The following is a 72089-nucleotide window of genomic DNA, read 5'->3' on the forward strand; positions in this document are numbered from 1 at the left end:
GCAGTCTTACATACAGTCTTAGATACAAATGGACTCCACTCAGATATGGACATATTTCAGGGCTCATGCACACTCCTGCTCCTAATCTATTGCTGTTTGCCCTTGAGATACTACCCAAGCAGGATAACTGTATGTATTGGAGGTGATAAGCTATAGGGCTATGTTTTTCTGTTCCAAACACACAGAGAATTTTTTAAAAGGTCATTAAAATATGTGAAGTAAAATTTGAAATATCAAAATCTAGGAAAAAAAATACAGAATAAGTGAAAGTGAAATTAAAGGTATTTTTTGTTTGGTTGTTTTGTTTTTGTTTTTGTTTTTTTTTGTTTTGGTTGTTTTTTGTTTGGTTGGTTTTTGATTTTGTTTTTCAGGGGATTTTTGTTTGGGGTTTTTTGTTGTTTTTTTTATGGTTTGGGATTTTGTTGTTGTTGTTGTTGTTTTTTCCCTGCATGCTTCTATAAGTTTCCTGAAAAAAAAAACCCACAAAAAACCTCAGATGATACAACATTGAATTAATAAGAGAAAATAAAACTATATAGTTTAGAATTTAAAGATTTAAAAAAATATTCTCACCAACAGTTGCCTACAATAATGGAAAATTCTTTAACCAGAGTAATCTCTGTTGCTCAGGTTATACATCTTCACTGTACGAAAAAATAATCCACTTAAGTTTACAGCTTTTTTCATTCTCCAAGTTTGTTGTAATTACATGGACCTTTGAATTCACACTCAAAATATATTTTAACATGCTATACATCTACCTGTAAGAATGTGTTTATGCCAGTGTAGACATGACCATTAAGTAACAGTGCTCAAGGTGACATCCATCACCACAGGTTTGCATCCCAGTCATATGCTTCGTTGTACAGTGTCTGGAGGAGGAGTTGTTATTTTAGTTCTAATTAACTAATTCTCCTTCCCTCCCGATTTCCCAAATCACTTACACTATAGTAAATATACAAAATATGTATGAATATCTGCAAAATACTTTAAAGACAAATTTTGAAAGGGAAAGATGTCAAAATTGTTATAGCAAAGGGGTTCAGTTTGTGTGAAATTGTCCCATCTGCCAGAATTTTCACTCATTGCTTGTAGTTCACTCTGAGGTAGAAGGGACAGGCAGATGAAGGAAGAAGAGGGGAGTGCTGTTCACAAGTCATTTAATTCACTGCCTTTAAGAACAGGAACAGCAGTGACTGTTGCCTGACTGACTTTTCATGTGTTTAAGGAAGGTTCCTGCTTAGGATGCAACTCTTGGCTATGGACTTGCATATGAGCTGAAGAGGTTCCAGCTCAGGATATGTCTTGATTACTTCGTATGTCCACCCAGAACGGCATAAAATCTTCTTGGAGACCAGCTTAGCAGAGAGTAAACTGTATGATGTAAAAGTACATTTAATACACTTGGAAAATTATAACTGAAATCAGGAGTTTTGTGATACAGCTGCGTAGTCATAGTCAGCGTCTTTTCAAAGAAGGAGGAAAGGTTTTTACGCAGTTTGGTTTCAGGCAGGTAAATGCAAGTGCTTATCTCAAGAGATTTATTTCCTGAGGTGCTCTATAATCAATGGACCTAAATAGATCAGATGCAGAAAGATTAACTTAGTAGCTAACATAGCATAACTAGGTTTCACAGACTGTTACTCAAGTTGGAGTTTGCTCCAGCCTCCTCTAGGTAAAATTCCTTGATTTTATATTGATTTCTCACAATTTCTATGCTATCCCTCCTTCAAAGAGCACTTACTAGCCTACAGTAGCAGAAAGGTCATGTGCATTCCTGCTTGTATCATTTGTAAGAGTAGTCATCTTTCTTTCGTATGCTTTAAAAATGTAAAATGTGATTGAATGTAATATTCATGGGGAAAAGGGAAATTTTAAAAGAATTTCTGAGTAGATGCCCATGTATTGACAACAAAAATAAAGAAATTATAGCACTAAAGAAAAGAAGAGAAATTGCATCTGTGCAAGGACGACACTCTATCAAGGAAGAACAACTCACTTTGTTCTACCTTGAGGTTAAATGCTCACTGCTGCTTGGGAAAGCTTGTGTTTCTTTTTGTGCTGTGTATGTCTGTGAATGTTTTATGAATCTAACTGAGCTTAGGAATCAAGTTTCTTAGACAGACACAGTTTATTCAGAAGAATAAAGATACAGCAGAAAGTTATTGATTTTTGAGGACTCTACGCCTTGTGAAAAATTAACCAGACATTCCTACCAAATCAATTCTATTACCCTTGCTGTTTCAGGACTTCTTAATCTGACCCATAGAGTGTTTTCTGTGCAAAAAAGTCTGTATCATCATTCCTTTCATAAAAGCTGTTTTCTGCTCTCCCTTTGTCTATGTTCATATGTCCCACTAGTCTTTCTGGGTATGCCTACATGTATGTTTCTGTATAGGAGTACTACTGTTCATGAGAAACAAAGAGGCTGTCCTCCCACGATTAACAAATCTAAAGGTGTGACAAATTCAAGAATCTTTGTCATGAAGACCAAGTCTTCTTTTACTGATGGAAATGGAAACACAAATGTTATACTTTTCCACAACACTTAAATGCTGTTTTGGTAGAAATAGTACTGGATTAATGTCCTTTCAGTTTCCACTCCCAAGGGTTTCTCTCTGGAAACCATCATCAAAGCTCACAGGTATGAGCACTAAATCTTAGTAAGATTTGCCATACCCAAAGCAGAAACATGCTGCAGTTGCCCATATACTAAAGAATTTTTAGTTAGCAACTAACAGCTATGCAGCTTTTGGTCAGTGGATTTGCTTTATAGACCATGAGCAATTATTTCCCTGCTGCTCATGAACACTGTTCTGTAACTGGTCTCCTGTTTTAAACTGACTTCTTAAAAAAATTGCTTTTATTTTATTTTCCATCATTGTAATTCAATGTTAGCTTTCCTGAACTTGAGAAAGCCTGAATGTTTTTGGTTTTGAGATAACTTCATCAAATTGGCAAGAACAAATTTTCCATTAAAAGACTCTGGTAACCTTCTTTTGTGTTTAATACCTTCTGTAACTCTGCAGCAGGGGTTTTATATATCCTCATTTCTCAATTTGCAAAGACTAGTGATGCCTTCTCTTTGATAATACACATTGAATAGGTCTTGTCTCTAATTACAAATTAATAGAATTACTAGCAGCTATCAATGATGTAACAGGAAAAACCTATTTTATTTTGCAATTAGCAGTTTAATTTGCTAATCATGAATGAATTTGTTTCTATATATTAGCCATTAGTGTGGCATATATATCTGAGACCATGATGAGGACTGGTTCCCCTAATAAATCTTCCATAACACAATGTAAGTGATCAGAATCTACCTTCAGGAGTCCATGGGACTCAGCCTGAGTGAAAATAAGCATTAGTGACAATTCTGTGCTACATGACACAAGTGGGAAACATACAACCTGTAAAAATACTTAATCTCTTGTCAAAACAGGCTTTCCTGTACTTTTTGGGAACATAACCATCAAGGCTCATGAGCCAAAAAAAAAATTACACGTGCTTAGACTATGAATGATAAATCCCTAAAGATGATCTGGTTCATTTTGAAAGATCACAGAAGTTTCCAGGGGAAGATTCATATTTATGGTAGGAAAATCCCTAGCTGACAGGAAACATTTTTACCCTAGGCAACTTCTTGGGTGTTTGAAATTTTTATAGAAATTTCTTTAAGGTGACAGTGTATAAGTCCTGCTGTTTGAACAAAATTTATTTAATTAAACACCTATTTTCACAAAGTTGATGAATTATTTTCCATCTCTGTAATTCAGTAGGTAGAGCTGAACCATTCCACTAATGAATAGCCTAGTGCTCCTGTTAGACATAATTTTTAGTGCTTTGGAATCAATCTGGATGAAGGTTGTTCTATTAATGGAAATTACTGTAATTATAAACAATGAGACTTTTAGATCTAAACATTGTTTTTGTTGTGTTTGGTGAGTTCCTAAACTACTAGAGAAAATAAATTCCTTTGTGAAATAAGAGTCTTGGTCAAGAAGGCCGGAAAGGTCCAGGAGAGTGCAGCTGAACTGTAAGCAAAGATTTTCCTGGACTGACAGGTTGTATTCCAGAACTCGAGGAATTGTCTTAATATGTCTTCAGTGCTTTTACTGAATATACATAATGTATTATAGATATATTTATTTGGACTACTAATGAACACAAGTGAGAAGCTTGATGAATATTTAAGAGCATGAGATGTTCTCATGGATGGTTTGAACCAGGAGTATAAAATTGAAAATGTCATAGTTCAGAAGCAATTTTATAGTCTTCCCAATACAAAAACCCCATGAATAAATAAATAAGAAGGTTTAAATCAGAGCATGTCTTCTCTTCAAACGGAATCAGAGATTTCAGGTACAGAAAACAAAGGTTTTAATATTAACTGATCTGAAATGCAGTTACTGAAAGGCTTTAAATTACCTGTGTTTTGGCAGTTTTTTACAACTGTTTCACTGTAAAATTGCAATTGAATTTTGAAGTTTGAATCCAGCTGGTGTTTCATTTTAAAGTGACTTCAACTCTTTCTTGAAATTACCCCACGGTGTACAGAATTTGAACGGTTTGGTGCAAATAAGGAAAATCAATTCAGTATCAGCTTCTCCATGTTCCCTGCCATAATATGCACACATGATTTGCTGAAAGCGTGAATCTTTCTTTGGCAATGCTTCTACAGTCATTCAAACATAATGATTGAAATAATAAATAAATTAATTAATTAACAATGATAATGATTATTATTATTATCATTATTATTTCAGTAGAGTAATGATCTAACCATAAGCATTTGAAGTGTCAAAGATTCTCAGGTTCCAGATCATAGGAAAAGATATATTAAAAATAACAAATTTGAATTAAGTACTCAAAATATTCAGTCAAGAAGAACGACTTTTTCTAGTTTTTGAACATTGTATTTAAATAAGAATGGTTATGACCTGATTGGCCAAGACTGACAAAATTGTTCTAATTAGCAGATGGGTTAAAAAATCTGAGTGATATCATGTTTTCCACAGAGTAAGTCTTGACACTTCATCCTGTGCTCTGCCATTTGCTAAATGATACTTCCCAAACAGCAGTCCCTGTGGAGCCACACTGATTACAGTCAAGAATACAGAAGAACAATGAGAAAAAAGGTCATTTTCTTGTACATGTTAACTTGTTTTTATGATGATATGAAGGCATTCATAAGAAATTAAAAATGCAATATATAACAAAGGAGAAACTGAAAAGTAGACAGCAAGAACTTTAAAAGTTATGAAGTGTAAAAAGCTAAAGATGTTGCTTATTATTAGCCACAAATAAAAGTTGTTCTCTAAAGAATAGATAAATAATGATCTACATTGTTATAGGTGTACTACATGGAAATAGTGAATATGTTGAAAATTGGTGCACAGCTGGCAGATGTGTTTGATAAATATATCTGCAGTGCATGGGAAAAAAATGGCATGTTTTGTTTAACCTTATGAGAAACTAAAGAGGTTTTAAGAGCTGCTAAGCACAAACATAAGATGTAACCTTAAAAAAAATCTGAGCCATGGTAATTTCTAATATTCTTCAAATACTTGGAATATTCCAGAGTAATAGAAAAATGCTATGGATGTGCAGAAAGGTCAGGCAGGATAATCAGCATATTTACAGGCTGGTTAGTCTGATACCCATCTGGAAAAAATAATAGAAGAGGTAATATAGTAGCTAGTTAATAAAGAATGAGAGGATAAGAGTACAATTAACATTAGTCAAAATGGCTTAATGAAAATAAACCTTGTCAGACAAACCTTATTTGATTTTAATGGATTTATATGTTTAGCTGAGAAAGACACTGCTTCAGGCTGACTATGGTTAGATTTCTGTAAAACTTTTGACTTTAACCATCTGACGTATATTTTTAAATATTACCTTTAGACTCTCTCAGAATAAAGCACATGGCAAATGGAAAAAAAATTATGGATCTCTAAAAGTAGTTGTCACTGAAGACTTATCACTGAATGAGAATGTTTTCAGACAAGCTGATATTCAATCTGACAGTATTCAATAATTTTTTTTTATCCAGGAACTAGGAGTAAATATGAAATTGCTGCTGAAAAAAAAATTTATCAGTAGGTGACAGGTAAGAAGAAAGATAACTAACAGTGAGGGACAGGTTTACACTAGAGAAATGTACCACTGAGCAGCCTGGGGTTATTAGAACGGCAAATCTGTGCATCTCTAAGAAGGGATTCATGCTACTGCCACCTTCTCTACTGCTAAGAAGTGGTGGTCTGAAAAGCCCTGATGCCAAAAGACCATGCAGGCAGTAATGGAAAATCAGCTCAAAATGAAATGGTGCTCGGGCCAAAAGCTTCTGAAATTCTCATACAGAAAAGCAAGGAGGTGATGAATTAATCATGGGTAACATGTTCGGAAGAGTTTTCCTGACAGTGTTTTTTTATAGAGTACTCAAAAGTGGAAGAAAAACCACAGGAGTTACAAAATTGCTCTGTGGACTAAAAGTGTAAAGACTAAATGCATATACATTCTCAACAATAATTATAAGGCATAACTTCTTGGCAATGAAAATGTGTCTTTAACAAGAGAGCAAAGTAGTGATTATAAAATCAGAAAAATTCAGAGAACCAAAGATAGACTTAACCATTTGTTCTGAAAAAAGAGAGTGGCCATTCCATTTCATAATGATTTGCATCAAAACTGGCAAGATTTCTAAGGAGAACTCATAGATTTTACTATTAGGTCACCAAATCCATCTGAAAAAGCTTGTAAACATTAACTTATCAAACACACACGTAAAAAAAAAAAAAGATTGAGCAGTAACTACTGTGATACTGTAAGTTGTTATTTTATGGGTATTAAAGAACAATGGTTGCATTCTTATCTGGATTTTTTCCCAGGAAAACTGGCCTAACCTTAATTCTACATATAGAAATATATCTATTAACTTTCTGGAGTCTGTATTTCATCTCGCTCTGTACCTCTGAAGTCACCTGCTCAACGAACGTGTTCTTGTTTGCAGCGTAACTTTTTTTTATTATTTATCCTGATACATCTTACCAGTAAGCTTGTTCTTTTTTTTTTTTTTCCAAATCAGAGAATATTGTTAAAGTCATGTTACATGTTAATGCATATTGATCAATTACCATCTAACTTCTTCCGATAAGCAAACCTAAACTCTTCTATGTTACTCAGATATGCACAAGTATTAGAATCTTATGTTTAATATGGAAATATCATTTGTATTAGTCTTTGAATAAACAATCTAATAAATTAAGGTAAAAGTATTTTCCTTCAGGAAAAAGAAAATCACAGTAGAGTAACCTCTGCCTTGAAGTTTCGTACTAAGAAAAATCAGTGGAATCACTTATAACTGCGAAGAAGGCTTTAAAGTTAATGTATTTTAAAATAGATATTACTTTGCCTTTTTACCTTAGTTTGAATTTTCCTTGCAATGCAGCTTCAGATAGCAGTCTTCCATAGTCCGAATTTCACCACCCAATGTAGTGAAGAGAATAAAAGGCATCTCAAAGAATGGAAAATACAATTCAGACTTTATTTCTTCCACAGACACGAATGTGAAGGTGAATGGCTTACTGTGCTTGAAGAATAAGGCCCTAAGCACAGGTCCCTCAGGAGGAAAATATTGATTTATAGAGTTCTAAATATTTTCTATTGAATAGTTTTATTTTATAAATTTTCATCAGTTACAAAATTAAATAATGCCCTTATAGGTTCTGAAGAGACTTACGGAGCTGAAGGCAAATAATGGCTGAGGTGTAGCCTCTAGATATCTTTGCTTGTAAGGTTTCAAAACTCAGAGATATTTGATTAATTCCAGGCACATATGTAGAACCATCATATGAGAGAGGTGCAGCACACGCTTTTGTGTGCTGGACTATGATGAACTCTTTAGGTGTGTTTTGTGGCCAGCAGTAGAGAAAGGACTCTGACATGTCTGTGCATATACACAGATCCACTTTTCTTTTTCTTCACCTTTTGCTTCTGCAGTTCTTTCATTCTAACCCTGCAGCTGTTTGTCATCTTTTCCTGAGTCAGTAGGGCTCCTGTGCTTATTCAGCAATGGTTTCTGGCCACCGGTTCTACAGAGCCCTGAAAGGCCTTTATGCCCAGCAGCTCCTAGCACTGTTTTCTTTGGATACCCTTTTTGACATTTATCTTACAATTTCACTGTGTCTCTCTGGCCTAAGTGTGAGGTGCAGGTGACTTCTGACACCCTGATAGCTTACTTGGCATAAAAATTTCTGTGGTGCCTAAGGTCCCTGTGAAAGAAGCTTGAAAGACTGCATCAATGGTCTACATTCGAACCTGCAAACCAGAAGCCAAAAGCAGTCCAGGGTGAATGTCAGCATAACTTCCAACAGCTGGAGAACCTGCAAGCGAAAACTGGGGGTTATTCACATAATGACACTGCAGTTCTAGGCAAGGCCCAAGCCAATGCCAAACATTAGCTCCAAATGTGGGAATAGCAGCAAGTAAAAGAGTTTAGTCAGGAGACTACAATAATATGATTCCTTGGTTTCCAGAACTGTTAGAATCTGCTTTGATGGACAAAAGAGCTAGCCCAGAGCCTGCTGAGCAATGCCTACATGGCATCACCCTCTGCTCCAAGAATCTAAGGGATAGACTCAATTTTCCCTAACAATAGACATTTAGGCTCCTCTTATAATCAATTAAGAGAAATGGACCTCTCCGGAGTGTGAATCATCTGATCTATTTTAAACACTGGGCTTACAACAGAAAAAATGTGACCTAGAAGTATCTGTTTATTTCAATTGACTGTGTAACAAGACTAAATAAGCAATGCAGGCAAAAAATGCCTACATTTGATGAGAAAAATTCAAAGACACTTATGGAAGTTAGGAGCTGCTAGGTTAAGACTGAATTGGAGTGAAGAATAATTAGAATTCAGGCTTAAGAACCCAAAATTCAGCTACATCCCACTAAATATGACCAATTCCTTTATTGCATCTGGATTCCTGATGATATTGCCACTCTTAGTTTAGAAAATGAGCTGAATGTCCTGGAAGGAAAGGTGCTGGTTGGTGTTGGGAGTGGGCATCTTCATCAAACACCAAAGTTTATTTGTGTTTTCTTCCTTTACTCATATAATTCAAAAGAAATAAATATCTAATTCATATGGTCTTTGCCCAGCTAAAAGGTCTTTAAAATGCATACAGACAGATACATATGCACATGAATGACTTAAAATTGAGATGTAGAGTATGAAATGTAAAATGGAGCTGTGCGCGGCTAAGGAGAAACAATGTACTATCAGCAGTGATGTATGCTGATGCATGAATGATGTATTACCAATAGATTGTAAATAACAAAGGTATAACAGGTTTTGGGCATATTCAGAGGAGAAAACAAAGTTACCAATTAACAAATTGCTTTCTTATAATTACATACTCTATAACTTTGGGGGTTTAGACTGCATGAATGTTAATTAATATATAAAAGAGTGTTTTTCAGTCTGCTGTCCGCTTACTTTAGCAAATATTTCTCTCACGGGACTAAAATAATCAAGGGAAACGGCATTAAAAATTATAAAAACAAATACATTAATAAATGGAACAGAATCTACTTGTTCACGGGGACAGTATGTCCATCATAAGTTAACCCATACTATAAGAAAGTACACAGTCCTCCAAAACATCACCTGTCATTTTCTGTTGCTACAGAGAAGCTACAGCAGCAAGTTTTGTATTCCCTGCAGTATCTGGAAGCTTAGTAGTTATAAAAAGGTCAGCAGCAAACTCCTGAAAGGATGTTCTTTACTGCTGCCTAGATACCTTATGGGGATTTTATTTTGATAGGTCGGTAAGTAATTTAAATGGTCTATTTACATGTTGTTACAAAAGTGTAAACCTTTTATAGCGTTTAATAAAGATTTATGCAATACCATAACTTGATACATACCCAATGCTTGTATAATTGAGCGATGCTGGACAAACTGCACTCGTGACATCAATGTCTTTCATTATTTATGGGTTTGGGTAACACCATTGGTAATGAACATATGTTGTTGTAAAAGATTTGGTAACATTCTCCTATTTCTCACACTTGTAGATCTAAATCTCACTTGTTCTGTCTTTCTGACTTGAAATTCACTTGTTCTATCACTCATGACATTACTCGAGGCAAACACAGGGAGAGGGGTATATTCACCTGAGGAACCTGTAACCTGAGGAAATGTCCTGGAATTTGATTACCTTTGTTAGGGTAATTTTATTATTTATCATTGCAGCAACATTGATTTCTGAAAAAATAATTAAAATGTCAAAATTACATTAGAGTAAAAGCTTAAAATTCCAGCTGCAAATTTCCCATTTAAGTAGAAATGAGTACTGTTGTTCACTTTATGCTCAATTTATTTAGGATACATATGTCAATCCAGAACAATTGGATCCCAAACATCCCAAACCAGAAAAGTCAAAACCAGATAATTATTGTCCATATGTAGATTTTTTATTTGTATCTGCAATGAACATAGTTTTCCTCTGAGAAAAGAGAGGAGAAGAAAAATCACTATAAATACAGATAATATCAGAAGGGAAATTGGGCCCAAATAAAGAGAAAAAAGTAGAAGAACAGGAGAAAAAGGCTTAATGGCAGGGACCATAAAAAAAAACCCAACAAAAAAACCAAGCAAAATTCCATCAGAAAAACCTGTATAAAATTATTGGTAAGGCCACTACTTCCCATTATTAAATTAGCCCTTATCGTTCTGTATTGATAGTATAAGTAGGGTTAAAGTATGAAGGAAGTACTTTATGGATGTAGGCTTACAGTGAAGCTTGGTGTCTAGGTTTACAACAAAGTAGGCAGCGTTTACAATCTATTGAGTAGTGTTTCAATTGGTTATAGTGTTTTTAGTAGTTGTGAACAGAAGGTCTCTCGTATTCCTTGTGCTTGGTCTTCAAATCTGTAAAATGTCGGTAATGACATATTCCTTAAGACTTGCTGAATGACACTGAATTTATTGAGGTGTACTCACACTGATTTGCATTATAAAGATGTCAAATAAACAAAGACTATGATTCTGACTCAAAATTACAGATTTGATTTTTCAAAATAATACTAGATTTTTTGGTGTTAAATTTGTCACAAACACCTGCTAGGCCTTTATTACTACAGAATTGAAATCCTCCAAGAAAATCTGTACTCCTACCTTCTGGTCATATACTTCTGTTATGTCTAGAAATGTGCTGCGTGTACCTACGTGCAGCTGTATGTGCTGTAAAATGAGTTAAAATTGGCCACTTGTGCTTGCTGTGAATTATAGTGTTCAAGACTGGGGCCTCTTTCATTTCTGAGCCAAAAGAAAATCTCATTTGCATTTTGTTTATATAAGATCTTTCTGAATATATAAGCTGTTTGTTTTGTACAAATCCAAAACTGTGGATCTAAGCTACCTAAACTAAGCATCTCTGACTAGAAACATAAAGAAAATCTAATCTCTTTGTATTTCTAAAGCATTCATTACTCTGGTATCAAGGCTGCATCTGGGTGATAAGAGAATTAATTTTATATTTCACAAAGGATCAGAAAGGCTTTTTTACATTCTCTTAATAAATAAATAAAATCCTGACTTTTTTAAAAAAAGTGAAGAGGTTAGTTCTGTTCCTTTTCAAATTAGCATTGTTACCACCTGATGAATTACTGCTGTTTACCGAGCTACCTTAACTGCCTCAACTGCAGTTTCAATTACTTTGTATGTAACAAATGTCAAGGGAAAGCAAAAGGGGATGCATTTTCGGACACATGACTCTATCTCTCCTTACTAATGTAATTTTTTAATTCAGCCTTTGAGAGCATTCACTGAACTTATGAAGTTCTGCAGAAGGGCTGCTTATTAGCTTTCAGGCTTCATCTGCATTCCTGCTTTTGCAATCCTGTGTGAATGCCATGTTATCTATACATGTAGTATTTGGGTAGTCATTGACACCTGATAAAGGTAATATGGCCACATTTTATAGGACTAACAATGGCTTAAATGCCTGACTGCTTTTCAGGAACTGAAGTGATAAAGTATTTGGTTGGTACTATATTTCTCATTTCTTGTGGAGTATGGAAAAGAAAGTTTGAAGAATAAAATGCTTTCAAAATTACAAACCCTCAAACCTAAAACAAATACAAAGTAGTGGCCAACTGATTCATAAGTGTTTATTGGATGCCATGTCTTCTTATTTTTTTATTTATCTTTTTCTTTTCATGTTTTGTTGCAATCTTGCCTTCTCTTCCAGGAGTTCTCACCGCTGCTGTGAATGAACACAGGAGACATATTGAGGTAAAGCAGTATTCTTCCTATGAGTAGTCTGGGTCTAATAGTAAACCTAACAAAAAAAAACCAACATTTTTTTTAAATTTTTGTTTACCAGTGGAATCGTGATAAAACAAGCTCAATTATTAACTTGTCATATCATTACTTGAAAAGCTCATTAAATTCTAACTCTATCCTGCCTTTATCTAGACTGCTTTAGGTGGATGGGGACCAACAAGCATGAGCAAGGGTAAGGGAGGAATATGTTTGAACTTAAAAATCACAAATAATTCTTTTTTTAGTGGAAATAGGTTTGAAGTTGAGGTTAAATTTACAATTTGTAACCTTTTAGAAAGCTATATTCTTATATTGGCTTGTTGGAGCCTTAAAATTGCTGAAAAATTCAAGTTTCGGGTTCAATATAAAATTATTTCCTGTTTCTAGTTGTTATTAGTTGTAGCTTACCTATTATACAAGTATAACTAGTATAACTAATATAACTGAAATATCACACAAAAAAAATTATTAAAAAAGACTTATTACACAGTATGTTTTATTGATTCAAACTGTCTTTTTTTTTTTACTTTATTTCCACATTTCCAAAGCAATTTGAGGATTAGAAATTATTTTCCATTATTTGAGCAAATCTATATACACCCAAAACAATTCAACAGATGGGAAATTCTTTCCATGTCCACAACACTGAGGTCAGCAAAATCATGGGGTCAAAAATTCATGAAGATGTACTATGTGACAGAATATCTTCATCTTGAATATAAATGAGGATCTGCACAGTTACAAATGCCCAAGAATTGTTGTTTTGATTGAAAAGAGCCCTTAAAGGTTAAGGAAATGTTTCTGAAGCATCCTCCAATCAGTAATATGAGGGGACTTAAAGCAAATGCTCTTCAGGGTGAAATTGTTAGCCTTTGATGTGAATCTTCTTCTGTAATTATAAAGAGATTAGGGAAATGGTTGCCCTTTAAAAAAAAAAAAAAAAGAAAAAAAAGAAAAAGGGAAAAAAATGTTTGTATTAATTTTATAGTCTCAATCTGTCATAAGGAGAAATGCATTAACCTAGAAAATTCACCTGAAATCATGGCAAGGCCTACAGTAAAGCAACTCTAAGACTATTATATATATTTTTCAATGCCATTTACCAATTCAGTTCTGAATCCAGATGTGAATTTTTCCAAGGTTTTGCATGGCTATGATGACTGGTGGGACAAATGATGGGGGCAAGCTGAACAGTAGCTCTCTCTCCTGTAAGAATGTTCAATTACTGACTTGGGGAGCCAATTATTAGAGTTCTTCTAATTTTTTTCAGTCAAATGCGAGTTCCATTCTCCATGTAAGGCTGCCGTCAAATATTAAAATCTAAATTTGAAGAACATGATTTAGGCTAACACACATGCTGACAAGTTATGAAAATTTTGATCTAATGTTTCCTGGATCACTCATGCTCACAGCAGCGGCACAGACAATCAGCCTATTATTTCTTCCTTCTCCACTACCCTCCAAAGAATATTTGTCTTATGATCACTCAAAAAGGAAAGATCTATGCCACTTCTATTTTTTACAAGACTACAGCATGACAATTTGATGATATCTGTATGTTTCACAACTATTTCTGAGAAGATAAAGGGAGTCCCATTTTTTCCAGTGTTTCTCCCTCTTCTCATCTCTTGTCCCTACAGTCCTTGCTAGTTATCCATTGCTTCCCAGCATACCAGCCTCAATGCACAAGATCTAGTTCTGTCCATTTCAACACATCCTTATCTCCCTCTTCCCCTTTCTCCCCCTTCCTCTTCATGCCAAAAAGCAGTTTCATCCATTAAGCATCTATTGCCAGAAGTAGGGCTACTCAGAGTGTGGAAGAAACAATCTCTTCTTGCTCTCTCACAGTTCTGGCAGAACCAGACAGTGAAGGAGACCCAAGCTGCCTGCTTGCAGCCTCGAGATGAAGAATACAAAGTCCTGCTGATAGGTTGTTACACCAGAGCTGTGCAGGACTGGAGAACGCTTGGTGAGGGCTGCTCTGCAGAGAATAAGTCTTCAAGACTTTGATGTACTCCCACTGAGCTTTTGCTAACTTCACATTCAGTCATACAGTTTATACAGGAGCAAATCCATCAGTGCTACTTGTCTATCAATCTACACTTCGGACAATGCTATCCATGGTAAAAAAAGAGTTTCCCAAAGATCGTAAAGTTGTTTCCCTCCACCCAAATATAATTCTACCTATTCCGTTGGAGACATTTTCACTCTTAAGTTCATCAGTTGAAAACAGAAAGGTGTGTTATGATGAAAAATATAATATCCTATTATCATGTTTTTTATAGCCCGTCTTATAGTGATTTTTTCTAGTTAAAGGGCTGAGTCCTTGCTTATGTTCATAAATTTCAATATACTCACACAGTTTAACAATACTGTTTATATCGTTGTGTCCCACTGTTCAAAACAAATGACCAAGATAACAAGAAGATTGTTTGGTTTGTAATAAGGTAAATATTTATATATATTATTATTATATTATATATAAAATATATAAATAATATACTTTATAAAAGCTTGATTTTAATTTCTGAATCACCCCAGCTGAATTTTATGTCAAAATTTTAGAAGAACAAAGCCTCCACTAAGACTCTATTTCTTCAAGATTTCAGCTGCATTGACAACACTTAGGAAGCAGCACTGCCCTGCAAGTTCAGCACTCATTAAACAAGCAGGAACTGAACATGCCTTTCTGAAGACAGAATTTGACCTTTGTTCTTCCAGGGATTTGGCTCTCATGTCAAAGGAATACCAGAGACGAAGCAATTTAAATAAATACACTTATATAGCATACCTGTAATGAGATACAGAAACCTTTAAAATAACTCCAGCTGTGAATTTCAGCTTCACTTACTCAATTTGCCTGAGTTGTTTTCTATTACTTTAATTTTATTTCTACCCAGAGGTTTGTAGATTTCACATGGATATTAGCTGATGAATTTCTCACACAGTTCATTTTTAACTTGTTTTATTTAGTTGAAAAAGTACGATTTGTCGAAGGAAAGCAACATTAAACAACTGCACAACAATGAAATGCTAACTCACTGGAAATGAGCATCTCTTTGGGTGATAATATCTGGAAGTAAAGAAGAAATTTATGTCAAGATCTCTACACAGAAATTCTTTAATGTCTCTTGCTTACTGCAGAAATAGCTCATCCTTCTTCAAAGATGACACTTTCTGCTTCTATACAGCTCTTTTTATTGCAAATGGAGCACAAGCTTAAATCTCCTGCAAAGGGCAGAAGCAGCAATAGGTCCTTGGCAAATAAGCTTGATTCTACTCAATGGGAAAAGGAGCTGCCCACAATTGCGATAGGAATAGCGTGATCTGGGAACAACAGGATTTAGATAAGGTGTCATTGAAATTCCTTTTATGGAAAGCTTAAAACTTTCCAAGGAGAATATTTTGTCCCTAACACAATATCTTAGGGGTTTTAACTAGAGGGAGAACATCATCAGCTCCTATCATTTGGCATTCAGTTTGGGGGAGTCACCTGAAGGACAGAGGAGACCTGAAGCTGAGGAGAAAAAGGTGGAGACCTGTAATCCTTATAAGGCAGGGAATCGAGTGTCTGATGGTGAAGTCCAGGCATAAAAATATCAATATCTGTTGACTTTGGCTTCTGATCTGGTTTGTCTGCAACTGTCCTGCTCTGGCACAAGGCCTTCTTGCATTTAGAAAAGTCTGCTTTGTAGTAACACTTTCCACTTCAGTACAGGGATGTTTGCTTGGAGCTCCTTAGCCTTGTTATATGTATTCATTAACCCTTACTGAGCCTTTAATCAACTAAATAATAATCCTGTTCGGAAGACGGATAAACCGGACTCTGGGGCACTGGTGACTCCCTCTGGTTTCCAAACAAGTTACTGCCAAACATTACACTCAGTTGCAGATGTATTCATTCAAAGCATCAATCATCAGGTAACAATCATTTCATACTCTCCCAAAGTTTAGTATGGGAATAGAAAGATCCTATTGTACTGGATAATCTGTATCAATTCTGTTGTCTTTGACATCAAAATGCTACAGCATTGTGGACAACATTTTTATCAGTGACATTAGAAAAGACTTTTTTAATATGCAAAGACATTTTAAGGAAAGAAAAAATAACAGATTTGGCAACATTACTTTTTCACTTGGTATTTCCCTACAGATTATACTGTAAGTGAACTCCCATGTTCCTGGTTAGTTATTAAAGGTAAAATATTCAATGAAATATCAGAAATCTGATTTACTTTTTTTGTGCTTCCTTTTTTTTCTTAATTTCAGTTTTTCTCCAGTTCTTCTATTCTTTTTGTTCCCTATTTCTAAGTCTGAGTAACTTGGGCTTGTCTGCACAAAAAGGAGTTATGAGCACACAAGGTTTTTTGCTGAGCACTACTTGTTAAATTCATGATCAAGAGAATTGATCTTGATTCATTTTCTTTCTCTGTACAAAGAATAATACTTGTAAAAAAATAGTATAAATGAGAAATCTTTATTCAAATACAGGTAATGAAACAAAGTTTGAGAGAGACAGATAGCAACAATTATTAAATCTGCACACTTATTAAAAATAAGAAAAATAAAAAAACATATCTTGTATTCAATCAGGAAGATGCCACTATGTGAATCAAAAATTCTTATGAAGTATAGTAGTAGATTAGAGAATTGTTTGCTTCCAGGTCAATTTATTTCATAATTCATTAAAAGGAATTATGAAATTATCAAAAAGCCACTACTGAAAAAAAGAAATGTCACTGTTATAAAGTAACAGGTAAAAGAATAACACCAGGTGGAATTAGAAAGTTTAAATTTGAAAAAGTAAGCACAATAGTAGTTTAAAACTTTTCTCACACACATAGCCTGATTGAAAAATCTCATTTAATGCAAAAGAAGAGATTCCACTTCCTGCAAACTTATTTATAGTTTTTATCTTTGCTTTAAAATATTCCTTCTAATGGTCATTTGAGCACAATTTCATTGTTTATTCAACTTGGACACCGCATCAAAATAATTTTACTAATAGCCTCATATTTTCATCTGTAAACAAGTTTTAACAAGGTTTTAGGCAGATGCTCAAAGATAACATAAAAGCTGTAAACATTTCCCTGTCCTCTTAGATGTTGACTGGCTGAAAAGTATCTTGTCAGAAAATAACTTGGGGGTTCTGGTGGACACCAAGCTGAAAAGGAGCCAGGAATATGCCCCTGTCAGAGAAGTCTGAAGGTATCCTGGGATGCATTAGGAGAAGTGTTGCCAACAGGTGAAGGACATGATCCTTTTCCTTATCAGCATTGGGGAGTCCACATCTGCAGCACCAGGCCCAGTTCCAGGCTCCCCAGTACAGGAAAGATGGGCACATTCAAGAGGGTTTGGAAAAGGGCCATGAAGATGATTAAGTACCAAGAGCACATGAAGAAAATCTGAGAGACCTGAGACTTCCTGAAGAAGGAAGGGCTCAGGAAGATCTCATCTATGTATATAAATGCGTGAAAAGATGCTGCAAAGAAGGAGCCAGGCTTTTTCCAGTAGTGCCCACTACAGGACCAGAGACAAAGGGCACAAACTGAAACACAAAATGTTCCACCTGAACATCAGGAAACGGGTTTTTTAATGGTAAGGGTGGTCAAACATAGGAACAGGTTTCCCCAGAGAGGTCATTACATGTTTTTCCTTGGAGATATTCAAAGCCATCCAGATGTGCTCCTGGGTAGCCTGTTCTAGGTGTCCTGCTTGAGCAGCTTAGAAAAGGTGACCTTCAGAGCTGCCTTCCAATCTCTTCCAGTCTGTGATTCTGGAGTTTATAATGCCTCCATTGTGCAAAATTGCAAGGATTCTAAATTATTGATTTAATTGTATGATGATTATTGCATATAATGCAAAAGACAAAGCTGAAAACTTGCATCAAGGTGTACTATCTGATTAGTATGAAAGTTAAATTTAGACTAGGGATTTTAAAGCAAAGAGCTTTCAATATTAAAATCAATATGGTCCTAAGGTTCTATTTAGTTTCTGAAGATATTATCTTCAAGTCTAACTGGAATGAAGATGACCACGTATAATTAAAGTGTTTCCAGTGACCTTCTAAGGCTTTTGCATTTGCAGACCACTGAGACCTTTAACAAGATTTCATGACTCTTTTTAAATTATAATCATTACAGAAAGCCATTCAGTGTTAAGCAATGATCAGTATTCAAAACGTTCATCATTGGAGTACTGTTAGTAAATTTTATTCTGTACTGACAAGATCATTTGGGAAAAAACACCATTTTGTGACAGGAATTTATGAAATGAATTAAGAAGACATGATTACTTGATAAGACTTTAAATAGTTTGCTAAATTTACAAACTCAACTCAATTTCTGTTACACAGCCTCATGCATTTCTAACATTATTTGAGCTCTACATCACCTGATGCTTAGTAAAGTATACATATTTGGTAACAGTCTCAGTTCTACTTTTTTACTAGAAGTGAAGAAATACAGTGCAATTGTTCAGGATTTTATTCTGAGCAGTTTTGAGTGAAATGATCGCTCATTTCACCTGATGTCTATTATAGTTCAAGATATAACAACCTATTACATTTGAAGAATCTTTTTACTACTGTTATCAAGATCAAGCACATTCTGTCACACTTCAGGGAAGGTTTTCATTGAGGTGATGATTTCACGACCACTGCATACTGTTTTTCTTCAACTTCTGTGGAGCACAAAAATGAAGTTGCGCGTAGATCCTCAGTTTTCCTCTGAAGTTTGTTGTTAGCACATATCCCTTTAGGACTTAATGTTATTTTTTTGATTCCTGATTTCTTCAGTTTCTAAACATACTTCATGTACAGTCTCTTCATTTCAGTGATTATAATTAAAAATTAATAAGTCCTCTCATTTATGTAGCAGGAATGTGAACACTCTCCTGTGTAGGAAAGTTCAAATTAGTATCTCTAAATAAACTGTGTATCTACAGCTATTTGGAGAACTCGTGTCAAGCTATTAATTTGCTTTAACTTACTGAACTATATTTCTTGTCTTAGGAAAGACCCACAAAGTGGCAAGTAGGCTGAAGTCTTCAAAAGTGCTTTGACCTGAGAGAGTTGCTAAGCTCATTTAATACATCAGTTTGCTAATAGATCAGAATTTGTGTAGAAACCTACTTTGGTGCCCTATGGACATTGTCTGGGGAAGACTTGAGTGTTTAGGTAGTACAGTTCCTGGTGGTTTAGTCAGATTGCAAAATACTAATGTGGAGCTTGTAAATTCAAGCAAATATATTTTGTTTTGTGATATAGGAACCTGTAACTGTTTATCTTCATCTGCCATCTTTGGCTATATCAGAATGACAGTGCACCTCTCATTATAGCACAACTCACCCAAACAAACTTCATCAGAGGTGACTTTCCAATACCTTCATTAGTGTTGGAAACACAGATGACTAATTCTTATGAGGAATTAGGATCCTTGTCCCTCTTTACATGCATTGAATATGTGCTAACAGGTCAGGCAACCCAAAACATGTAGTAGGTCGCCATTACCAGGCAGTCATAGAATTTCTGGAATACTTTTCCAGAATTTTAAAGAAAGGTTTAATTCTCAGCTTTTTGTAGAAATATAAATCTATACCTTTCCCTTCTCAAAATGTTCCACTGACTATTAAACTGTTATGAGTTAATTCAAGGATAAGGCAGCTTGCTTTGTGAAGAGTCCAAGAATTGCTAAAATAGTAAAAAAAAAAAAGCGATTTGTTTTTAAAAAACAGACAAGCTAATTCTGAATTTCAGCATTATTCTACCCCTGCACAGACTTGTGGAGATGGTATGATATTTGTGTAAGGACAAGTTATGTTCACTTCGAGAGTCTTTCTCTTTTTGTTTTTCATCAGCATATTCCTCATTTGGGACGTGAATGAATGGATACTTGGATTGGGAGCTCCTCCAATACAACTGAGAGTTGAAATTTGTTCCAGTAGCATTCGGAAGGCAATTTCTCTGAGAACAACATTAAGGTCTTATATGTGATCTATGAGGTTAATGCTACAGGCTGCTAAAAACTCCAGGCATCCTTCAAAAGAAAACAAACCATATTTGAGCACAAAATATTCTCTTCTAAAGTATTTATTTAAGATTTTCAAGATCAATTGCTAATGCATAATTCCTAAGCCTGATCCTTTGACAGGCAGAAACTGCAATGCCAAGTTGAAAGAAGAAAAGAAACTGTGCCTGGAACAGTCTTGGTTGATTACTTCTTTCCCTATTCCCTAACAGATCAATGATAATCAAGTAGTGAAAAGTATAGTGCATTTTACAAACTAATACAAGAAATAATTAAATTTATTGATTTGTATTTACTCATTCATTAACTTTTTCAGTCTCTATAGGAATGACAGAGAGACCTTGAATCTTCTTCCTCTTTTCTCACACACTACCTTTGGGAAAATCTGGGGAAAAATTATTCATTAGTAGCTGTTTGATTTGTAGTTTTGCCATTTGCTACATGATATTTTTTTCCTATTGTTGATTGTATGGCATTTTATAAAGATAGATTAACTTGGCAAACAGTGACATTAGTTGTCAGACTGTAAGGATGACAAGAATCCTCCAACAGGGAAGCAATTCATGAGGGAATATTGTCTTTCTGTGAAAGCAAGCATGAATGTACGTTTTCTACTTTTTAATATTTCTCTATCTTTTCATGCTTATTATATGAAAAAGAACCTTTCTGTTTGTTTTGCTTTGCTTTGGTTTTTAGGACCGGTCAAGGACAAAAGGTATTCTTAAATTTATTTGCTTTTGGATTGATTCTGGGACAGAGAGAGAAAACGAGGAAGGAATGATTTTTAAGGAAGTGCTTAATATGAGAGCAGTATCTCCAATATTAAAGATTTTTACTTTAATACATATGGTCTCTTATGAGGTAACCATATTCTGTAGTCCATGTAAATTCTTGACATAAAGGATATCTCAAACTGAACTAAAAACTGACCTGAAAAAAACCAGTAATAATCAGAAATATTTAGTGACAAGTATCTTCATCTGACACTTTCTATTCCAGTTCCCCAGCAACACTCAGCACCCTCCCAGCTAACTCCATCAGCTTATATGCTAGGCATGACGTTATATGGTATGGAATATCCCTTTGGCCAGTTCAGTTAGTTGTCCTGGCCGTGCTCCCTCGCTACTTCTTATGCAGCTCCTCGCTGGAATAGGACTTGACATTACCCTTGACTTAAGGTAAGAACTATTTAGCAGTGACTAAAAACAGTGTGTTATCAACATTATTCTCCCACTAATCCAAAACACATCTCTTTACTGGCTACTAGGAAGAAAAATAGCTCTATCTTGGCCAAACAGGATAGAACCCAGCCCTTATTCTATATCACTTATATCATGCCCAGGTCCCACACTTTCCAATGTGTTCTGATGTTTCCAATGTTTCTGACATCTTTCCTGTCTTCATGTATCCACACACAAATCTCATTAGTTCAGTCTATGGGCCATCCTTATAAAATGTTCACTGAGTTTATTTAGTCCATGACTTTGGGCTCTATCTGTCATAACAGTGTCTCAGAGCAGGAAAGATGGTGTGTGGTGTTGGCTTTTTGTATGCTGAAACCAGTTCTGATTTCATAGCCAATGCACTTTTCCAGTTTCAGCAAAGTTAATTCTTCATTAATCTGGGTGATTTTTACAGTAATACCCTTGGTATGGTGATCAAAAGGGACTCACTTCAGATCCCCAAATTCTCAGTGGCAGGGATGGGCTCTATGAGGCACCCAGTTTGTTGATGGATATCTGGCTACCTAAAAGTGATAATGTACAGTGTTATATAGCAATTAATATCATACAATCTAATTCGTTTACTATTCTCACCTGAAAGAAAATCCTATTCAGGTACACTTCGTATTTCCCCATCATCCCGTTTTACCCATCAAGTGCACCCAGGTCCTGTAGCAAAAGCAATCACAAAAATGGATTTGCCTTTGCCTGAAGCAGGAGTAATGCAGACAGTTTTCCCCAGCACAGATTTTTATGTGCACTACTTTATCCTCTTCTACAGTACATAACAGTTTTGATTGGACAGCAGGACCAGATCCTCTAGTGTTGCATAATCAGTGTTTTTTACTAAATGTGTATCCCAATGTTTTAAGGTCCGACCACACACTGCTCTCAGTGGAGTCTTTAATAGTCCATTGTATCATTCAATTTTCCTGGAGGATGGTGCATGATAGGGTATATCCATGATGATGCATGCACCCAATGGGTGCATGATACCCATTCAATGCCATGTTCTTTGGCTGAAGGGTCTATGATGTTGTTTTGGAAATGTGTCCCATTGTCTGACTCAATTCTTTCTGGGGTGCCATTTCACCATATGACTTGTTTTCAAGGCCCAGGATACAGTGTCATGAGGCACAGGATATGTTTCCACCATTTGCTGTTTCCACCACTGCAAGCACATGGTACTTACCTTGGCAGGTTTCTGGGATAGTGACACAGGCAGTCTGCCAGGCCTCCTCATATCTATATTTCAGTCATTTTCCTCCATACCAAACTGCTTGATTTGCTTAACTGCAACACATTTCACATTCAAGAATAACCTGTATAGTAGTGTCTATGGTCAAGATCACGCCTAGATCACAAGCCCATCTATATGTAGCATTGCTTCTTTGATGGATTGAGGTGTCATGGGCCCACTGAGCTAGAAATAATTCAGCCTTATGTTGCCAATCCAGATTCACCTGAACCACTTCAGACTTCACAGCCAGATCCACCTGTTGCTTGTTTTGATGTTCTTCAGTGGTCCACCCCATGGGTAAATGAGCATCTGTGCGACATACCTTCACAACCAGGTTCCCCATCCAAAAAGCAATATCTTGCTACAATGCAGCAGTACAGATGGCTTTATGACAGAACTACCAGTTGCTCCCATCACTGTAACCACCCTTCTCCAGTCAGTTTAGAGGTTTAGTATGGGCCATTTTTCTCATTCAGGAATGTCTAAAGCCAACTGTATAGCTTTTGCCTCTGCAAAATGACTCCATTCACCTTCTCCTTCAGCAATTTCTTCAATTTGTCATAGGGGACTCCATGTTTCTCTTGCGTTATGTTTCTCTTGTGGCCCTGTCACATTGGGTCAAATATGTGTTACAAATGCTGCCTCTGGAAAAAGGAGTCTAGCTCTTTACTTCTGCTCCTTGCAAGTGCAGGACCTGGCATTTCAGGAATCACATCTGCTCACTGGATAATAGGATATGTAAGCTTTGCTTGGATGAGATGCTATGTGCAGCTCTCAGTGTGTCATAAACACACTCACAAACAGGTATGTCAAGACACTTGTGTATGCACTTTGTTCTCTAAAAAAACCACCAATAATCAAAGTAATTTCAGAAAAAAATGTAAGAATATTTGGTAATTTTTCATAATCAGGAAAAAAATAGAACTTTTACAATGTAAACTCCACTACTCTGGACTACAGAAAAAAGTTCACTATTTCTTTTCTGTGAATGAAGAAGGACTGTTTTCTGTACTAATATAAGGACAAAAAGGGATTTCCAGCATAAAAAAAAATTAAGCTCTTTATGATTAAAAAAATGTTAATTCTTTGCTCCGTCTCATAGAGATGAGTCTCTAAACAAGCTCATCTTTCATCATACTTTTTGAAGGAAAAATATATAATTTCACAGCTGGCATCTACACCAACAAGAGAAGAATAGATATGCAGCAGGGCATTGACACTTTAGTTTTGGACAAAGATTTCAAGAAATCATGGGCAATGGACATGGACATAAACCAGAATTGTTAAGTTTCAAGCCTAGAATTTTATTGTCATCATCATGGCAAGTCTTCGCGAACGAAGATTTGGGAAAGATCATTACCCTTCGAGCCTGCACAGTGGACTTTTTAGGTGAGACACAGTGTGCGCTGAACTGAGCACACTGTGCTCAGTTTAATCCTAAGGTTCATCTGCTGGGGCTGAGAGAGCTTGGACAGTGGCAGCAAGGTCCTCAGGACGTAGGTTTGTTTAGAGTGACCTTCTCTTAGATGGATGGCCTTACAGGGCTGACGAGCTCCATCTGCCCAGGGAAGTCCCCTGACTGGGAATCGAACCCAGGCCGCGGTGGTGAGAGCGCCACATCCTAACCACTAGACCACCAGGGGGCCCACCAGAATTGTATTGTAACCATTGGAAAACACACGTGTGATTAATGGCTTAATTCCCATTATGCTTGTAAGACTATTCTTTACATATTTGGCTCTTCAACATTTAAATGTGCAAATAACCAGAAAGTTATGATGGTCTTTATTTCAGTTGATTATTTCATATAAAGTAGGACAGGCAAAAAAAATTTCCTTCCACGTGGTTTCAACCATGTCCAAGCTAAATGGTTATCTTGCAGTGCAACTGTCCCAAAAAGTACACATATGAAGATCTGTCTGCATGAGAAAGAATGAGTGTGTGGGGAAGAAAGAAGACAGAACACTTATCTACAATAGATTATCACATCTGAGTTCCTACTCATGATGTTCAAATGGGTTGGAAGGTAGTAAGAGAACTGCCTGTGTTGATTCGGCTCAGTGTACTGAGACATAGAAGAAGGTACTGTTTTTGTCAATGCAAGTGAATCTTGAGGTCTTGCATGTTGCAAGACTCTTTTAGGCATATGTTGTATCTCGTATTTGACATCACTAAGTCACACTGGTTGCTCCTTGTTTTCAATGTTGGACAGTAAGTGCAAGGGCATTCTTTTGCAATACAGTACATGATTGTTTAATGGTTAAATTGTTTTGATTCTAGCAATAGGAGCTTTTCCCTCCTCTGGGATATACAAGAATTGATTATCTGGAATTTCACTGAGAAAGCAAGCTCCCTTGGTAGAGAGAAATACATGTCTTTTGTCAGCTTGTGAGTGATTTGTTAACATTCCATGAGACTTTGGATATAAGCGGAAAAGCTACAAACCTGTAAATCTCTGGGGTCTGTGCATTTGTCTGAAATGGAGCCAATAAGCTTGAAAAATTCTAATTCCTTACTATCCTTGATAATGTGATCGCTATGAGGTTTCAACAACAGTGGAGCAAAGCATTTGTTGCCACTTTATATCTGGAAGTTGTTTCACAGCACCCTATATGCCTCAGTGCCTCAGCCTTAGCACGGTTAAGGATCTGCTATTTACAGCACTGTAACCTTCCACTTAGGCCACGGAGGCAGTGGTTTCCACTTTGGCTGCAATTTTTCTTTACTGTTCTCATGCTATTTTTCTCATTGCTCTCACGAGCTTACACCTGCAAACCTTAACAGTGTTATAGAGAGTTCTCATGGGTAGCACGTACCACTTGCATAAGACTCACCCTTCTCTACCCTCCTTTCCTTAACTCCTTTAACATAAGATACAGCAAAGGGCATGGTAAGAGTTAATTAAAATGAAACATAAAATTCTGTGTTTGCACATTAGCATGTCTGCATGGACTCACCATCACAAATGAAATCATGAGTCTGAAAATTACCAGAATGTTTTTGAAATGAGAAATTTTTTATCCATGATATGGCCCTCTTCAGATTTGCTTATGACTATGAGTTCAAGCAGAAGACTCTAGGCATTTCTAGGTGCATATTCTAAAATACTATTCTATACAGATGAAATCAAAGTCAGGTATGACAGTCTGAAGTAAAAGAAAAGTCATGCATAACTGTAAATTATGCAAATTGTCCCATTTGTTCACAGCTGGGCATAGCTCAGGGAGTCTTCCATGAGTAATTCCTTTCTACCTTAGAGAAATTCTAAGGACAAATTTTGTCTTGGGCCCTGACAATGCCAGTGAGATCAGGTAGAGTAGGTAAACAGGACAGATAGCTGAACTGATGTTCCAGTGGCTAATTTCTTAGCCTCCTATAGCTTTAGGAAAGATTAATTTGTATCCACAGTACAAAACTGGGACCCAGCCTAGACAAGGACTGTAGAAGAATCCCCAACTCTATCTGAATACTCATGATCTATCTAATTATACTAGGCCTTTTAAAAAAAAATGCATTAGCTTTCCAGTTAAGCTCTAAAGCTGCTAATACTTTAAATTAGTAAATTAAAAAGACTATTTATTACTAGTAGGTACTTTCACAGATATTACAGAATTAATAAAAAAAAAATTCTTCACTTTGATTAAGAGGAAATTGAGATGTGGGGAGTAATCTGAATCCTTATGGTGAGTTTTAGGTGTCTTTGCAGCTATTCTAGCAGGTTTTAGACTGAAAGTAATGTGTTGATGCATGGCTGTTTGCTGAAAGATACCATTCTGGAAACATATTTCACTGACGTCAAAAAAGTTACCCGTGTGCATATCAGATTACCATTTAAGCAAAAATGTACTGAAATAATCTGATATAAGACACTGCATTTTTATTTTCTTTTATTACAGTGTTTTCTGTAACATCTAATGTAAGGCAACTGTCATGAGTTTAAATTTAGTAAGCAAAGTTGATGGCCTTTTTATGTGGAGTTTTGAAAAAGAAGAAAAATGCAGAAGAAATATGCTGTGCTAGGTAATTTCCAAAACCAGAAATCCCAAATAAGAAACTATAATTTTACTGAAGCACTTAGAATAGGCAACATGGTTCATTTACTCTCATATTTTCTGACCACAGTTGAGTAAAGATGCTTCAGAGGATTCTTAAGGATTCTTTGCTGACAGTTAAAGAGAATTTGCAGCTTTATTTTTTAGCCTATGAAGTGCCCTATATTATATGTCATTTAAATGTGTCCTATTTTTTTAAGTTTGACTTCTTGGATTCATTATATTTCAAAAGTAAATTCCACTGATCAGCTATCCAATTACTTGTGTATTTATCTTTGTTGTAAGCTTTCAACAGAATTTTGTTTTCCTGGTTCTTGCATTGAGAGATAACTATTACATAATTGTTCTTCATGGTGCTCTCTTGTCTTCCACCATTCAGTTATCACACAGTTATTGTTGTTTGGAAATATAGGAATTAATTCTCAGAGAATTTAGATAACACTATATGGGAAAAGAAATTAATTCACCTCACTGTACCCTTCAGATCCGAACTCCAAAACCCCATAAGTAACTCGTGGCCATATGTAAAAGCAATACAACAAAAAGAACTTAGTGGCTCACAGCTCTAGGATGAATTTAAATATACAAAGAGTCTTGCTGGGAAGCCTGCAGGGCAGTATGAACATAGAGGAATTCCTACATCCACTTTTTTCCTTAGATGGTTTAACCCCAGCTGGCAGCTAAATCCCACACAGCTGCTCATTCATTATCCCCTGGGTGGGATGAGGGAGAGAATCAGAAGAGTAAAAGTGGGAACGCTCGTGGGTTGAGATGAAGACAGCTAAATAAATAAAGCAGAAGCTGCACATACAAGCGAAGCAAAACAAAGGAATTCATTAACTACTTCCCATGGGCAGGCGGATGTTCAACCATTCCCATAGAAGCAGGGTTCCACCCCATGTAGTGGAATGGAATATCCCTTTGGTCAGTTGTGGTCAGCTGTTCCAGCTGTCTTGTCCCAACAGCTTGTGCACCCACAGCCTCCTCTCTGGTGGAGGGGTGTGGAGAAAAGGCCTTGGCTCTGTGCAAGTGCTGCTCAGTGATAGCTAAAACATTCCTGAATTATCAACACTATTTCCAGTACCAAGCCAAAATATAGAATTATGCTAGCTACCATGAAGAAAATGAACTCTATCCCAGCCAAAATCAGCACACTAAGGAACGTTTTTAAAGAAGAGACTATATGTATTTGCATGAAATTTGTTTTGAATTACTTATATTGCACTTTCTGTTAATTAAAAGAAAAATATGACCCAGCTCAAACCATCCAATGCCACATTTACTAGTAATGCACTTTATCTTGGGTCCACTCTGTGTACCACTCAGCTATCATAAACTTTCAGTTTTATAGTAGTATTTCTTTTTTCAGTAGCTTTAAAAATGTTATAAAAAGTTTTACATCCCTCTTTCCTTATTAAGAAAAAGCTCACGGGGTTGTTTTCTGAGACTGATGACAATCTTTGACGATATGACCTACTGGGGAGTTTCCAGTGGCTTTGTGGACTGACCCAGGAATCAGGGCATGACTCAGTTGGATTATGGTGGAATTGGTGTTTCCCATGAGAATGTTTTCATGCCAACATAGATCTAAGCTTGTTTTAGATGTACAGCTGTCAAAGTAGCTGTTAATCAGAGCATATGAATTTGTCTTTAATTAAGGATAACAAGTCTCATAATTGAATAAATTGTAATCCAGAAATGATGCCAGGGAAAGAAGAAATTTAAAATGTATATATATTATCATAGAAACAAATGAGATTTCCATATGTTTAAAACTATTAAGGAATTTATACTCTTTGCTAGATTAGGACTTCACCCCCACTATGGAATTATTTTGGCCTAGTTAAGCTGGAGATCAAAAATGATATCCCTTTTTTAAAGTGTGATTCTGCAAATTTTGGCTCCTCTGTGTGTTCTTCTGCTATATTTGGTGCTATTGCTTACATACAGGTGGAAATACACCAACAGCTCAAACTAGGATCATGGAAAGACAGTTGTCTCCTGAGTGCACATACATATATACATATATATACAAAATAAAGAAGCCAAAGCAATTTTTTATGTGTGTATTAAATAAAACAGAACAGTCTCCTGAAGCAACTAACATTTAATAATACGAACCATTGAGATTATGTAATGTATTCAGAGGAATTCTCTTGTTCTATTTGTTAATAATTTTAACATAACTTATATGGGACAGATTCTTGGTTAATATCTAACCTAGTCAATGCTCTCAAATGCTATCAGTGTCAATGATGGTTTCTTACTCAGTAATGGTTCTATGACGTAGTATAAAAGAACTTTTACTTTTTAAAAGAAAAGTGTATTAATCATAGTGATTCTTTATAAGCAATTACATTTGAAAAGCAATATATTAAGGTTAGATATTGCAAAGTGACTCCCTCATGGTGCAGTTCTATTATTTTTACAACATTCTAGAGGATATTGTAAGTACCTTTTGAGAATCAGTGAAAAATTCTATCCCCACTCTTCGAATTGAAAAATATAATTTAAAAAAAACTTTAAGCTTTCAGCCTACATGATGTTAATAAAAGCATATAGAATCCTTTTGAGTTTATTTAGTAGAATAACTTTCATATACAGAGTATTCAAAGATACAATATGTATCATGCAGGAATACTTACATTCATTCCTGTCATGATTGTATTTTCGAGGAACCTGCTACTTGCAAGACAGCAAACTTTCTCTATTGCTCAAAACTTTTTATGTATTTGCCATATCTGACACACTTTCACTCAGCTGTCAAGCCAAAGCATAAACAGTGATTTATCATTATATAAGGAAGAGTTGAAGCAACTGAAATTCAAGGTAAGCTCCCTTTATCCATTCAGAGCATTACCAGCTTTACTTTTCAAATCGCTTTTTAGGTAGAACTATCTTTAAGCTCTCTTCCTCTATTCTGCTAAGACTCTTTCCTCCACATAAGCTTACAGATGGCTGCATTGAACTGTGACAGGCCTGGATAAGAACTGCAAGGTAAAGTTATCTGTTGGCAGAGTGTGAAAAATCACAGGTGAATCATCACGTATCTAAGTGTATGTGTATTGATAACTAATTTTTCAGTAGCTGGTGGAAACAGCAGGGCTTAATACGACAAGATCTTTTGGTACTGGATATAAAATTGACACAAATGTTTAAACCATTCCTTCTAATGCTTCCTCATTCTCAGTCTGATGTCTGTCCACCTGTACCCCAGGCTCTTTTCTGCCGACATGCTTTCCAGCTGGTTGGGTTGGCCCCAAACATCTGTTAGTGCATGAGGTTGCTCCTCCTCAGATGCAGAATTTGGCACTTCCTTTCACTGAGTTTCATGGAGTTTCCATCAGCCCATTTCTCCAGCCTCAAGTCTTTATAGATGCTAGAACAATATGCTGGTTTTTTCAGTCACCATACCCTGTTTTGTATCATCAACAAGGCATCTACATTTTCCCTATGGAGAATTTCCAAAAGCTTCTTTCAGAGACAATTACCTCACAAATACACATACTTTGAATGAGCTGTTGTTTTGAACTACCTGTTACCCCTACTGACTGTACTGAAAGCCAAATGATCAACTACTTAGTACCAAATGTTAAACTTTTATACAGCTAAATATAAGTAAGATACATTTAGGTCTAGAAATTCAGCCTTTATTTCTTTAGATCCACAGTTAACATTCTCTGTGTCTTCCTTACAATTCTCATCACTTTTTCTGCAAGAGTCTTCTCTTCCAGAAATCTTAGATAGTTAAGCAGACTTCCAAAAGCATGCCCACAAAGCTAAAAGCCTACGAGCTGTGAATTATGATCTTATTTTTAACTGTCTCCAAATTTCACCTCAGGACCTTCAAACTTTCTACTTAATCAAATCCCCTTTCCACTGAGAACCATTCACTTTCCTACTCCTGTTTTACCACTGTGTTGTTTAAATCTCTCAGCTCTTTAGCTCTACTTTTGGTAGACTCTGCTAACTCATGAAATGCTACTGAGATACAAACTCATTACAATTATCTTTCACAAAAGCAATGCATCATGTGTGCTTACATTTAGCTCTACTTAAGTGATTAAAAAAAAGGCATTGAAATGCACACTAGAGAGGAATAATGGAATGAAAAAATAGATTTCTTAAAATGTTCAGTACAGATTCACCTTAAAAGGTGTCACTATTTAGGTACTTATGTTTCAACTCAGATACAGGATATCCAAAACCCAGAAGAGTGAATACTAGCAGTAGAGGCCTATAAGCACTTTACTTTTAATTTGAAAAGAATGCAACAGAAAAAAAAAGCCCACAAATTTTCTAAAAGTGTTCTTCTCATCATAATTATTTTAACATAATGAAAATATGTCAATTAAATAAAAAATATCTGAATAGGCAAGCCAAATCACTATTTGATAAATGACGTATAGATTTTTAAAATTTTTCAGGCTATTTCCACTGAGTAAAATTGTAGAACTTTTTGTGATGCCATTTTGATTAGAATTACATTTGATATCAAACTGAAGTTATATATTCCAGCTTTTATTTTTTGAAGAAAACAAAGTACAAGAAATATGATACATTAAATAAAACAAAAAAACTTTAATAAAATTCTTTTATAGAAAGTGTTGACTTTTTTCCTGTTTTCATTCCAATTTGAAAATAAAATAATTGACTGTTCTGCCACCCTCCACAACAGAGAAATAAAATACATATTATTTCTGTGTTTTGCATTCCTCATTCACTCAGTACTATTATGACTAATCACCAATATTGTTTAAGTTTCAAACTTCTGATTTAAAAAATAAATTATTAATATCTAATATATATATTTTATAATATATCCCCTTTCCACACATTTTCTTATCTTCTCTCTTTTTTTTTCTTTCACAGCCCTCAAACATGGGTGTAAAATACTATGCATTACTTCATTTAGTAGGATTATGCAGCTCTGAAGAAAAATTACACAAGATTAATAACTGCTGATCTCAGAGAGAGATGTCAAACTCTGAAGTGCTATTCAGGAGAATTTGAATTTATGCTATTTATATTAGTATGATTTTATTTCCATCTTTGGAATAATGCTTTCATCTTTATTCTAAAACCATCTCACACATGCACAGACTTTGATATCAGAAGGAGTGAGTATGACCATGAAGTTTCACTGACTGCATAACATACTACACTGAATTTCAGAAGTTTGTGCCACAAATTACAAAATTACTTCTCATTAACCTGTACACTCAAAAGTCAAAACAGACAAGATCTTTAATGCTTCTTTTTTGGTTGCTTGATAGTTACTTTTAAGACAAACATTTTAAACATGGTAAATTATTCTCACAATAAGAGCTCAAGTTTAGTGACTGTACTAAGTAAAAAAAATCAACATATTACTGACCTGGAAAAAAATGAAATGCTAAATAAGAATTTAGAGGCTGAGGTATTAGAAATAATAGACTGTAATGCCTTTAGCTTCCTAATAGTTTAATAATACTCTGCTTCAGACTAATGCTGTTTAATTTATCATTTTTCACTTAGACTATATCAAGCACTTTCAGGTTATGCATGTCTCAACACCACTTTATACTGGTGCCACACCATTTTGTACCCAAAGATTATGTGAAACCTGTTAGATATGGAATAAAAACAGCAGATAAAAGCTGCTGTGGCCTAATAACCCCCTACTCTACACACTTCTAAAGCTTATATGGGATTCAGATTTTGCTTACAAGGTATCCCAGAGTTCATTTATCATTGGGTGGAAAATATGTATGAACAGAATTAAATTAAATAGTCTCACAAACCCTGATTATTATGGGTGATTAATTTTCTATTCTGGACTTCATTAAGTGCCTTTACAGATATTCTTTCTACACACCAAGGTTTCTAATTTATTTCCCCCTTCGCCTTCATGTCCTAGCAGTGCAGGGTTGTGCTGGGATACTCATTAGTTTTATGTTAGCAATTCTGCCAGGCAGCCTCAGAGGCATCAGCATCACCTCAGAAATCATTACCATAACTGGGCTGCAATCTAAAAGTGACAAGCATAGAATAATCATTTAGGGGCTGAAACATGTTTTTCTATAAATGAGCATTTTGGAGGAAAAAATAAAAATGCATGTGTTCCAGTCAGCCCCTGGAGACAGAAAGTGATCTTATAAATCAGATCTGAAGCCATTTTTCTATATATCTCCTTGCCATGCCTGAAAAATAGCATCAAGTTTTTCAGACCCATGATTTATTTTTTCACTGACAAAGTCCAGAAACATAGAATCACACATGGCAGCAAAGATGCTGGATCGGGTTCATAATCTGACACTACATTGGCTGGACCTGAAGACATTATTTACACACTTGTCATGATATGTTTCACTTAAGATGTCTGCTGCCTTGCTTACCAGGACTATTTATGAGGTAATTTTTCACAAGAACAACACGAAGAATTTGCATGTTCATATATATGAAGATTGATCCGATATAACTAGCATAGTTTTGAGGGATTTTGCATCATTAGGTACTGATTCTGATTGGATCAGCGGGTCAGTTGGGGGAAGCTCACAAAAGTAAGGTAACAGTATTTGTGAATAAAAGGAGATATTTTGCTTGGCGTAGTGACCTGTCCCTTCAGACTCTCTGTTCTCTTTCTAAAAAGCAGAAACATCTAGTGTTTTCGCTTGATCATTCATTATATACACATGTATCCTTTTAAATACATTTTATTTCTCACTTTTTCTCCTCAGAACTCCAACTCCACAGTACTGGCTTAGAATCATGTTTCCCTTTCTCTATTTGACTGAGGGACAAGAAGGCAGCCACCCACTGGTCCATACTGCCTCTTGACTAAAACACAGCCACACGTGTATCAGTGATAACATAAACAACAAAAAAAGACTCTCCGAGGTGTTGGAGGGGCAGCTTGCCCTCATTAATCACCATATCCAACACTAGATTCACTGTCTGCCTGTAATGGTCAGGCTTAGTTTTTTTATCTCATTAAAAAAGAGATGAGTAAGCCTAGAGCTTTTGAGTTAAAAGTGCCAATGGAAACAACACTAAATTCTGCTGATTACAGCAGATGATATATACTTTTATGAAGCATACTGACAAAACAAAAGGAACAAATAACCGAGAGCAAACCAGCCAAGAGACAAAGATCAGCCATCAGGGTCTTCATGTCAGCATTCACCTTATCTCTGTCTCCATTGCTGGCCAAGCTTCCGTTTTAGTCAAGGAAGGCGAAGTCAGTGAATTCAGTATGGTTCACACCGTCATTTACCTCATCCTAAAGTAGATTTGTAGTCTTGCACATCTGAGAAGACAAATTGCAATCTTGATGAGACTGATTAGCTACCAATTGATCCTGAGAGCTTTGATGTTATGATCAGGGTTACACTCCTTGGGCTTGATTTGGTTTGTACATCTTGGTGTCCAGTGTCACTTGAGATCACCTGAAGTATCTATGACATTCTTGGAGCTTCTGGACAGGAGAGTTACAGGACCTGTGGGAGACCTAGACTCCTTCAAGGTGGTGACAAATGGAGATTAAGTGGGGTACCCAAGGTCAACTCAAATGTCAATGAATACCCCATGTGAGTTAAAAAAATAATCAAATTGGCCCACATAATGTTAGGCAACATTGCTTAGAGCCCATAACTGTACTAGTTATAGTCCTCCTACGTCATAAGACTCTCTCTGTACCTCATTTCTCCATCTGTAAACTGTGTTTAAAGCAATACCTTATGAAGTAATAGAAATGTTAAAAATCATCAAGCAGACACATCTGAGTATGGTCAAAGAATATACAAAGAGAGCTAGAGAAAGTATATGATCTAAACAAAATTGTATGTTCTAAGCTTAATAATACATTACACAAAGGATTTAAGGCAGATTTTAAACCAGCTGGGGTTTGTTTTTTTTTGTCTGAAGCCTCAGGTTTGTCTCCTAAAAAATACAATACATTTTTCCTTCTCTTTTCAAGGTTCAGATTGTCTCTCCCATTGCTTTTAATGGCACTACTTGCAGAGTAAAACACTTCAAAGAAGTAAATGAGGCAGAACACTGGCTGGTAAGAAAAGAGACTCATAATGAAAGTTGCTTTTTTGCTCAGGGTGGATCTCAAAGCTTTCTGTAAAATGTTAGAATCCTATTCGAAATCCCAAGTTTCTGAAAAAAAAAAATCCCCTACTGCTCAGTCCCTCAGTTCCCATGAGAAACACACACATGCCACTACTGAATCATAAGCTGATAATACTGAGGTTGAGGTAAACTTTGAAAGCACACCATCATACATTTTGTGAGGCTCTTTGTAACTCTATAAAAATGCCATCAGAAAATTGTTCCGTTTGGCAGCAGTTTGAAGACATGGCCATTTTATCTAACATACACAAGAAAACAGCTGGGTAAATTCTGTCAAGACAGATAAAGGGATAACACTTAAGGAAAGAGTGAAAAAAGAGACTTTGTGATAAGTTGATTTTCATATCCAATTACAGCTCTTTAGAAATTCTATTTCTCACAAAGGATTCAAACAAACCTCCTAATGCAGGTAACTATTACTTCTCCTGGTAACTCTTTACTTTCATTTGTGCTTTCGTTAGATAGCTGTGATACAAAGCTGGCACATACAAATGTCAATGACATTTTAAGACCTGTATTGCAGCTCTCTCTTTTAAAATGCAGATATGATAACTACGCTACAGTGTTCTCTGAGTGGCCTTTTGAAGAAGAAAAGCTATATGCTTTCTAGAAAAATATGGCATCTCATTAGACTAAGTTGTTAAAATTCTAACAAAGTATTTCAGGTAGTAAATTCCTGCAGCACACTGCAAAAAGAACAGGATGAAGTTTCAAGTAACATGGGCTTTATTTTCCTGTCTCTGAATCATTTTGTTGAGTGAATTATGCCAAACCATCTGCACAGCCTTCAGCTCACACAGAAAAGAGGTGGAGAGGAATTTAGGTAATGGTGCCAAAGAGGATTCTCATTTACTTTTATAAGCCACAGTGGATTTCAGAGTTATCCACAAACACACCCACATTTTTATTTTTTCTGTTAAATTCCTGTATCAGCACTATTAATGGAAAGAAGATTTAGTATATTAAAATGCAAATTAAATGAACTTTGGCAGAGAATTCCTGCGGTACTTCTGTCATTACAGTAACAATTAGCTTATGAGCTGGAGTAGTGGTTTACTAAAAATAAATAATATTTAGATGGAGAACTTTAATCTGTCATGTCATATTCCACTTCAAGTGTAAGTGTAAATGACTTAGGTTGCACTTGAATGATTTAGAAGCAGCATCCAGATAGAGATTTTTAAAATAATAGCTATGCTCTTTATGAAGCAGCAGTACAGTTTTAAGTGAAAAAATCTATCTAAAGCAGTATATAACAGGTAACAACCCTGCAACAATTAGCAGTAGCTACGAGGAGAGCTAAGATGCAATTTTCTGTTCCTAAGTAGGACACACAGCATGTTTCACTTGAATTAACAAGTAGAAGAAGCCTAAAATGGTTTCAGCTCTTTGAACAAGCTTTTCAATGGTTGTAATATAGCTTCCATTTGATTACGAAAAAGGAGGCAAATGAAGCTTTTTGACTACAGTGGTGGGTTGGAAAAAATCATTAACCTTTTTTCCACAGTTCTGACTGAGTCAGACTGGAGAATCTGAAAACAGGATATCTGGGGTATTTTGACAATTTAATTGAGGTTTGCTTCAGATTTTCAGTGAAGCAAGGGTTATTTGATTTAAATTGCTCTGTCTGGCAGTACTTTTTTCCAAAAATGAGGTCATATTTATTTCAGGATTAAAAGGATAATTGCATCATTCTTCTTCCTCTGGTCCTTATCCAAAAATGCTTTAACCTGTCCTGGAGAACATTGACATGATTTTCTCACTTTTAGAATGTGTTCTTGGCCACAGCACTTTGTATGTTATTTTTATTTACCAACAAAGCAATGCTATTTGTCAATTCTACCCTCAAGGAGTCTGTGACCAGAGGTGAACTAATTTTCAAGACAAGTTTTTAAAAATATAATTTCACTTTAAATGATAAAACACATAATTTAGTTAATTATATTTTAAATCTCAAATACTCCACGCATAGGTACAGTCTACTGCCCCTTAGATATAGAACAGGCACATCTGGCAGCTTCTGATATTTGAAAAATTGGTTTTATTCATCTGATTAGATTTTTGTGAAGTATCCTCTTTTGTAAGTGCCATATTCTTTAGCTTTGCTGGTTCCCTGCTGCTTGATTTTGAATGGGTAAAGAAGGTTTTTTAGGTGGCTGAAGGCAAACAGCAACAGCAACATGAAGGCAAACTTCATGGTAATAACTCAGCCATCATCTCATTCCAGTCCAAAAGCATTCACAAAGTAATGTCTTGTCTTCACATTCTGCTCACCCCCCTATTAAATTAAACTATTACCTTCCTATGACAAGTATCTCAATAACTTGGTTATGTATTGTGTTCATAAATTACTATGGAGCAGACATGTTCATTCTGAGAATGATTAATGAAACTGAATTGTTTTCATATAAGATAATACAGTGAACATGAACTTGTTCTCATATTATATTGCACCCTTTTTTCTGTTTTACAATTCATTCTATGAGCACTACATTCTTTCAGTAATTTGTGATTACTATTGACTTTTGGAGCATTGTATAGTCAGGAATTTTACAGAAAAAAAATTATTTTTTCTCTCAGAAAGTGATGATGCATCAAAATTCATTCTTGTATCTTCTCAGATCTATCAGTTTCTGAAAAACATTGGTCTAGAATTCAATTTCAGATTGAAAGTAGAAAAACAACCACTTCCTCCCCTTGCCTGACATCTGAGTAGGCACCTATCCCAGGGACTAGAATACGGACATTAAACATAAGAACTAGATGTCCAAGCCCTGGGAGAAGAAATTACTTGTGTCACCCCAGCTAAGTGTCCTAACCATTCCTCTAAAGCAGTTTTTGGTCTTCCTCCAGAGGAAAATAAACCAATAAAATGTTGGTGTTGTATCCAACGGGCATTAGAATTCTGTTTACAGTTCAGTTTATTTCTGTGAAAGCCTTTAAAACACTGCATTTTGTGAGTCTGTCTATCTGAGGATTAGTTTATTATCCTAAGACAAAACTGATTTCAATAATGCATTTGGCTAGGTAAAAATTAACTCTAAATCCTTCAAGTCTCAGGCAGTTAAAAAGGCAAGATGATTTTCAGATCAGTCACAAATTCAGGCAGAAACAAAAATCATATCTTTCGTTTTGCCACATGATAGTCTTTTTTTTGAAAGAAACCAAGTGCTAATTTTGGAACTGAGGAGAATCCAATTTCTGAGTCTCCCTATAATATAAAAACACAATTTCACAACAAGATTTAGTTCCTTTCTAATCTCTCATCCATACATTCACATTAAATTTTGCTTAACACTTCCCTTCAATCTTGCTGAAGAAATGTGTGGGCTTTACTATGAGTTTACATTAGAAAACATTATTATGTTTATGAATATCTCGATGAGAATTGAGCACAAATCTGGGGATTTTTTTGCAGTCAGTCTGAAGTGTGCTTCCAGCATCCAGGCAAACTGAGTGGAGAGTTTAGGAGCAAAGCCAAGATGAAGAAAAATCCCCTAATGGAAAAATCACCTGTCAGAAAAGCTCTGTCAAGAAATGTTCATAGTATGAGGCTTGATGATGTTGTTGTCCACAAGCTATAAATACGAACACCATCAATGAGCCAGACATGGGAAAAACAGCAAGATTACAGAATCAGCACTTGGAAAAAGACATGTAAACACACTTAAATCCATGAATATAAAAGCTGTTCAAAAATGAAAAGACTACTATCCCTTTGAGACATGGACACAGGCTTTCTCTTAGCAGCACAAGCAGGCTTGTAGCAATGAGTACAAGAAGCATCTGTGTAAAATCTGTATCTACAATAGAGTATCGAGATTTGGAAAAAATCTGATATGATAGATCTTCAAGTATAAATAAGGACCATATATGTGTCAGAGAAAACCACGTGATGAATTGCATTATGCCTTTCTAAGTATTTCATGCAGATTCTGATAACTAACCTCTCTCTCCATCACTTCCTTTCACATTCCAAATATCTGAGCAGCATCAAGCAGATTTTCACAGAAAAATCAACTTGCTACTGAAAAATTTTATTCCTTACTGCCAGGAATCTGTAGAAGAATCCAGTTGCCTCTGGGCTAGAGTTTGGGATTTCCTTGCAATGAGACCATTCAGCTCTCCATGGGATTCACAGGGTTTGAAATTTTTTTTTTTATAAGTGATCTCTTTCACTTAGACCACCTCAGGACTTTTACAAAGCTTTTTAATGTAGTGGTTATTGTTTTATTGATGCATAGAAATAACCGCATTAACTAAAGCAGGTGTCTCGTATGGAGGCTACATTCACAGGTCCAGAAGGAATCCAAGGAATTCATTCTTTTGCACATCCTGTTTGTATTATTATTAATAATAAATAATTAATTAGGGGCTCATCTAGGTGTTCTCAGTGAAAGTCTTTCTCTTTTATCAGTTTGAGAACATAGTAGGTGACTGCGGCTATTTTTATAAAGAAATCTGGTGTAAAATTGTATGTGAGAAACTTGTGCATGGAAAAAAGAGCTTGTTCTCAGTAGGAAAAGGATATTGCTTCCACTATTGACCTTTTAGGGCCCAGTGCACAGTACTGCAGGACTTGTACTCACAACAGGGCAGGGAGAAAGGGGGAACAGTAGTGAAGGGGACAAAAAGGTTCATGCTAGCCGGGGGCCAAAATTGTCCCACAGTGTAACAGAGAGTAGGAGTTTAGGATTAATACCAGATGGGAAGGGGATTTGGATGAGAAGAAAAGAAATCTTCACTTTCTCCTTCTCTTTTATTTCATATATCCTGTGCACAACTAGAGTAATAGAAAGGGATTTAACTTGAGCTGGAGATCTGATCATTAGGATCTCAGAAAGGAATAGCACATTCAAACAAAGAAGAAAAAGATTCCTTACCTATTTGCCTGTGGTCGCAAAGCCTCACTGTATTTTCTCTTCTTTCCCCAAAAGATCTCACTGTTTTCACTTAAATAACTGGAACCACTGATGAGAACCAAAAAGAACAATATGCAGTATGAAAAAAAAAATCCTAGTCCTCTCATGAAAAGTATAAATTAACAAAGATACAATCAATAAATCAACAGGGAGCAGAAAGTGAAGAGGGAATAGAAAGGCTGAATATACAATATACAATTTCACAAGGGAAAAAAATTAAAAAAAGGAAAGGAAACCAACTCTGATTTGGTGTTTTCAAACACTGACAAAGTTAGTAGAAACATACTGTCCCTAGAAAAAAAAGTACAAATAAAGCTCATATTTTTGGACTCTTGATTTTATCGTTATCTTCCAAATCTAATATTGCATTTTGCTTTCATCTGTTTTTATAACTTGAAAATCCCATCTGGGTAGATCCAGAAAGAATTCTTAAACCCATTAAATGTTACAACCATTTAAATAGTATGAATATAATTATCTGGGTTTGCTTTGCTAAAATGATGTTTAAAGAAGATCTTTACTTAGTATACTATGAGGTCTCTCTATTATACCTGCTGAAGTTAGTATATGTGTTGAGACTAGATGAAAAATGGAACACTAACCAAATTGTCAAGAAAGAAGGAATAATTGAACCACTACAGCTTTCTATACTTAAATACCAACATCCTCTAAAGTGTACATATTTAATATTGTTAGACAAAACTTTAGATGTTTCAGCCATTCGATGTACTGACCAAGCCTTATTTTGCAAATATGCAAAGTATTCCTATAAAAAGAAAACTCTTTTATCTGTTTAAACAAGAAGACTATAAACATCATCATTTTGTTCAGTGTAATTCACTAAGTAGACTGGCAAAAATGTATAAACGTATATCCAAGAGAATCTTGCAACCTGTATTTAGGTGCAAATGAGTCGTGCACAGTCAATTCAGGGGGAAGTAGCATTCGCACAAACTGGAGGACCAGGGGTTATGAGAGACTTGATTGCTACACCTACAAAAAAGTCCTGGTAATTGTGGTTCCATGGTGTCCACTAGAATCATATATTAATTCCCAAACACCATTTAAGAGATTATTTCCAAGAGTAACCACAGCTTGAGAAAACCCACACTCAAAACACTTGAGTAGAAGAGTTGAAAAGCAAAAGAAACTATGGTCACAGAGAGAGATGCTAGAAGACCTGTCAACAGCAGTTTGGGGAATTTTGGTCATAATCTACCTACAACATCATGGTGGAAATTGTATTCAACTCTTGGAATGTAACACCTGCTTGAAAAGTCCCAGTAAATGAATATATTATCTTTCATACAGTGTTGATGAGCTGGTCATGAAGAATATTTGTAATTTGGTATTTGTATTCAGGTACGTGAAATCAATGGTTTGGGGTGGGGTTTTCTGAGGCTTTTATATAGTGACCAAAGTTGTAGTGAGTGCTTGAAGAACAAATGAGTCCTTTGATTTTTTGGGGGAGAGGATTAAGCAGATGACAAATAAGCCTATACAATTTAGAGCATTTAAAATCTTCTCATATCACCTTTGAACCAGCTAAAGAATTATATTTATTTGGCTCCACACATGCACCTTAGATTTAAAAATAACCATATTCCTTCCTCAATGAGGCAGTGAGCAGGATAAAAGCCAGATGTACTGGCTGTCTAAGAGACTTAACATTCATTTTTTTCTTGACACGTTCACACCAAGCAATGAAAATCTGCAGTTCGGGTTGTGAAAGTTGCGGTTAGAGCCTGATTCTGGCCAGGTGGTTGAGAGAATTCCTGTTTCCAATATCCCCTGTGCAGCAGAGCAACATGATTTTTCACATACCTTTCTCTTTTACGTGGTGCTGCTATTTGTCACAGAAGCACTTGTATGAGTAAAGTGCCATGGACAAAGTAGGTAACTGGGTTTGAGGGTCACTGGACTTTGATTATTCATCAAATTAGGGGATTTTCATAGCGGTAAGTCAGTTTTGATTAAATTCTCAAAATCCGTCTGATTATTTGCCAACTCACCTTTACTGAGACTGCTTTCTGGCAGCTGGTCTACCAGACTTACATCCTTTCAGAAGTCACAGCTCCTTGAGAGCTCAGCAGTGAGCTACTCACTTACAGAGGGAATCCAAAATCTTCAGTTTTCCAGACAGATTAATCTGAAACAGAAAGTAAAAATAAAACAAAATATTACTGATAAAGAAATTAATTTTTTAAGTTCCCCTTTAATCCCAATCCCATGCCTACTAATTTTTTTATCTACCAGCCTTATTAATTCAATACATTGGTCTCTTTTTCCTTTAACTAAATTCTTGCATCAAGGCAAAAGACAACATGATATTTCATAGCGCAGTTTTAAGAACCTGCATAGAAATGAGATTCTCAAATGCAACTCTCCAAATTAGGAATATTAATTAGGTCTTAGAGGGACCTATAATTCAGGGACCCAACTCCTATTACAATCATCTGGGGTTTTAAGCCTTTTTGAGAGGTCTAGAAGACAGAGATTCAAATGCTTATATCCACTTAGGAAGGCTGTGAATATAATGAGTAGCAGTATGTGTGTGCTTTCGTCACTGACTCAGTGAATGTAACCAAATTATCCCCCATTTCAGTCAAAGGTGTGTCACAGTGAAGAAATTAAATCAAGATTTAAGATCTGAGAACACAAAACAGTATGTTCACTTGAGATAATGTTTCTCTATGCTACCGGGTATACTTGGAAGCAGAGATTTGTGCCCCTCTCCCAGCTCAGCATTTGCATATTTTGCCAAATATATGTTTTCTTTGAAAATACGTAAGCAATCCTCAGCACAGAGAACAGAATCAGATTTTTCCTCTCCTTGGTGTGCATCCTAAACTCAAAAAAAGAACATTTTATTCTATATTTCTGATGTCCAGTTTTTGGTGTTGAGGGAGGAGGTGGGGGTTTATGCTGGAGTATCTTCAAAAGAACAATTCTGAGTGGTTTTGTGCCAAAGTACAATAACTAATCCATTTGTTGTTGTTTTTTTACAAAATTGTTGTGGAAACTGAAGAAATGCAACTTTCAGTCTTCTAAATCTTTCTGGGAAAACTGAATTCTACTACTCCAGAGCCTATGCAAATTTCTGGAGTCACTTCTCAGAAAGAGAGAAATGACATTTTAAAATAAAAGCTACTAATTAGTTTTAGGTTACTCTTTCCAGAGTTTGGTTCATAAATTCAGAAATTGATTGGATACTTTTTCATAAAGTACCTATGATAACAAGTTTTTTAGGAAGGCAAATGCTTGTCTACTTTCTGTTTTAAAACATGAGCTGTAATACCTGTCTCCATACTGCCACAGTTAATGTGCTTCTGGAAATGAAAGCAAAGTGAAAATAGGTCTTTTATATTTCCTGATTAAAAACTAGTGGCCATAGGGAACTTGGAATCCTCGAGCAATAGACAGCAAGTATTCTGAAGGATCTGACCCTTAAATGGCCTCTCAGCCCTATTATATGTAATTGTCCAATTTTTGGTTGATCTTAGCTTTGGATACTTATGAAAATTGAGCCTTATCCTATTGTCTTCAGATATTGTCCTGTTATGTTCAAGTACTGTCTAATTCAGCACTTCATGAGTTCTCATTGGAACATACATGTTCTACTGAAATGCAAATAAATATTTTTTATTATTATGCTTTTAATTACTTATATTAGCATTATTTTTACTGTAACTATTATTTTTCTACAATTATTCTTTCTTGCTTTGAAATCATAGCAAATGAAACTTTATTTTGCAACTGCTCAGAGCTGTTGTATTTGTAAATCTCAAACAAGTTTATCCTAAGGAAGTGTTTTCTTTGCCAAAGTCAGACAGAGATATGTAAATTAATGAAAGATAAGTCAGCATAATGTTTGGAGGCAGTGATAGCTTCAAAATTGAAATGATTACGTTTCATATTTGATTTTACAGTCCAAAAATTATTACAGATACCTGGTATAAATTCACACTTCTTTGTGTAAACTTTCATATACCCCCTCTCTCTTCAAAGATAGATGTATTATACTTCTTCAAATAATTGACACAATACACAGGTTATATGAGAAGTAAATAAAGCACACAGAAATAAATGCAGTGACAAATGTACTGCATAACACTAAAACATTTGCCATACTGAAGAATCTAAACCTATAAATTATGCTAGCAGTCTCGATTACAATCATTGCAAAATGCTAAAATTCACTGTAAGGTGTCAGGCAAAACCACTTTCCATTGGGAGTTTATGTCAATGGTCTCCATAAGTGAAATCTTAAATCCTCTGAAATCAAGAGAGAAGCCCCTATAGAGCCGTGACACTTCATAACAGCAGAGGATCTGGGTCCCAGAGCTGTGAGAGCTTTTTAGATCATCCATCCATCACCTCAGTGCTGTTCACATTGTTCTTTGGATAAGAACTGAAAGAGTCTTTGAGCTTCATTCTTCTTTGAGAAGAAATATTTAAGCCAAAAGGCTGAGAAAAGAAATTCTCATTTAGATATACAGCAGTAATCCCACTACTGATGAAAGTGATACATGATGTGAAATCATACAGCAGACATAATTTTATGAAATACTATATAGTAACTACCACTACAAGAAAACAAACAAGCCTATAAAGGGATTTTGTGACACAGAGAAGAATATTTTTCACTAAATTTTACAATTTTGGGTTAGCACTCTTTGTCTTTCTGTGCAGTTTAGAGTAGAATTCACATATCTGATTCCTTTCCTAGTTCTCAAAACATAAAAATTGTTCTTCCTTACCAAGAGAAACACTAAATGTGGTTTAAATGGTTCAATCTGCTCTTAAAATTGGATCTTGTTTTAACAGGGAGCAACTATACAGAGTAGGGGGCCAATATCACTTAATCTAAAGCTGAGATTGTTTTATGCATAGATCATAAAGGTCATCAGTGCATTAAACCTTGTCTTGAATTTTAGGACTTTCTATTTAATATGCAGAGCACCAAGCTGTTAAATTGTATTGATTTCTGCAGAGAAAGAAAGGAAAGAACCCTTGATATCATAAAAATATAAGGAGGAGCTTAAATTTTTTTTGTCCCACCTTAGCAGGTATTTTGGCTAACCTTCACTTACACAAAATAACTGCATACTATCCCATCTGCATTGCCCTTGTAGTCACTTTGGAATACCCATCTTTATTTCAGTTGCCAGTTTTGTAGTACCTTGCAACTTAGCAGTTATTTGACAGGTACACTGAAACCCATATAGTAGCCAAGTCTATCTTCTTGCTGCTGGTTTGGTCCTAGTTGGTCCTATGATAGTTAAAACTAAAAAGTTTCAGTTCTATAACAGGAAAACAATTCTCAATTACCTTTGGTTTTTAGCTGTTCTGGGTTTTTCTTTTTCTTCTGAGAGTAAAATACATGCTGATACATATTTTCTCAGTTTTAGATATCACCCCTCCACAGATATTTATATCAAATGGTCCAATGAAAGACTACCATGATCCTCTTTTTCCAATAATTTTCATTTTAAAAATTCATCATGAGCTTTGCCAAATTTATCTTTTAAACTTCCCATTAAAAATATACTCAAGAAGGAGGACAATTAGATTTAAATAGAGAGAATCTTAATAACATCTCCAGCTAGGGGAATTTTGAGTGCATATTTGTATGGTACAGGGTTTACCAGGTTATAAAGAAGGATCTTTTTTTTTCTTTGGACTGTGCACTTATTTTTAAGTGCTGTCTCTTCTGCTTTTGAGATAGGGTAGCTAAGTCTATGAGTCTATGATTTCCTCCTTTTGAGCTTTGCAAACTGTTGGCATTCTCCTGTAGTGAATTGTGGTCTGTTACCCGATACCACCTTGGTAAACCTAAGATGCAAAAAAACCTCATAGTGCTTGTGTGGTTTTGGATAGAAGTTGTTCTGGACATACAATTACTTCAAATAATTGTTGTCTGCTACCAAGAAACATTCCTTATCTCTTTCAGCTTGGCTGGATATATTGCACTACAGTACTCAAGGGCTGTTTCGGTCATTGTGAAGATACATGCTCTTTCTGTTACACCAACTGCTCAGCTGGCACTCAATCTCATTATTAAATCTGTGTTACCAGCAATACATTGTTACTAGAACCGTGATTTGACATTTTCTAAAGTATTTTCTGGGGAGATCTGCAAATTATTCAGCTCAGTCACACAGGAGAATTTATCACTCTAAATTCCCACAACAAGTACCCTTGCTCACTCAAGAGCAGACACTTCATCGCTGGTCTGCAGTAGCAGCTGTTCTATAATTAATCCTAGGTTCAGCTGATTCCTAATTAATAATTAATGTTGTGTTCAGCAGTTTACTTAAAGTGAGGATTCAATCATTTAGATTTGTACAAGGAATGTAATCTGTCTATCTCACATTTTGAGTGTTTAATCCATGTGTAAATATAAAATCATGTATTTTCAACTAGCTGTGTTGTTTATTTTAGGAGTTAGGAACAATCAAATCCATATTTTTTTAAAATAACATCTTTCTACAGTATCACTTCTTTTCATATCCTTTTAAAAACGAATGGTCAGTTTATTGGTTAAACTTCTGAAACAGTTGCTATTCATTACAATCTCATATAAAAATTCCACTTATTCCTTTAAAGAACTCTGCTTATACTGTTAATGAATTATTTCTGAATGTTGCAGTTTAGTTTTGCCGTCCTTGTGTGTTTCCCTAATTCATACTGGTGACAGCTTATAGTGTGTCTCAATATGCTTCTTGCTGTCAAATGGATTGATAGTCTTCATAATCATGTCTCTCTGCCAAAGCCAAGGTGGACAAGAGGAGGAGTCTCTAGTAAAGGTTGCCATTAGAGAATTGAAGTGTTTGATTAATGTACTAGGGGGGTTTCATTTCTAATTCAGAAGTTCTAGATTCAATACTGTTTTTTCATAGAGAAAGAAAGATAGCAGTACTTTCAATAGTGAGCAGGAAACAAAATGAAAGCAACATACCTTATCACTGTTCAGATACCTGTTTCTAACTAAGGAAAGGCAAAATCCCTGAATTTCAAGGTCACATTATTTTGAACTGTAAGAGTAGTCCATTATCAATCACCCAAGGACTTTGCTGTATATATTTGTCTAACCAACATCTGCTTGAATAAATGAATCTCTGAATCTCATCCTACCTTTAAACAGATGAGAGGGAAGGAAATCTGATCTACTTTATGTAAATTATATGTGGCCTCTGGGCTGTTGGTAAGGTGCCAGTGCATCCTTCAGCTGAGCAAATATTGGAGACCTGATCTAAACCTATATTTTTTGAGGCTGTTGCATGTATTTATTTGTGACATTCAATTCACGGAGCTTTCTGAAATCAATAAAATAATCCTTGTTGCAGAGGTCTGGATAAGGAATATAATTCCTTCTTGCACATAAAAGGATATTTTGTCATTAGCCACTCATACTTAGCAGAGTTTGTGGATTCTGTGGTTTTTGTCATTCGGTCAATGATACAATAAGTCCCCTAGAGAAACTTTTCATTTACAGAAAGAGGAGTGTTCCTTAAAGACCCTCTACAGAAAACTTTTATGCAAAAGGCTGATGTGTCACCTAATATTGCCATCAAGAATGGTCTTAAGAGATGTATAGTGTATGAACTTGCTTTTATTTAAAGTAGAACACGTGGGCATAGCAGTGAAATGTAAACACATTTTAAGGAAAGTTACAAGATATCTATGATTTTGTGCTATTATATGTGTATACATTTCAAAGCTTTTAAAAATATATATCAAAACATTTTTCAAAGAAAGACTTCCTAATGTGCCAAAAAAAGGGTGTCCATCTGTACATTTTCTAAATTGTGTACTAAATCATTCTAAGCTTGTTGTATGAAAGCATTACTAGCCACAGATCCCATGTGATACCTAATTATAGTGTGGACGTGAGCTGAGAAGTGTCCTGGCATGATGCAGATAGAACGGCTTTCTCACAGTTCCTTCTGAAGGATTTGCTTCATCTCTCACTCTGGTTAGTTTATACCATCTGCTTTCAGTTCTTTCCATTTTTACTTGATAGAGGAAAAGGATAGAGCCAGTTTAGGAAACAGGAAAATATCAAACCCCAAATCTTTTCTGTTTTAAAAAAAACCAAAAATACATCAATCCCCTAGAACAATCAGGTTAAGCTATCCCATTTAGTATAGCAGCTAGCCTGTGTGGGAGTATACATGGCTGTGGCTTTGCATGGGGGATTTGTTTTGGTTTTGATAATGATATTTGCTAATGTTCTTTTTTGTATCCATAAACACATCCAAAAACATTTGGAAAGTCTCCATTGAGATCACATAATATTTTTTCATGTTTCCTCTATATCTATAGTGGAAATTATATATTAGTTTGAATGCAGATATATACCACACATATTTATATGATGTGTACACTAAAAACATGTTATAGCAGAAGGATCTGTGCTCTGACTTCTCCAGCAGTCAAAGTGCAATCATTCAGAACCCTCAAAAAATCTGGTCTTATTATTGTATCTTGCAGAGAAGAATTGATGTTATTTTCAAGCATTTAACTTAAAATTTTTGTAAATTTGGTATGCTGGGGTTTCTCTCTTAATAAAATTATTGCATTTAGCTCACCTTATATGAATTGTTTTATTCACATCGTGGTAATATACTGGTGGTTAGAAGAAGAATTGAATATATACAGGCACTTCCCAACAGTAGATACATTGGAAAAAACCAAGCCAAACCAAAACCAAACCAAAACCAATCAACCAAACAAACAAAACCAGACGAAACCAAACAAACAAAACCAAAACAAAAAAACCAAACCAAAACTAAAAAAAAAAAAAAATCTAGAGCAATGTACTGCAGAGTGTATCTAGAGTAATATTTAGGTTTTTTCCTGTACTATATATGACAGTTATTTTATCTGTTCTCTCCCTGTACTTTTCTGAAACTAGTTTTAACAGATCATAAAACTCTGAATTCTGATTTTGAAGTGTAGTATATCTACAGTGTTCAAACCTGCTCCTGATCCAGGACAGGAAGGGGGATAAGGATAATTCTGCAAATCTGAAATGAAGAAGCATCTCTCCATCAGCCTCTGTCAGTTCTGTGATGCCAGTTAAAGCTGGAAGATTCAGAAGCAGTCTTAGAGAGATACCAATCTGACATATGTCAAAATGAGGATGAAGAATTCAAATGTTGCTGAAGTCAAATTTTGCTAATAAAGTAGTATTACCAAATAGTAAGATCTCCATATGCAGCTAAGCAGGTACTTGGGCTGTATTTACTAAACCTGAGAGTACTTTCCCCCTCGTCCAATTCTTTAGGTATTTAAATCCAACATTGAATTATCTCAGACTTACTACACAGCAGGTATATTTTGCCACACATCAGCTGTTCCACTAGGACTGCCTGCACCGAGGTAGTGAATGTAATGTAATTCAAGCTAGCTTACCCTAATAATATTATTCTCAATAGAAGAAAAATGTGTTTAATTTTCATTAATAAGGTAAATTCAAAATATATTTTGGGCTATATAAATTTAGAGAAGCAATGGGTTGCCTTAAACTCAGGTTTGTCTTTTACCCAGGTAAATATGATTGCATTTGTACATTATAAAACATATTAATACTTGTGTCTCTGATTATTTAAAAAAAATTGTTTCCCAGATCATACCAGTGCTGAATACTGAGTTCTGTGAGATGTTTTAACCTTTTCTAAGTAAGTGAAAGGTCACAGAAATTTACTGCTATATATAAATGCCATGATCTCTCCATATGCAGCTTCCCTGTAGCTAAATGAAGAATAGTGCTATATGAATTTTCTCCATTGTAATCTTACTTTCCTTACTCTGAAAATCACTGCCAATGACAAGGGAACCTATTAAAGGGCTTAGAGAATATCTAGTATTTATAAAAAAGCATAACAGATTATTATTTTTGCCTATAGAATCATGGAATAGTTAGGGTTGAAGTATGACTTATTTACACAAACACATAATGTTTAATGTTGATGTTTAAGTACAACATCCTTGCAGCTTTTTGCCATTTACATTAAATTGATGGATCTCTCTTTCTAAAAATGCTTGTATCTGTTTTTAAAGCAGATAAATAGTAGAGACAGTACCTATGTGCCATTGAAAAACGTACTTGGACTAGCTGGAAAATATCTATAAAATACATTTCCTTCAGAAGTACAGTTAGGATGATTTTTCTGGGGGTTTACCAATATTATTTTTTATTATGAAATATGAAATTAAATATTGGTCATGTGGAAGATCTACTTCAGGGGAAGAAATAACAGTTATAAACTTAGGCTTAACTTATTTGGGTTTTTTAAGTCTTGACATGCCCCTATTGTATACCATGTCATGTCACAGAATCAAGTTAGCCTAAACTCCTTATATTGTTTTCATATGGGTTTGTGTTTAGTTAAAACATACAGATAACAATCTCAGTTAGTACAGATTAAACATCTTTGCTTTGTTAGAAATTGAATTGCTCCCTGCTTGTTTTTAAACTCTAGAGAGATTATTCCCATGCTTTTAACTCAGATACCTCAGTTCACATTTAGGTACAGCCAACGTTAACTGGATGCAGAGTCTCACATATAAATTTTCAAAATCCCCTTTTCCTAAAACAATTTTTCACATATTCAAAGGAGTTTAAACTGTGGGAGAATACACCAAGGGGACCCTGCTGAACCCTACCTGAGCACTCAAGCATGCTTAAAATCCCCTTTGCAAGCCCACCCGGGTCCTGTGCTCAGGAATGAGGGTTGCACAGAAAGCAAATCCTACTACTTTCTCCAAATTGCCTGTGAAAAATGACTAAACTCCTTGATTTATAGAAGCAGATTTTTTTTTACAGTGCATTTCCTTCCTGCTTTTATCTTTTCCTTTCTCAGCCAGATTTATTTTTTAAGTAAAACAGAAACAATCTTTTCTGAGTGTTTGGTAGTTAATTTCAGTGCAGGCATATGTTCAGCTGTGCTCAGTTTTAATCCCATTTCCCAGGGTATGGTACCACTGGGCTCAGGCATCTGTAGCAGCCTCCACACCTTCCTGTTTATCACTCTGCCACGAGCAGCACATGGCAATGCTTAGTGATTCTGTCCTCTCCCATAAGCTGGGTGTCATCCTGCTGCTGATTTATTTGGAGCCATTGTCTGTACAGGACAACAGTATTCCTGTTGCTCCCTCAGAAGTCTTCAAGGTCAGTGTGAGTCGAGGACAGACGGGCCATTTTGAAACGGTGTGACATAACAAATGGAAGTGTCCCATTTCAGCAAGTCGGCATGAAGCTTATTCCTGTCATTGGTGTCACCAAATCAAATTTGCTCTCAAAAGTCAAAGCTATCAAAGCCTCCCCTGTTTCCTTGCTTTTAATTCAGGAATTACAGAGCCATCTACTGGTGTTTCTTGTACCTCTAGGTACAGCACTAAGGCATTTGGGAACAGTATAAATGAGTCCTGAATCTGTAAGGCTGTTCATCCAAATTAAACTGGTGAAATTTTCCTTTGTGATAACAGCTTTAGGGAGAAAAGTTAGGAGAGATGGGCAACCAGATTTAATCTGTGAAAATTCATAAAAATAACGAGCAAACTGATTAAATAAAGATGTGTTGGAGAGAGTCATAATGGTGAAATGCTAAAGCTTCAGTGAAGGCTTAAAGGGACAATTTCAAAATCTGCTCTGTGTGTGTGTGTGATTACTAATGTCAAATATTTTTATTAAGTTATATAGCTGCTGTCTTAAAATGTAGTAAATACAGACTTTGTGACAAGCAATTCTGCTATTTTAGGGAGTTCTTAATGAAACAAAAATAATAAGACTTCAGGGTCTTCAGTGGGAGATAAGCTCTCCTCTAAGGCACAAGAAAAGATAAGACACAATCTGCACACAGATTAAGTTTCTACCAGTAACCAGGTTCTCACTCCTAAATAAGCATCGCTGCAATTTCACTGTTGCATTTCTATATATATTACAAAGTTTTACTCTGGTAGGTCTGAACACAGTCAGGTGGCAGGGCCTGATCAGTGATATATCTACCAACATTTGTGAAATTTAACATTGGAGTGACTAGTTATGAACATTATGAGAGATTTCTAGCTCAAGGCACCAATGAGGCAGTTTGCTCTCCTGTGGAGAGCCTTTGGCACCATCTCTCCTGCAAGGGGTGCCAGAACAGGGAATGCAGGTGGGGAAACTAGAGGTATTTCCAAAGCCCTCATAGTCCTTAGGATAAATCTACAGTAGTATGTAAAACAAGTTGAGGATGGTTTCTGATTTAAGACCAAGTGGCACAGACCAGCTCACAGCCACATCATGCTTTCTAAAGCAGAGTATTCAAATATACATTACAGAGAGCTTGGCCATGTGCCCTCTCTCATACCCATGTAGTACTGCCAAATACCTAAGGCATTGTAAAATGTAAATATATACTTGGTCAGTTCAGAACATCTGAAATAATATATGGGCTATACAGAAACCAATCAGTAAAAAAACCCTGGGTTCATGATGCATACCCTGATCTGTGTCATGAGGGTGCATGGAGGAGTTTGACGGATCAAAGCCACAGTCCTGAATGACCGTAGGATGGGAGAGCCAAACTGGTCTGCCCTTGTTTTTTCTGCATATGTAGAACATCCTTGGCATTTACTGTGGCTTGAACCATGCCCGTGTATTGCCCACAAAAGAACAAACAGGAATGAGGATGAGACAAACTGCTCCTGGGAGCTTGGTGGCTGTTAATCAGTCCTGAGGTTCATTGCTCATGATATGTGTTTATTTGGGGTTTTTTTGTTTGGGTTTCTTTTTCTTTTGTTATCATGGGCAGGCAGAATTGCTGGAGCAAAAGTAGGTCAGATATTGGTTATCAAGAAAAGAAATGAAATATAGAGTGGAGAGTATAAGTAATTTGGCACAGATTCAGAGTAAAGTTGCCATGAAAGGTGAGGGAAAGAATTAAGAAAAAAAGTAGCTACCAGTTGCTAGACTGTAAAGGGCAGAATAAGAGAGCTTACATGAATAAAATGAGGAAATAGAAGGAAAAGGACATAGAGTAAGACAAGAACTGACAGAGGAAACAGAAAGGGCCTAACATAACTCAGTATACAGAGATCCCTAGTCAAGCATGTGCCCTCCAGTCATTTTCCTAATTCCTATGGTCTTTCATAATGATCAACTCTAATCCTTACTAGAAGAGAGATATTTGTTTCATTTATCAGCACACCTAAGAAGGCTTTTCCTACCCTCGGGATGCAGACAAATATTCTCAAAAGGAAATCGTGGCACATTAGCTATGTGGGAAGTAACAGCTTTGTCTTTTCTTTGTACATGTGCTCTTGCAGCAAAGCTCTTCATCATCACAATGTAAGTAATCAATCTATATTTGGCAAAATACTGAAGCACTTGTTTAATATTAGACACAGACTTAAGGAGTTTCATATGTTAATATATCTCAACTATGTGGTTGATTTAAAGCTGTAACTATGCATTTTCCTTGAATGGGACCTTTAGGTGTGTACATGACTACCTATAACTCTCTGAATCCAGAATCTATCACATTATATAATCAGAAACTGGTTCAAGAATATGTCACATGAGTAATTTGAGTAATCCTGGAAGGTACAGTTTACATCATCCAGCTTCCACTCAAATCAGAGGGGGCTGTATGATCACATTCTGAGAGATCATCTGTATTGAGCTAATGCTCTCTCAGCAACACTGTGCTGCCAGAACTCACAAACAAGGATTGAGGAGGAGGTGGGATTGCACTGGAGAGTCAACAGTGCCTCATATACCCTTCTTCACCCACTCTGCATCCTGTAATGTTAGAAGATATATCTACAGAGATGCCAAGCTCTTTCCCACCCAGCCTCCATCAATACCTGCTGACTGCCCTTTCCAAGAGGAAATATGTAGATGAAGCTTTCTCTTCCTTTTACACAATGGGTTTCAAAGGAAGCACTGATTTCACCTTTTGTATATATTCCAAAACACATATGAAATTATAGTTCAAAAAAAATGAAAATTGTCCTGAGCTTTTCACTTTTATATATTTCACCTTTTAAAATCTTTATTTTTCTGGATTTCAGTAGACAAATTGATTTGAAAACTACAAGGACCGTCCTTCCTAAAACTGATAAAGAGCTGCTACTGTGTGCCACTAGAGCCAAGAGGCTCTCTAAGGCTCTCACACTTTTGTACCCTTTTAAATGTTCTGAGAATAAGTGGTGAAGTGTTGTTGGATTTGCTAAATATACCCATATGCTGACATCTGCAGCATAGTTAAAACACATCCATGTACTTTATTGCTGTTGACAGAACATAATATATAATTAAAACAGAAAAAAAAGACAGAAAAGGAATGAAGTCCCATCTTAAAGACTTCTTATAATGAGGCATTTAGTTCTTTGTAGATGCATTTAACAGGAGCTACTAATCTTATAATGAAATCAAATCTAAAAAATTATTTCCTTGGGTGAGATTTCAATATTCTCTTGATAAAATAATAAATAATTCTCATTTAACTGTGCTACAATAGCATTGAAAAGCATTAGCTGAGAAAAGCTTTTTACACACTATGAATGCACATTAAGAAACAATTCTTCCACTACAGAGTAAATTGACAAGACAGAGAGACTCCCTGCGCCACAGACTGAATGTATTTATGTGTTGTATACTTTAAAGAACATTCTGATATAGGTGCTTAAAAGACTGATAAATCAGTTTCAATCTTCAACATTTTACTGGATTGACATTCATTAACAGTACACATGATCAGTATAACCATTACCAGTACATATGCAAACAGTTAGTCCTTAACACTTGATGCTAAATCAGCTGAAGGTGAACAATACTACACATGTCCAGTTAAGGCAAGTTAGGCCTGGTGACTGAGGTACCCAGTCACCAAGATGGAGGCAACCAGGATTCAGAGCTCTTTGATGAAGAAAACTGTGGCTCAAGTATTGATGTTTTTATTTCTCCATTTTCCTTATTCATGTTATCTTCTGCTCAATGCTTTCCACAAAATAAAGGGGGTCATCTTACTTTCTTTTGACATAGTTTGTCTGTTTGGGAATAGACAGGACTTTTTCCGGTTTTACCAAACATCTTTCCTGCTTGTTCTGCAGACAGCTCTCACTATAATTCCTATGTTCTTACCATGTAATTTTTGCTACTTGCTCAAAATAGTATGTTGGAGTTAATATATCACCAATCTCCATTTGCAGATGTGTTGTTACTGTATCAGACTGTGCTTATACAATGTCTTTCAAATGTGATTGCAAAGTTTTGCTAAAGAAAACCCATGTTCTGCTGCTGTTCACCTATCCTGCCACTTTTTGCAAGAAATCAACACTATGAAGTCAGTTCAAGTGGGAAGACAAGACAGCTAACAGGTAGTTCCATCTACTGCTATGAACTCCTTTATTTGTACAGTCAACCAAACTCCCTTAAATAAACTCCATGTAGTCAATGACTTAACTGGAAGATATGTAGGCAGAAATGTGACTAACAGCAGAGAGAAAAGCAGATTTGGTTTCTAGCATTTCCTGGAATGAACACAGTTCATATGCAGTGAAGCTCATTCATCAGCATACTTTTACTAAATGACCAAGGCCAGAGGTGCACACAGATAGATGCAAAATCTAAGACTTGCAGCAGTTTTCCTTTCAGTTGCAGAACTGGGGCTTAATCTACAGTTACCTTTTGTGTGTTTTCTAACATGTGGGAGAGGTAGGAAGTTTGAGATCTTAGCTTTATCCAGTAGCTACCCACCAAATTTGTAAACACTTAGGGGAAACCTCAGTTAGTCAGAACATCTCCAAGTAATGATTACTGCAACAGGTTTTCTCCTGAATTGTCTTCTTTTCTGCTTCTGCCACAAATACTGTAAAGGGAATTTACTGCCTATTTTACAATAATTTATTGTTTCTGATTTATTCATGTTTATTTTTCTGGGGGTTTTTTAATAGAAAAAAAGTAATTCTGAATTAATCAGAAAGTTGTTCTTATTTATTTTCCACCTTTTTTTTTTTTATGGCTAGTGAAGAGGAATTTGTGCATCTGGAGTCACCAAAGAATAAATGAGTGCTGGAAATTCTGATGAAGTTGGGAGAAGTCTTGAAAAATTACAGAAGATCCATTTTTCATTCTGCTATTCTGTAAACTTTTATAAAGTTAAGAGATGCCTTTGTGTTCTAATATATAAAGGCTTTTTTGTTTTATCTCTGTAAACTCTTAAAAGGAGACACCAACATGTTTAGGAGACAGATTAAGGCCATGATCAGATTTAAATTCTTCCTGTGTCTCATGATGCTCCAGGGACTCCTAGAGCAGAAGCTGATGGGGCCAGTCTTGGCTCCCGTCATGATGAAATGAATATTCATGATCATGAAAAATTTCATACTGACAACAGGGTTAAATTCTGTTAATATTCTCAACAGTTGAGGATGAGGTGCAGCTGTTAAAGATTTATCTTATATGCTCGTGTCTTTGTAATATCATGACTAACTAACATGGAGAAGGAATATTTTAAATAGATGAAAAGAAAAATCCTCAGCTGGTGTAAGCTGGCACAGTTTTGTCACTTTCTCAGTATATGAACCAGCTTTCTCATGCCTGGATCATTTTCCAAACCTAACATTAAACATGAAAAGGAAAAGTTAGTAGGAAAGATCACTAAGCAGCCCAACATAGGCGAGAAAATAGGGTTCTGCAGGAACTTTTGAGTTTGTCTGTGTTACTTTCTCTTTATAACAGAATTCTTAGAAGCAAGCCTAAACTTAGTAAAGCACAGATGTAAAGACAGATTGCAAATACAACTGAATTTAACCCTTCTCAAGATGAGCTGTTACCATGACTCATTATGTATTTATATATTTTTAAAGCTATCTATATCAAATAAATTCTAAAAAAACTTAGTTTACCTCTATTAAAAATAACAATAAATTTGTTTAACATTATTGGCAGCTCCATTTGTTTCAATTTGTCTTTTTTAAAAACATGTTGCATGGGGATTGGGGTTGGCTGGATGTGTATTCACCCTGCCTAAGCACCAAATCTTGGGAACAACATAATTGCTGCCGATTGAGTACATCCTACTGCAACAAAAATTATATCAAGCTTAAAAGATTTATGAAAAAGACAAATATATGTTCACTGGATGCAAGGGAACATCAAAGCAATCCATGCAAGGTTCATAAAGTTATAACAGAGATTAAATCAAATCCAAAGCCAACTCTAAAATTTAAAGATGAAGAAACAGATGCTTAAGAGATTGTTCTCTCAAAAATTAAGGAATTAGAGACCAAAATAATAGTTTATAGATTTTAGAAATCCCATTTCACAAAGGGTAATAAACCTGAAATATTTATCTAAAAAGAGGAACTATCACAACTATGAGCTCTAGGAATGATGAGATGGGAGCTGGAACATAAACTATTAGACACAAAGGAGTCAAAGGGAAAAGTTAGATGTTGATTCAAGGTGAAGGAAAATCATGAGGAGCAGGATTCTTATCTGCATATATTTTCATCCAGGCTCTTAAAATGAGATCACAGGTTCTTTTGCATTTATGTGTTAGTTCAAATACTTGCATTTGCTGATTTTTGTGTTGTTGTGGTTCAAATTTAATTGAGCATTTACTCCCAGCCTCCTCAGTACTATCAGTAGAGGTGTCATCTATATAAAACAGAAGCAACACAAAACAATTGTCTGCTTCTTTCCTCTTCCCTCTCTCCTTTGCTTATTTATTCTAGCATTTTTGACAAACAACACCACAATCTGTAGACAGGTTTTATTACAAACCAGCAACGATCTTAAAAGTGTGCTCCTCTCTAACCATGTAAGCTCTGTCATTTATGTCTTCAGTGATTCTTTGTGGTTTGACTGTAGACTTAATTATTTATACTGTAGACACTTAATCATTGATCAGATTGTTTAATTGAACCTAGCCTTCCACGTTTCAGAACAATCAGTTAGTTTGGGGCATTCCTTCATCATATTTAATCTTTTACTTAAGTCTCGTAGTACTGTTTCTGGAGCTCTGTTGATATGTGTATCTTTTTAAACAGGCATATAACAAACAACAACTAGAGAAAGCACAGAGCATATTACTGGTGTGGACTTCTGGATGAACCATCACACTGGCTTGTACTTTTGGGATTTGCACTCATTTTCATGAAGAAAGTGTCAGTTGTTAGAATACTGTCAAATAATATACAATAAAGAATACAGAATAACAGCATAGCAACTCCTATTTATTCATTAGACCATTCATGAGGGATTTTTTTGTTATCTGAAAAGGCTCTGATAAGGAATGAAAAGCAACAATTAGGATGAAAATTATAGGGATAGCCAGCTAATGCACACATAAAATAGCCATTACTATCTTTAAAAAAACTTTTCCATGAGTATTAACTAGGAAAAAATATAGTATTCCTTAGTTTCATTGTAGCAATTATATTTACATTGTTAGTGTATTCTTGTTCTAAATTTATTTGGAGGATTTTTTTTTTTACTGTAAATAGCAAGTTTTGAATAACTATGGGGGAAGGTTTTAACTTATGCTTATATAAATATTCATACCACAACTTTAACCAATTTCTTCAGGTTTACTTCAATACCATATAGAACAGGAAAGGATATCTTCAGTCAAGTCCTGTTATTTCTCTCACCACAATCTGTTCTGCAATTCCTTGTGTACATATATATATAATATATTTATATATCATATATATATATATATCAGTTTCAGTTTTAAAATTGGTTAGGTTTTTCATCTCTTCTGATTACGAACTCCCAATTTGGACAAGAGAATTCAGTTATATCTTGAGTATATTCCCTTTTCTCTACTTTTGCATTCTAGACAGTGTTTTTCCGATATGATGGGATTAGTCCCAGTTAAGTTCAGATTTCTCTAGTGCCATATCTGTTCATAGCTCAACTGACTGCACTGGGTCCCATTATAGGCCAAGAACATGCAGTTAATACAGTCAGAAGAGTTTAAAAATTAATCTTCTGTCCAATGAAGGCATATACTGAAGGATGAATTGAACTTTAAATGTGATTACTACACTGAACACTTTCTCACTAATCTTAGACAGAACTTGAAGTATGTGCACTCCCTCATTTCAGCAGATAAACACCACCATCTTTGTGTAACATGCTTCTAAGCAAAGTTCTTTTCAGCATAACTACTTGCCTTTGCAGACCTAAAGTAAGTTAAGCTGAATTCTAATACTTTTAATTGACCTCTACCTATATTTTCGCACCTTCACATTTTTTCTATTTTTATTCCTAGCAGCCTGATCATTTGAACACTGAATAACACTGTACTAGGAAACATTTCTACTGCATAGGCAGCCAATAATAACACAAGGTTGGCAGCAAAAGCTTTTTTGGAGATGCATTTTTCCAACATTATTTGGATATTCAATAATTCAAGCTCTGTAGTATATTGCAATACTCAATTCGGCTGACACCTGCACAAGTGCTATTTTAAATTGCCATTTCTTCTGGGGTAGGTACATCAAATGTATTGTAATGAAGATTTTCCACATGCTCTCAGTTAACAAGCCTGTAGGGATAATTTTCAGGACAGTGAAAGGTAAAAATATCAATCTATAAGAATAACTGAGGCATGAGGGCCATAATACAGTAATTCAAGTATTCTAGAAATAGTAGATTCCTATCCAGAATTTTCCACCTGACATCAAGTAGCAATAGCTGATGATTTGTCAGTATAAAGATTAAGATTTTGATATGGCAGGACAGAATTCTATGGGAGCTTTCTTGAAAATCAGAAGCAGCTCTGTATTTTCCACAGTATTCTGATATTAACCTGAAGGTCAGTGTGGAATTTTGACTCACAAGAGACTAGCTTGTGAAAGAACCAATAAAACTAATTGCAGATGACAGAAATCTGCATGTGTTACAGAATAACAATTTGCAAATAGGAAATAAAAACTAGAAGAAGTCTTAGAAAAAATCAATGATTCTTCAAAATAAGATCATGTCCTAGTACTCTATTTTACCTTTCTTTGTTTTCATTTTGTGTTAACAAATTGCGTATTTTTAAAGCAATTACTATACAAAAGAGATGAAAGAAAGATAGGAAAAAGAACTTAGTATCCAATTTAAAACAATTAACTCTGGCCAGTTGTGCATTTCCAAAAAAATGCTTGCTTGGGAGTGAATTCTGTGCCACATATGAAGTAACTATGTCTAGAAAAACCTTACTGCAACATGTAACACGTGCATTTTTAGATGACAATAAATAAATAGCAAGTAGGATTTGGCACTAAAGAACTTATACTGGCTTTAAAGGCTTGCTAGTATGGTGCTATAAAGAAAATGAAATTAAGAAATACAATTCAAAATTAATTTCATTTCTACCAGTAATTCCATTGGAATAGTTGAATGAAAAATTGCTTATTTCTCCTGGGGAGGAAAACTCATCTCCCAGCAATATCTGATTGATGCTGTGTACAGACACGAACTGTTCCTCATCAACACAGTTTTGTTCAGTGCATCTGCAGTAGATAAGCAGACACATGTGCATGTTACCCGTTTTTAACGACTTTTATCAGACCTTCAAGAAATACCACTACCATCACTGATCTTCTGACTTTTCCAGTTAGTTCCTAAATCATCACCTTTGTTTAGTAGCTTTCCACAAATCTTCAATTAGAAATAATTTTTTCTCACTGCTACCATTCAAACAGGCATTTCTCAAAATCTCAAATTAAAATTGTATTGTACCAAAATGTTAATGCTCCTAAGTGTCAGGTAGTTTTGTGGCACTGTGTGGTTACTTCCATTCCTCAGTTAGGGCACAGGAACCCTTATGTTTCTACAACACTTCTTCAGCACAAAGGTTTTAGATTTTTTTTTTTTTAATTCCATCAGTTTTCTAAAATCTCCATATTCATTTTTGCAAATACCAAGTTTACATCCAGTCTGATCTAAATAAAACTACCGTGGTCTTTCATATTTACTTTAATTTTATTGTATTCATATTTTTGCCTGTAATGTCAGGAGACCCTTCTTTACTTTTTAGTAAGCTTGTAAAAACATTTATTCTTGTTTCCCTTTATATAATATCCCAAGCAACATAGATTACTCCAAAGCCTAAAGCAAATGTTGACAGCTAATGGAACACTGGTTTTGGAAGTTATCCTTTAAGTTCATGAAGCTAGATACTGTTATTATTTATTTAAGAGATATTTTGAAACCAGTGATTGACACTGACAAGTATTTTATTAAGTAAAGAATGCATTCAAATTTCTATAAGTAATGATTGTTTAATGCATGTTTTTAACATTTAAACATCGGTTGGAAATACTCATTCACTTGTAGATTAATAGTGGGGTGCATTTAATATTTTATACTTCCCTCATATTATTAGAGGCTAAGAACACAGAGACTTGCTTTAGGCGAGTTTGTTTAGCCAGTGACAAATCTGTTCCAATAAAATATGGATGTCCTCTGGAAATTTTAGAAAGAAGAGATGGTTTTTCCTATATGTACACTAAGTAATTATGGGGTAAGATGAAAAGTCATGTGTTTTCCTAGAAGAAGCACCTTTGACTTCTTCATATATTTAAAACTCTTTTTTCCATATGTTCCCAGACTTCTGCTATGATGAGGAAGTGAATAACATCACTGTTTCTCCGTTCTTCACTGCCAAGTCAGCACTTTTTTTTTTTGCTAAGTTTTCATTCATGTTCTGGCCAATAATAAATGTTGAGGACTTATCTAACATTGCTAGGCCCATATTTGTAACAATCCAAGATCAGTGCATATGAGATGACATTTTTAGAGCTAATTGTCCCCTCAGAAATCTGACGCCAATGAAGAAAAGGGGATAAGGGTATAAGGTTTGGTCTTATCTGTTTTCACTTTAAAGGCTTGCATAAAACATAATATATTATGCTTTAAAAAAAACAACAAACCAATACTATTGGAAACTGACTTCAAGGATACAAGCATAACTAACTGAAAAATTCTTTTTTAACAATACCTAATTGAAGATGTCTCTTTTTTAGTCAAAGACATTTTCAGCAGTGGTGTGTAAGACCCCAGCTTTTGGAGCTACAAGCTCACCAAGGGAATTTTACTTAAAAACCATACGAGGCTCCAAAAATTCACCTGCTGAATTTTTAGAGGATCTCCTGATTCTTTTAACGCCTTAAGAGAAAGTGCATGGGAGAAAAGTTGCACACATTTTCTCAGAGATTACCTTTACTGGTAAACTTTAGGAAATAAGAGATCTTGGCAAAAGTTTGAAGGGTAACATTCAATCAAAATAAACCATTCCACAAAGCATTGACTTAGGACATGCTAACCCATAAAATTTAGCAAAATCCAACCCATTTGATCCCAAGTTACCCAAAATATTAAAAGTAAAGAAAGAAAGAGAAAAAGAGAAAATTATATAGCCACGACCAGAGAGTCCTATGCAAGTCCATCTTCCATGTGGCCAGGTGGTGGGGCTCAAGCAAAGATAGAGCCCAGGTGTTGCTGTTTTTATTGCTTTGGCCCATCTGTGGCCACTCCTCCCAGGTGGGACTTCTGGCCCCCTGGCCACTCCAGGGCTCTGGGGTGGGATGAGGACCAATGCTCTCACCGTACCAGCCAGTCAGAGGCTGGATTAGCAGCTCTGGGGGGTACAGCGTGGGTGTGATCCTGGGCTGCCTTTGACTGACAGCTGCTTCAGAATCACCTGGAGAGGCTGCAGTGGCTGTGGGACAAGGCATTACCTCACCTATGTGAGATTCGACCTGTCCCTTCCCCTTCACACACACACTTGAGTAGGTCTGAGCCAATAATTAACATAATAATCCAGTGTCTCACATGGGGTTCCAAATTGTGACATCAGAGATCAAAAATAATATTTTTATCCTAATCCCAGTCCATGTTTTTTTCCCACATCAAATTCAAATTCTTCCTGGGTTTCCATAATACACTTTGAAAATCTTCCATTTTATTGATATTAAAAAAATTTCCTTTTGATGAGGATGGGTTAATTTCACAAAGTATTTAACACATTTAAAAGGTCTAGAAGTACTCAAAACAGAAATAATAACTTTTTTCTGTTACTGAAATGTTAAGGTTTGGGTTTGATTTGGGTTCATACAAAATTTTTTGTAAATTATGGAATTTCCTATGAGATAGGAATTGCATTTCTTGATAATCTCAAGCAAGCATATAAAACTCTCTCTCCAGTGTTCTAGTTATTTGAGTTGCAAGTCAGCACTGATATTTTATGTACTCAAGCTGAAATTCACAGCATCCATTATTTTCATTCTTTGTAACTACAGTTGTATAAAGACATTGTAGGTAAATAACCATTACACTGCATATTTATAGTTGCCATTATTAATAGCCTGGTATATCAAGACCCATTCTGTAAACAATGTAAATTGAACATCAATACTGTATTTAAATGCTGTCCTTGTTGAAACTGATAGAGAGGTCTATCAAAGGTAGGAATGAACCACGGCACTGAGGTACCCAACTAAAGTATATTTTGGTGGGAATGAGTTACTTGAATGTCTTTGATGATCTGAGTATAAATTCATACATGTACTGGTTTTGAAGTACGTCACACCCCATCAATGAAAAAATTATTCTGGAACATGCTGGAACATATAGCACAGCTTACTATGCTGCAGATGGCCAGATGGAACTCTGGAACAAAACCAACCCCTTCCGTGTATACATGGACTTAATACTACCTCCTTTCTTTGGACTGAAACCAACCTTTTTGCATCATTCTTCCCCCATCTAATTTCCTATACTAGTATAAGGTTATTGTATGATCTTGCATTTTAGTATACAACCCTCCTCCCAAATCTAAGTTTAGCATCAGAGCAGGCAATAATACACATTACTAAAGAGTCAGGAGCTTGTTCCAAGCACAAGCCTGGTTGCCTTTTGCTGTGCCAGAGGCACCCAGCCAGCTGCAGAGAGGTCATACCAATGCACATCAGAGCAGTGGTCAGCATACTGCTACCACTGTACAGACTCAGCAATGCAAAGTGACCTGTAAATGCATCCTAACACTCTGCAAATCTACTGCACAGATAGATCATAACAATTGCCCTTTGCATTCAGAAGTAGCCTAAAGCTGAGGTCTCCTGGCAGATTTTGAAAGAGCTGAAAACTAAACCACTTGTCCAGATTTGCTCCAGTAACCTGGTTGTTAATGAATGATCTTTTGAAGGTTTAAGGAAGCATGCTTCTCTTCAGTTTACTTTTAATTTTGTCTGCATTAAAGTGATGTAGCAAAGTCCTCTGAGGTCAGTTGAAGAAACTTACTGCGTGGAAGTATTTTAAAGTGCATAAAGTTCCAGATAGTATCCCACTTTGGCATTGGTAGCTCACACTAGACGGAGGTTACTGTGAGATACCGTTCTCAGTAGTTTCCTTCATACATGCTGTACCATGGTAACTGCTCTTCTATTTCTATTTCACCATATTCACTGACAGCATCTCTAGCTTGAAACGCTATTCCCTTATGTTAAAAAGAAAGAAAGAAAAAAAAAACCAAACCCTATGCTGACTCCAGTTTTGCTAATGCATATGAAAAAAAATAACTTTCTGCCAAAGCATGAGGAGTGTTTTTTTCTTCCTCTTTTCTATTCTCCAAGTAACTCTCCCAAAAAATATTATTTTTAGACAGACAGATTTTTAGATGAGTGCACTTTGCATTCATTTAACACACCAAATAATGGAGGGATCTGCTACAAGCTGAGAGAATATTAAAACCTTTTAGCATAGTCTTGTAAGAAGCTTCAAACCCATTGGGTATACTACGATGATCACTGTTCACTCAGCAGTCACTGTCTTTAGCTCATGAATAAAGTAATGCCCTGAAATATTCTCAAGAGCCTCATTGCATTTCTGGCCATGAAGTCTACAGTACTTATCCCGATGCCTCCCATCTCTCATCTTTTAAGGATCTTAATAAATGTCTTAGAAAATCAGAATGAACTGCTTCACTTTTGGAAGAGAGAAACAGAAAAATAAAAGGGACAAAATGTGCTAGTGCAAAGTGATAATCATGCATTTCTTTGTATATTAGATGTATTTGCGCTACCAGTGCCAGGTGTTGGAGGTATGAGGTGTGAAAGTCAAGCATGCTTGGCTTGAGGTTTCAGAGACGAGGAATAAAACAGAGTGGATTGCCATTCATTTGACATTGAATTGACTGCCACAGTGAAATATTTGGCTCAGATTCTATCATAGCTGTTTACTAAAAACAAAATAAACCAATTTTCCTGAGTACCTTAGGAGTAATTTTCATATAGTTGTCCTGAGACCAAATCCAATACCATATTTAATGCTTAAAAGTTAACTTGCATATGTAGTCCATTTCTTCAGTCTCATGATGACATCCAGAGCCCAAAAATTAGTTTATAAAAAACAAGGCTAATCTCCTGTAAAATATGTAATGCATAAATTCAGAACTTACTTGCCCTCTCTTTCATCTTTACTAATGAAATCAGACAGGTACTCACAAAGAGCAATTTAGTCCCCCTGGGATATAAGTCTCATTGTAGAAGCACATACTCCTCTTTAGTCACTACAGACAATACCTTGATGAAGAGGGAATGTCGGGTAAATGACACATACAACATGTCTTGCTGTGGAAAGCTGTACGTATGCTTATAGGATTTCATGTCTATTGGCTGGTGTTCTGACTTGGGACTTACCTATAAAGTCAAAACAAAGCAGAAAAAAACACAGTAGAAAGTAAATTAAATCCTGCCATTCATAAGTTGAAAAAACTGCTCCATGCATGAGGAAAAAGTATTGGTTTATCACAGCATTTATCAGCAGCTGATAGAAGCAGTGTAAGTTTTTTGTGGATGAGATGGCAAGAAGATATTCAGATTTTGTCCCATGGAGTTAGGTGGATTAGCAGAAGACATTCAATGATGAAAATGATTTTTAAACTAGTTTTTTGTCCTTCTCTCTAGAAAAATTGTAAAACCATATTGATTTTTTAAAATAGAAGTATAAAAAAATTAGTCTAGATGTTAATTTTTTAATGAAAATTTAACTTCTTCCTCAAAAGGAAAAAAGAAAATCAAATTCTACTACCTTCAACCATCAGTCTTTTGCTTGTAAGCAGACCTTGCAAAGTCATTAATCCATCATTAATGGTATGTTCAAAGTTCACATTTTATATTAAAAAGACCACCAAGAAAATAGAATGAAAACAGTAAATAACATTTTTTACTGTTATTTACAATGTATCTAATAACTCACTGTTTTTTCTTTCTTGTGTTATTGAAGCATCATCAGAATACTGGGAGGTTCTATACATTTACACTGAATAAGAAGGACCAATGTGATTGTCTCCCTATGCAATGGCAGAAAACTTTCATTAAAATGATGAATTCAAACAAATGCTTCACTCTGAGATCAAGACATATTAATAAGGGACTTTTAGATTAAATTCTCTGCCCCAGTTATCTTAATAGCCAGTTCATATTTATAGTCACTGCAGCAAAAATTGTTCAATTCATACTTCTGCAAATTCATGAACATTTATGCTTCAGGAAGCTTTTAGAAAATCAGATCACACTAATAAGTAAGGCACAGTTCCTTGGTTTAGCCAGTTATGCCCTAGTTTCTACATAAAATGATCATAATAACCCAATTCTCTTCAAAAGAGAAAATCACAATCAATTCTTCCTTCATGTAGGTTTTTCTCTATGGATTACTGCGTTGTCTTTCATATAAAACACATTTCTTGTAATCAAATAATATGATGACAATTACTAAAAATATATCTCCCGTCTATAATTTATTGAGCTAAACAGACTGTATTCAATAAACATTATAAAGCATTTATATATCCATCACCATTCAACTACAACCTATGTGTAAAAATCTTCACCATGCTAATGAGTGTTTTATAATTACAAGCTCTTATAATATATTTTGCTGTTATTTTAGCGGCATTCTGAACAGCCCTACAATCACCATTTAATTTCAAACCTCATTATGTTTGATTTTGAAAATATATGTTATTATATTTCAGTTTTATTTTAAGGAGATACTACTGACTTGAAAACATAAATCAGACTTTTATCTGTATTTTTCTAGAACTTAGTAATGTTATAAACAGCTCCAAAAACAACTGTGATCAATTGACTTTGGAGGAGGATCAGTTCACTTCAGCTAGTATAAGTCTGTGAAACATTATCAGTTGGCTTATTTTGTCATGTTGTGTGTGTTCACTCTACAGACTAAATGACACTTTATGCTATTATTTACAGCCTGATATTACTCCACTTTTAGGCCATATGACAACATTGTCAGACATTTCTATTCATCAAACCTACAAAAGGATATTTGTCAAAAGCAAGAGCAGCAAAGATGCCAGTAGTAAGACAATAGGCAAATGTTTTCACATATAGAGAAATAACAAAAGAAAGAATAGGTATGCTTATCTTAGTCCATTTTCCAGGAATATTTTCAGTGAAAACAAAATATCCAGTGAATCTTTAGATGTCTGGCGTACACACCCTCAACTGATGCTAATGAAAAGACACTCTGTTTCTTTTTTACACAGTTTAAAGTCATACACATTTTCTTCACTATTACTGCTGGAATCATTGTAGTATAAAGTGCTTTAGCTCTGTTTACATACTATTGCTGCAGCTGAGCACACCTAAGTAACCTCTCAGCAGGCCATCTGAGCCTATGCACGTGGGAGTGATATGAGGAAATGGCCAGTGGGACAGAGGTACAGCTTGTTACATGTGTGACTATTCCAGAAATCACACCTTCTCAGATGGCATGCAAAGGAAGTAATTTCTTATGACCTCTGAGGTACAGAAAACAATTTCAGTCCTGTTAATTAAAAAAAATTAAAAAACATGTTCAAAGGTTATTTGGCTGACAGAGAAACTGATCCAAGTGTTTTGATCCTCAGGACACCAAAGAGGTATACTCACATATGAGAAAGGAATAAAGATACAGTGCTAAGATAGTAAAATTGTTTCTAATACCTTCTGGCATATCTTTTTCTCCAGTAGTGTTTGTTTGTTGTGCCTTTCCTTCACTACTGCATCAATTCACAGCATTTTGAATACTTTCTGTTGCTCTTCTTCATCTCATAAAGATAGTAGAATTGAAGAAATTTTAAAGCAGATCAGTATTGACAGTCAAAAAAAAGGGTTTTTTTAAGTAAGTAAATTAAGTAACTGAAAGGGATGTGGTATCAATCTTCGGAATCATGAATGATGCAAGATAATAGATGGTATCAACTGTTGGTACTCTCCTGCAAGTCTGGAGCAATGGAGCGTTGGATGAAGCTGATGGGAGGCAATTTCAAATGGGAATGATTCTCCATACAACAGGTCATTGAGCTATTTAGCTCCTTCCCAAAAAATGTGTTGGGAACTAAAGGTCTATTTTGGTAACACGTGGCAAGCACATCTGCTTTGTTAAAGGGTTTTGAGCATAATAGTTGTGCTAGAACTCAGAGAGCCCCAGAACTGAAAATCACAGAATCACAAAATATGTTGAGTTGGAAGGGACCCACAAGGATCAGAGTCCAACTCTTAGCCCTGCACAGGACCGTTCCACTACACAACCCATATTAAAATTAGTATCAAGGCACTTATGGTTGCATCAAAGTGGAATTCCTGGACAAGTGATTCTTTTAAGGTCAAATTTTTTCAAGCACTGCATTAGTATTAGAGAAAGGAGATATATTTTCTATTTGTAGTTGGAGTCTAGAAAATATTAAATATTAAATGGATCTGTGCCTGCTGTGCTTTTGTACTATTCTCTAGCCATCTACTTTTGTTCATTATCAAGTTAAAGAGACTGGATTATTTTTTGTGGTAGTTTTGGGTTCGTTTGTTTGTCAGTTTGTTTTCCTTGATCAAGGTTATATGGCCATTCTTACAGTTTTTATGTTTTCATTTTGTTTTTTTATGAAAAGGAAGAGGGTGAAACTCATTATGGTTTGGGCCTTTCTATCTTCCTCTAATAGGTGTGCAATTTAGAGTTAGTTCAATTCCCAGTTATCTATGACTCATTTTAGAGAACTCTTAAAAAATTTTCAAAGGAAAAATAAAATACTGCATCTTCAAACAAGTCTCTCAAATAACCATTCCGGTCATTTTACAGGATCTAGACTTTCTCAGTCTTCATTAAAGAGGAATACAATTGTCTTAAAACAGTTATTGGTTTAGGGGTATGACTCACGATTCTGAATAGCAATGAGGTAGAGGACTCATATCCACTGATTTAAAATTAGTTCTCTAAAATAGGTCACTCCAGGTATATACAAGAATAGAAGGTTATTTTCTTAATGAAATAAACTTAAGGAATTTTGTTTTAGAAGACTGTGGCTCAGGTCATAGAAGGATCAGGGTTCCTGTGTAATATAGATGGACTAGAAGCAGCTTTTTAGAGAGAGAACAAACTTGAAAGCTAAGAAAGGTTTGATAATGAAATATATGAGAGGACAGAGAACACAGTAGTTTGCTGATACAGTTCAAATTGTGAGAGATGAAAATCCTACATAGGATATCTGTCCTTCACTGTTACTCTGTCAATTATTACAGTCTTTGACATGACAAAATTAAGCCAGAAGAGAAAGGCAATGGTCCTGTCTCAAATTCCAGTAGTCCGTGTGTCTCATTTCAGTATGAAAAATATTTCAAGCACTTTGAAAACTGTTTAATTTAAGATTCCAATAATAACTGAAATAAATGCTCAGTAAGACCTCAGTTTCTATCTAATAATTTTGGCTGGTTCAGAATATGTTGTGGGTTTGATTCTATGAATTGTTTATCTAGGGAATTTTTTACTTTAACATGCTTTCCAAATACTTAGAAAAGCTTTCTAGTGCACACACTATATAAGCCAATGAATTTTAGTAGTGGCTGTTTAGCACCAAGACATGTGATTTAATAAACAATTCAATATTTCTTTGATAGATGAAATCTAGATGGAATCTTACAAATGAAGTCTAGATTTCATTTAGGTTTCAGAAATATTTCTGATTTCAGTAGGCTCCATGGATTATAAGAGATATGTTGCTTTGCTATTATCAGCCTAATCCTGAAAGTCTGAGGGAATGCTTAGTTGTGCTGATTTCTCTGGGATTGTTCACATGCTTCGCTGCAACTTCTTTGCAGCTTGGGCCCCAAATTTTTGCATTGCTCCTGAAAAAACCAACATGCTTATGAAATGCTGTGCATGTTACTAAAGCTCGTAGTTGGCCATAGGACAGGCCTTGCTAATCAGAGTGTTTCTTTTTTCACTCCTATGCTCTTTACATCAGAGTAATTGCATTTAGTCCAACCCACGCTCTTTAAGAAAGTGAGCACTTATTGATTCCACAGTTCTCTGACTCTACAATTTTTGTTTCATCAGTGTGCTGAAAAAGACAAAAGAGCACTCTGTTAAATTGTGGAGATAAACCAGTATGCTGACAGGTGATGGGACAGCCTCACTACTCAAGAGAGGCTCTAATGATAAGAGTGGTGTCTGAAATCTCTGAATCCCCTGTGAAAGCTGATCTGCATGATCTGCATTTGAAATGCAGCTTTTCTGTTTCTCTGGAATCTCTTTTTACCCTGTACTTGGAGAAAGAAGGAACTGATTATCTGAGGTAACATGAAAATTTACTGTTTGATTTCATATGCTTACCTTATTTCACCCTATTTATTCCTAAGATTTCACATCCTTTACTCTTCATCCCTGGTAACAGCACTCCAAAGCTTGCTTGAATATCTAAAGAAAGAAATGTATTTTTGAATAATGATATCAAGTCTTCTAATTCTTCTTCTCCCAGGACTCCTGATCATCTTAATAGAGATTTTCTTCGCTCCCAAATGGCATGGAAATTAAAGCAAAAACCTGACAGAAGAAACAAGGAATTAACCTTTCTTTTTAATGTCTCTGTAAGTACAAAAAATGTTCTTATCTCTAGCTCTGGAAACACTTTCTTCTGTTTTCCTTTGGAGATGAAGAGTTACCAAAAAGCAGCCAACTTTACTTATGAAATGTGAAAAATATTACCAAAGGATTTTTATGAAAGTCAAAAGTATCAACAAAAATACTGTGTGTCTTTATTTTTTTTTTATGATTTTGCCTTACATTCTACTAGTTATTCCACAGTAGCAAAGTCAGCCATGCAAGAAACATATCCTGTGGATTTCAAACAGGAAGAGGTCACTGAGGAACATATTGTCATTTAGTATACTAAAACACTTCTTCCTGTAAAGTACTCTTCATTTTATTATTACAAAACTAATGAAAGTCCCTAAAAGAAATTTTTTTTTTATAATACATGAATAGCACTGATTTCAGATACTTACTTGCCAAAACACTTACCTGATAAAACTCCATCTACAAACAGCTACATTAGTGTGCCTTCTCTTCTATTTTGCCTGCTCTGTTCCCAGGTTTTTCTTCCCCTTGCTGATCAATTTTTTTTCAGCTGTTTTCTTTTTAGGCACCATCATCTAGTTCTGGTGGGAGAGTTTAGATCAATCAACTGGAACTATCAGATTTTGTAAGAAGAACCTGATTGCCTTGAGGATGGCAGGTGATATTTTTCAGTCTTATTGGAGCACAGCAGTGTAAAAAAACTAAATCTGCCTATGGAACTGCTGAAGTCCTCTCTGTGTTAGGAGAGGAGGACTAAGGCTTAAGCCAGACATTCACCTAGGAAACAGCTGCACAACTTCATAACATTACAGTCAGCCACTAATTTGCTGTATCTCCTGTCTTCCAAAGGTTATCCCCCACAGAGCCTGTTGTAAGCAAATTTGCATGAGTGCCTTCAATTAAAATCAGCTGTATATTATACATTTGAATTGATGCTTCAAATGAACTGGCTGAGGTGACATCCAAGTGGAAAGAAGCAAGGAACTTCTAGAGGCATAGTCAGCATTTCCCACTGGGATGCAGATGTCATCTCTATCTGCTGGCTCTAACTAGAAGCTCACTCCCAGCAGTGCCAGGGCATTGAGTACGGCTTGTGCAGAAGACAGCTGAAAACCTAGTATGGTAGTTAAGGCACTGCTTTAGAAATGAGAGTGTAAGCTGAAATTTTTTGGCCTGAGCAGAAAACTGAACTTGATTTTTCCCTGTCTCTAATAGTCTTCTGGGAATCTTAGGCAGCAGGGAAGCTCCATCTGAGCTCTTTTGTAC

Source organism: Pseudopipra pipra, chromosome 6 (assembly GCF_036250125.1).
Source record: "Pseudopipra pipra isolate bDixPip1 chromosome 6, bDixPip1.hap1, whole genome shotgun sequence".
NCBI classification, from domain to species: Eukaryota; Metazoa; Chordata; class Aves; order Passeriformes; family Pipridae; genus Pseudopipra; species Pseudopipra pipra.